Source organism: Mesoplodon mirus (assembly GCF_964341445.2).
Source record: "Mesoplodon mirus genome assembly, chromosome: X".
NCBI lineage: Eukaryota > Metazoa > Chordata > Mammalia > Artiodactyla > Ziphiidae > Mesoplodon > Mesoplodon mirus.
In genome coordinates, this window is record NC_138981.1 from 141,189,272 (window position 1) to 141,261,360 (window position 72,089).

The 72,089-nt window shown below is 45.7% G+C and overlaps 1 protein-coding gene across 2 annotated transcripts in view; it reads right to left on the reverse strand.

Moving 5' to 3' along the window:
- Positions 1-71,510: 71,510 nt before the first annotated feature.
- The window catches only part of LOC309796687 (E3 ubiquitin-protein ligase makorin-1-like), a gene marked incomplete at both ends in the record, with an annotated part of 1,440 nt that continues 861 nt past the window's right edge, over positions 71,511-72,089 (reverse strand). The window contains 2 exons of one of the 2 annotated variants that reach the window (XM_082609937.1): positions 71,554-71,862; positions 71,930-72,089. The exon at positions 71,930-72,089 is cut by the window's right edge and continues 861 nt beyond it. In XM_082609937.1, coding sequence (XP_082466063.1) covers positions 71,579-71,862; positions 71,930-72,089 — 444 coding nt within the window. The other variant, XM_082609936.1, reaches the window with a different exon arrangement.

A 72,089-nucleotide genomic window follows, 5' to 3' on the forward strand; every position in this document is an offset into this window, starting at 1 on the left:
AGGGCCTGAGTTAGGCGAGTGTCAAGGCCTCAGTTAGGGATAGCTTCAGGTCCTGTGTTAGGGACAGCCTCAGGGCTTTATTTAGGGCCAGCATCAGGGCTGATTTAAGGATAGTGTCAGGACCTTGGTTAGAGATGGGTCAGTATATTAGCTCAGGATAGTGTCAGGCCTTTAGTTATTGCCGGCAGCAGGGCCTGCATTAGGGACAGCTTCCAGGCCTTACTTACAAACAGTGTCAGGGCCTTAGTGATGACTAATCAGGGCCTTAGTTAGGGACAGCATTAGGGCTTCAGGTAGGGTAAGAGGCAGGACATTAACTACGGACTAGGGATAATTCACAAACGGAGCAAGGGACAGTTTGAAGGCCTTAGTTATCGAGAGCACCTGGGCCTTCTTTAAGACCAGCATAACGGCCTTCGTTAGGGACAGTGTCAGGGCAAGGCCTAGCAGGAGCATTAGGGCTAGGGCTGGGGCTGGGGCTAGGGCAAGGGATAGGGCCTTAGTTAGGAATAGTGTCAAGGCCTTAGTTAGGATCACCGTCAGGGCCTTAGTTAGGGTTAGCATCAGAGCCATCGTTAGGTATAATGTCAGGGCCTGAGTTAGAAGTAGTGTCAGGGCCTTAGTGAGGGACAGTGTCAGGGCCTGAGTAAGGAGTGGAAACAGTGCCTCTCTTAGGAACAGTTTCAGGGTCTGTGTTAGGTACAGCATCAGGGTGTAAGTTAGGACAGTGTCAGGGCCTTAGTTAGGACTAGCATCAGAGCCTTGATTAGCTATCGTATCACGGCATGAGTTAGCCGTAGTCTCAGGCCCTACTTAGGGACAGTGTCAGGGCCTTGGTTAGGACTGGCATCAGGGCCTTCTGTTAGGTACACTGTCAGGGCCTGAGACAGGCATAGTGTTAGGGACTTTGTTAGGGACAGTATCAGGCCCTGATGTTGGACAAGCATGTAGGCCTTAGTTAGGGACAGTGTCACGGCCTTGGGGATAAATTCAGGGCCTGAGTTAAGCATAGCATCAGGGCTTTAGTTGCTATAAGAGGCTCAACCTTAGCTAAAGACAGGGTAAAATTATAATCTAGATATACTGTCAGGAAATGAGCCAGGTATACTGTCAACATCTTAGTTACTGAGAGTATCGGGGCCTTGTTTAGAACCAGTGTCTGGGCTTCAGGTGGGGACAGCGTCAGAGCCCGTCAAAGGGAGAATGACAGGGCCTGAGTGAGGCCTAGAATCAGGTCCTTAGCTGGGGACACTGGCAGAGCATGACTGAGAAGCAGCATCAGGGCCTCTGTAGGATCAGCATTACGGTCTTAGTTAAAGACATGATCAGGGCCTGAGTTAGGTTGAGCAGAAAGGCCTCAGTTTAGGATAGCTTCAGGGCCTGTGTTACGGACAGCCTCAGGGCTTTATTTAGGGCCAGCATCAGGGCTGACTTAGGGAGAGTGTCAGAACCTCGCTTAGAGATGGGTCAGTATATTAGCTCAGGATAGTGTCAGGCCTTTAGTTATTGCTGTCCGCAGGGCCTGCATTAGGGACAGCTTCTGGGCCTTACTTAAACACAGAGTCAGGGGCTTAGTGATGACTAATCAGGGCCTTAGTTAGGGACAGCATTAGGGCTTCAGGTAGGGTAAGAGGCAGGACATTAACTTCGGACTAGTGATAAAGTCAGGAACGGAGCGAGGGACAGTTAGAAGGCCTTAGTTATCAAGAGCACCTGGGCCTTCTTTACGACCAGGGTCACGGCCTTCAGTAGGGACAGTGTCAGGGAAAGGCCTAGGAGGGGCATAAGGGACTCTGTAGGATCAGCATCAGGGGATGGGCCTGGGGATGGGGATGGGGATGGGCCTGGGGCTGGGGCTAGGGCTAGGGCTAGGGCTGGCGCTGGGGCTGGGCCTGGGGAGGGCTAGGGCTAGGGCTAGGCCTAGGGCCTTAGTTAGGAATAGTGTCAAGGCCTTAGTTAGGGTAACTGTCAGGGCCTTAGTTAGGGTTAGCATCAGAGCCTTCGTTATGTAAAATGTCAGGGCCTGAGTTAGAAATAGTGTCAGGGTCTTAGTGAGGGACAGTGTCAGGGCCTGAGTTAGGAGTGGAAACAGTGCCTCTCTTAGGAAGAGTGTCAGGGTCTGTGTTAAGTGTAGTGTAAGGGCATAAGTTAGGACAGTGTCAGGGCGTTAGTTAGGACTAGCATCAGAGCCTTGGTTAGCTATCGTGTCACGGCCTGAGTTAGCCGTAGTCTCAGGCCTTACTTAGGGACAGTGTCAGGTTCTTGGTTAGGACTACCATCAGAGCCTTTGTTAGGGACAGTGTCAGGGTCTTGGTTAGGACTGGTGTCAGGGCCTTCTGTTAGGTACACTGTCAGGTCCTGATTCAGGCATAGTGTTAGGGACTTTGGTAGGGACAGTATCAGGCCCTGATTTTGGACCGGCATCTAGGCCTTAGTTAGGGACAGTATCACGGCCTTGGGGCTAAAATCAGGGCCTGCGTTAAGCACAGCATTAAGGTTTAGTTGCTATAAGAGGCTCGACCTTTGCTAAACACAGCTTTAAATTATGATCTAGATATACTGTCAGGAAATGACACATGTATAGTGTCAACTACTTAGTTACTGAGTGTATTGGGGCCTTGTTTAGAACCTGTGTCAGGGCTTCAGGTGGGGACAGCGTCAGAGCCTGATGTAGGGAGAGTGACATGGCCTGAGTGAGGCCTAGCATCAGGTCCTTAGCTGGGGACACTGTCAGGGTAGGACTGAGAAGCAGCATCACGGCCTCTGTAGGTTCAGCATTACAGTCTTAGTTAAAGACATGATCAGGGCCTGAGTTAGGTGGAGCATCAAGGCCTCAGTTAGGGATAGCTTCAGGGCCTGTGTTAGGGACAGCCTCAGGGCTTTATTTAGGGCCAGCATCAGGGCTGACTTAAGGATAGTGTCAGGACCTTGGTTAGAGATGGGTCAGTATATTAGCTCAGGATAGTGTCAGGCCTTTAGTTATTGCCAGCAGCAGGGCCTGCATTAGGGACAGCTTCTGGGCCTTACTTACAAACAGTGTCAGGGCCTTAGTGATGACTAGTCAGGGCCTTAGTTAGGGACAGAATTAGGGCTTCAGGTAGGGTAAGAGGCAGGACATTAACTACGAACTAGGGATAAAGTCAGGGACGAAGCGAGGGACCGTCAGAAGGCCTTAGTTATCGAGAGCAACTGGGCCTTATTTAGGATCAGCATCACAGCGTTCGGTAGAGACATTGACAGGGCAAGGCATACGAGGAGCATTAGGTCTGGGGCTGGGGATGGGGCTGGGGCTAGGGCTAGGGCTAGGGCCTTATTTAGGAATAGTGTCAAGGCCTTAGTTAGGGTCACTGTCAGGGCCTTAGTTAGGTTTAGCATCAGAGCCTTCTTTAGGTATAATGTCAGGGCCTGAGTTAGAAGTAGTGTCAGGGCCTTAGAGAGGGACAGTGTCAGGGCCTGAGTTAGGAGTGGAATCAGTGCCTCTCTTAGGAATAGTTTCAGGGTCTGTGTTAGGTGTAGTGTCAGGGCATAAGTTAGGACAGTGTCAGGGCCTTAGGTAGGACTAGCATCAGACCCTTTGTAAGGTATCGTGTCACTGCCTGAGTTAGTCGTAGTCTCAGGCCCTACTTATGGCCAGTGTCAGGGCTTTGTTTAGGACTATCATCAGGGTCTTTGTTAGGGACAGTGTCAGGGTCTTGTTTAGTACTGGCGTCAGGGCCTTCTGTTAGGTACACTGTCAGGGCCTGAGTCAGGCATAGTGTTAAGGACTTTGTTAGGGACAGTATCAGGCCGTGACATTGGAACAATATCTAGGCCTTAGTTATGGACAGTGTCACGGCCTTAGGGCTAAATTCAGGGCCTGTGTTAAGCACAGCATCAGGCCTTTAGTTGCCATAAGAGGCTCGACTTTAGCGAAAGACAGGGTTAAGTTATGATCTAGGTATTGTGTCAGGATATAACCCAGGTATCGTGTCAACACCTTATTTACTGAGAGTATTGGGGCCTTGTTTAGAACCAGTGTCAGGGCTTCAGGTAGGGACAGCGTCAGAGCCTGACGTAGGGACAGCGACAGGGCCTGAGTGAGGCCTAGCATCAGGCCCTTACCTGGGGACACTGTCAGGGCATGACTTAGGAACAGCATCAGGTCCTCTGTAGGATCAGCTTTATGTTCTTAGTTAAAGACCTAAATAGACATTTTTCCAAAGAAGATATACAGAGTGCCAACGAACACATGAAAGAATGCTCTACATCATTAATCATTAGTGAAATGCAAATCAAAACTACAATGAGATATCATCTCACACCAGTAAGAATGACTATCATCAAAAAATCTAGAAACAATAAATGCTGGACAGGATATGGCAAAAAGGGAACTGTCTTGCACTGCTAGTGGGAATGTGAATTGGTACAGCCACTCTGGCAAACAGTATGGAGGTTCCTTAAGAAACTATAAATAGAACTACCATATGACCCAGCAATCCAACTACTGGGCATATATCCTGAGAAAACCATAATTCAAAAAGAGTCATGTACCAAAATGTTAATTGCAGCTCTATTTACAATATCCAGGAGATGGAAACAACCTAAGTGTCCATCATTGGATGAATGCATAATGACGATGTGGCATATATATACAATGGGATATTATCCACAAAAAGAAACAAAATTGCGTTATTTGTAATGAGGTGGATGGACCTAGAGTCTGTCATAGAGAGTGAAGTAAGTCAAAAAGAGAAAGACAAATACCGTATGCTGACACATATATATGGAATTTAAGAAAAAAATGTCATGAAGAACATAGGGGTAAGACAGGAATAAAGACAGAGACCTACTAGAGAATGGACTTGAGGATATTGGGAGGGGGAAGGGTAAGCTGTGACAAAGTGAGAGAGTGGCTTGGACATGTATACACTACCAAATGTAAAATAGATAGCTAGTGGGAAGCAGCCGCATAGCAGAGGGAGATCAGGTTGGTGCTTCGTGACCACCTGGAGGGGTGGGATAGGGAGGGTGGGAGGGAGGGAGACGTGAGGGTGAAGACATATGGGGACATATGTATATGTATAACTGATTCACTTTGTTATGAAGCAGAAACTAACACCATTGTAAAGCAATTAGACTCCAGTAAAGATATTAAAAAAAAGATTCTTTGGCAAAATCCTGCATCTTGTTGCTACTTGTTCATTCCTCATTGCTTTCAATTCCTAGAAAGCATCTTTGCAAGGCAACAGGGACATTCACACCTGTATGACGCTGTTTCTACAGAAGGCCCTGACACTGGCCTAAATAACGGCCTGACACTGGTCCCAAATATCGATCTGATCCTGTCCATAAGTTAGGCCCTGAAGATATCCCTCATGAAGTCTCTGACACTGCCCTTAATAAGCCCCTGACACTGTCCCTAGCTAATGGCCTAGGCTATAACTTACAAAGTCCCTAACACTGTCCCCAAGACGCTGACATCCTCCCTAACTTAGGCTTTGATGCTGCCCCTTAGTGCCTAAGCAGTGACAAAAATAACACCCTGATTAAATTACTAAGGCCCTGAATATATCCCTAAGAAAGTCTCTGAAGTGTCCCTAACTCACAGCCTAAACTGTCTCTTACGAAGGCCCTCAAGTTATCTCTGAGGGCCTGACAACACTGTCCCTAACTAAGGCCCTGTTGCTGGCCCTAACTAACGTCCTGATTCTGAATCTAACTGAGGCCCTGATGCTCTTCCTAACTAACGCCTTGATGCCCATTCTACCTGAGGCCCTAAAACTGTCTGTAACTAATGACCTGACTCTTTTACTAACTAACACCCTAATCTTGTCCCTCATTAATGCCCTGACACTGGTCGACACTAGAGTCCTGATGCTGGCCCAATCTAAGGCCTTGACGATGTCCCTAATAGCCTTAGATGTCCCTCACCAAGGCCCTGACCCTCTTCCTAACTAAGGCTGTGATGATGTCTCTACCTGAGGCACTGACACTGTCTATAATAATGGCCGGCTCTTTCCCTAACACCCTGATGCTGTCCCTAATAGCCTCATGTAGCTCTCAGTAACGCCCTGATCCTGTCCATAACTAAGGCCCTGAATATGTCCCTAGCTAACTCTGACGCTGTCCCTAACGAAGGTCCTGATGCTGTCTCTACCTCAGAATCTGAAACTCTAAGTCCTGACTCTCCCTAACATCCTGACGCTGCCCCTAAGTGAGGCCCGGACACACTTCTTAACTAAGGACTTGCCGCTGTCCCTACCTAAAACCCTGACACTGTCTGTAACTAACGACCTGACTCTTTCCCTAACTAACACCACAGTTTTGGCCCTAACTAACGCCCTGACACTGGTTCTAATTATGGCCATGATGCTGGCTCTAAGGCCCTGAAGATATCCCTAAGTAACAGCCTGAACTGTGTCTAACTAAGGCTCTCACATTATCTCTAACTGAAGCACTGACATGGTCCCTAACTTAAGCCCTGATGCTGTACCTTATAGTCTAAGCTGTCACTAACTAATGCCCTGATCCTGTCCATAACTAAGGCCCTGAATATGTCCCTAAGTGCATCTCTGACGATGTCCTTAACAGCCTGAACTCTCTTCAAGTTATCTCTGAGGCTCTGACACTGGCCCTTCCTAAGGCCTCACCTCCGGGTTGTCCCAGGCTGCTGCGTAGTTTTCTCTTGTCCGCATCTCTAGCCAGCTGCCTGCCATTGGCCACTCTAAGATTCTGCGATGCAGTGGTCCCACGTGGGATGTGCCTGTGTAGGCTCACCTGCAGGAGGAGAGTCATGGCCACTCTGCCCTCCAGGGTACTGCGGCTCAGGGTAGGAATCTCTCAGCCAGTGTCTGGAGAAAGGGTTCTGTGTCCTTGTTTGTTGTAAATCCCCTGGAGTTACCTCTAACATTTTTTAAATGGATATCCCCCTCAGAATATTTATAATCTAAATTAATTACCACATAAAAATTCAGGAATGACATTATTAGAATGAGCAGGAAAACACTGGATGTCCCCCCACCCCCAATGATCTATTACTTGGAGGATTTAAAATTCTAATGAGAAAACACTCACTCTCCTCACCCTCTTGGGCGTCAGCACAAGGTGGGAATCAGCTGCATCCTTTATTTATCCCTCTGATTTTCCAGAAACTTTCATTCAAGGAGAAATCTCTGGGCTCTGCGGGAGCTGTGACTGGTGACCATCAGGTAAATCTGAGACTGAAAAGCAAGAGGAACAGAGATAGAGGAGGAGATGAGAATCAGTGATGGGGAGAAGCAGGGGCAGCCCCATTCAATCGCAGGCTGAGAGTCTGGGTTAATCTCCAATGAAGCTAAGGACCACCAGGATCTGGCCCCACTGGCCTTGTCACCTGGTGTGGGGACTGGGGACAGCCAAACCACCATGGCCACTCTCAGAGAAATAAAGAAGGTGGGAGGGCACCCCGAGAGCCAGATTGAAAATGGTCATGCTGTGAAATAATAAGATGCCCTTTTCAGAAAAGTGAAGATTGTTCTCTTGGTTCTCAAAGACTTTCAAATACTCTGTGTCCTTCTGGAGGCATGCTGAAGGCTTCAGCCTTTGAGGGCAGTAATGGGAGCGCATCTGGGCTCAAAACCATCCAGCACTCACTCCTTGAGGGTGCTGAGGATGACCAGTGTCCACCCCTCGGGTGCCATGGGGCCTGAAATTCCCTGATCACCAAGGATGGGAGGGGCCACACAGACACTCCACTGGACCACAGCGGGCTTGGCTGGTGGGCTACAGTCCTTTATCAGACACGTGGTTTGCAAACATCTTGTGCCATTTTGGATGGTGGATTATCTTATTCTTTGCTCCTTTTATACACAACTCTTTTTCATTTTGAGGAAGTCTAATTCATCTTTTTTGTCTTTTGTTGCTTGTGCTTTCGGTAGATCTAAGATATCATGACCAAATCCAAGGTCATGAAGAGTTTACTCTCATGTTTTCTTCGACGAGTTTTATAATTTTGGTTCTTGCATCTAGGCCTTTGGTCCATTTTGCGTTGATTTTGTATATGGGGTGGGGGCCGGTAAGGGTCCAACTTTACTCTTCTGCATGTGGGTATCCAGTTGTTCCAGAAGCTGTGCTAACTGTCTGGGAGAAAATACCTGCAAATGATGCGACCAACAAGGTCTTAATTCTAAAATATACAAACAGCTCATACAACTCAAGAAAGAAAAAAAAAATCAAAAGATAAGCAGAAGGTCTAAATAGATATTTCTCCAAAGACATACAGATAGCCAATAGGCACATGAAAAGATGCTCCACATCGCTAATTATTAGAGAATGCAAATCAAATCTACAGTGAGTTATCACCTCATAGTGGTCAGAATGGCCATCATTAAAATGTTTAGAAATAAATGCCAGAAGGGGTGTGTAGAAAAGGGAACCCTCCTACACTACTGGGGGGAACGTAAATTGATGCAGCCACTATGGAAAACAGTATGGAGGTTCCTCAAAAACTAAAAATAGAATTACCATAGGACCCAGCAATCCCACTCCTGGACACGTATCCAGACAAAACTATAATTCGAAAAGATACATGCACCCCAGCATTCACAGCAGCACTATTCACAATAGCCAAGACATGGAAGCAACCCAAATGTCCCTCAACAGATGAATGGATATAGAAGATGTGGTACATATATACAACGGAATATTACTCAGCCATAAAACAGAATGAAATAATGCCATTTGCAGCTACATGGATGGACCTAGAGATTATCACACAAAGTGAAGTAAGTCAGACAGAGAACAACAAATACCATATGATATCACTTATATGTGGATTATAAAATGAGACCCAAATGAACCTATGTACAGAACAAAAACAGACTCACAAATATAGAAAACAGACTTGTGGTTGTCAAGGGGAAGACAGGGGAGAGGGATGGATTGGGAGTATGGTATTAGTAGATGCAAATTATTATATATAGAATGGATAAACAAGGTCTTACTGTACAGCACAGGGAACTCTATTCAATACCCTGTCATGAACCATAATGGAAAAGAATATGAAAAAAATATATATATATGTATGTACGTATATATGAATCACTTTGCTGTACAGTAGAAATTAACACAACATTGTAGGTCAACTATACTTCAGTATCAATTAGTTTGAAGGCACTTTTATAAATTAGGTCTTATTTCTCTTGTCCTTTCATCCTGGGACAAATGTATAACAGAAACTAACCTGGATTACTCCGGGATGAACTCACATCACACAGAACTTTAACTGTTGAACAAACCATGAATAACAGTTACACCATGGGATGTCCTGATCCAATATGAAGTTTGTAAACCTTGTATCAAGCCTGCAGAATCCACTAAATTTGGAAATTCAAACTGAAATGAAGCCACCTATCCCATGTCTTCTCCACAACTAGTTATACAACATCAATTGGAAACCATATACAATCAAATGAATGTAGACAGAAACAACTATAGCCTTCCTTTTTTTTCCTTTTAGATGAAGATGGTATTTAAGGTGATGTCTTGGACCGTTTCAGGGTGTTACTCAATTTCCTGGGTATCTGCCACGCACACAGGAGGTACACACATTAGTTAACTTGTTTGTGCAACTATATGAAGGTAGTTAGTACCACAAAATTGTATACATAAAGTGAATTAAATGCTAAAGTCGTGTTTTGTACTTTTAATGACAATGAAAAAAAAGTGTAGCACTGACATTTGTTACAAAAATGAACATTAAAAACATCCTTAGTGGAAAATAGCCATACAGAAAAGGCCACCTAGATCCCATACTCATCTTGTCTGCTTCAAATCCATCAAGGTTGTCCAAATGAGGGAGAAACTCAGTAACGGTTCCAGAAAAAGAAAACTGGATCAGGATGCAAAAAGACAATTTCATACCGTTCGGACAGTAGGTGAAGGTTGAAGTGTGGCTGAGTATTAAATTGTAATATGGACATCAGGATTTCTTCATTTATGGGTTATGTGCTGGTTCCTTGGGCCAAACACACTGAGCATTTTGTGTGAAGTGGCAAATGTGAGGACTTTTTGCCATTATTGCAACTTTTCTGTACATTTTAAATTACTGGAAAGTAAATTACTTTTCTAGACAACCATGTCAGTATCATGCCAGAAAATCAGGTAAGACAGACATCACATTTTCTTATAGAGGCCAAGACTTACCCAGACCCCGTTCAACCAAAGTTGTGATATTTATTTCCCTTGTAGGAGTCCGCATGGTATTAAGATGCACCGAGGGAAGAGTATATTAGTAGCTACCATGTCGTGGGTCCTGTGGATCAACTAGGGGGGGCAGTAGAAATGGTGAGATTTTAGTATTGCAATTTTTCGCATTACTTCAAAAAATATGTTAACAAAAAAATTCAATAAAGTTGCAAAATATGGAACCAATATACACAAATCAGTTTTGTTTCTATACACTAATAATGAACCACCAGCAAGAAAAATTAAGAAGACAATCCCATTTATATTTCCATCAAAAAGAACGAACTATTTAGCAATAACTTTAACCAAGGACATGAAAAACCTATACTCAGAAAACTATAACGCAGTGATAAAGGAACTGAAGACACAATAGAAAACAATATTCCATGCTGATGCATCAGAAAAATTACTATTATTAAAATGTTTGGGAGAGGGGGAAGATGGCGGAAGAGTAAGACACGCAGATCACCTTCCTCTCCACAGATACATCAGAAATACATCTACACATGGAACAACCCCTACAGAACACCTAGTGAAAGCTGGCAGAAGACCTCAGACCTCTCAAAAGGCAAGAAACTCCCCACGTACCTGGGTAGGGCAAAAGAAAACAGAATAAACAGAGACAAAAGGATAGGGTCAGGACCTGCACCAGTGGGAGGGAGCCGTGAAGGAGGAAAGGTTTCCACACACTAGGAGCCCCTTCACGGGCGGAGACTGTGGGTGGCGGAGGGGGAAGCTTCGGAGCCGCAGAGGAGAGTGCAGCCACAGGGGTGCGGAGGGCAAAGCAGAGAGATTCCCACGCAGAGTATTGGGGCCGACCGGCACTCACCAGCCCGAGAGGCTTGATTACTCCCGCGCCAGGGTGGGTGGGGCTGGGAGCTGAGACTCGGGCTTCAGTTGGAGCCCAGGGAGAGGACTGGGTTTGGCGGCGTGAACACAGCCTGAAGGGTGTTAGTGCACCATGGCTGGCTGGGAGGGAGTCCAGGGAAAAGTCTGGACCTGCCGAAGAGTCAAGAAACTTTTTCTTCCCTTTTTGTTTCCTGGTGTGTGAGGAGAGGGGATTCAGAGCGCCGCTTAAAGGAGCTCCAGAGACGGGCGCAAGCCGCGGCTAAACGCGCAGACCCCAGAGACGGGCATGGGACACTGAGGCTCCTGCTGCTCCCGCCAAGAAGCCTGTGTGTGGGCGCAGGTCACTCTCCACACCACCCCTCCTTGGAGACTGTACAGCCCGCCACTGCCAGGGTCCTGGGATCCAGGGACAACTTCCCCGGGAGAACGCACGGGTGCGCCTCGTGCTGGCGCAATGTCACGTCGGCCTTAGCCGCCGCACGCTCGCCCCACCTCCATGCCCCTCCCACCCCGGCCTGAGTGAGCCAGAGCCCCCGAATCAGAGGCTCCTTTAACCCCGTCCTGTCTGAGCAAAGAACAGACGTCCTCCTGTGACCTACACACAGAGGCGGGCCCAAAACCAAAGCTGAGTGCCGGGAGCTGTGCAAACAAAGAAGAGAAAGGGAAATCTCTCCCAGCAGCCTCAGAAGCAGCGGATTAAAGCTCTACAATCAACTTGATGTACCCTGCATCTGTGGAACACATGAATAGATAACGAATCATCCCAAATTGAGGAGGTGGACTTTGAGAGCAAGATTTATTATTTTTTCCCCTTTTCCTCTTTTTCTGAGTGTGTATGTGTATGCTTCTGTGTGAGATTTTGTCTGTATAGCTTTGCTTTCACCATTTGTCCTAGGGTTCTATCCGTCCATTTTTTTTTTTACTTAAAAAATGTTTTTTCTTAATAATTGTTTCTTTATTTTAATAACTTTATTTTATTTTACCTTACTTTATTTTCTTGTATCCTCTTTCTTTCTATCTTTCTTTCTGTCTACTTTTTCTCCCTTTTATTCTGAGCTGTGTGGATGAAAGGTTCTTGGTGCTGCAGCCAGGAGTCAGTGCTGTGCCTCTGACATGGGAGAGCCAACTTCAGGACACTGGTCCACAGGAGACCTCCCAGCTCCACGTAATATCAAATGGCAAAAATCTCCCAGAGATCTCCATCTCAACACCAACACCCAGCTTCTCTCAACGATGAGCAAGCTACAGTGCTGGACACCCTATGCCAAACAACTAGCAAGACAGGAAAGGAAATAGTTAATCAAGTCCAGGAAGCACAGAGAGTACCATACAGGATAAATCCAAGGAGAAACATGCCAAGACACGTATTAATCAAACTGTCAAAAATTAAATACAAAGAAAACATATTAAACGCAGCAAGGGAAAAATAACACACAAGGGAATCCCCATAAGGTTAACAGCTGATCTTTCAGCAGAAACTCTGCAAGCCAGAAGGGACTGGCAGGACATATTTAAAGTGATGAAGGAGAACAACCTACAACCAAGATTACTCTACCCAGCAAGGATCTCATTCAGATTTGATGGAGAAATTAAAACCTTTACAGACAAGTAAAAGCTGAGAGCGTTCAGCACCACCAAACCAGCTTTACAACAAATGCTAAAGGATCTTCTCTAGGCACAAACACAAGAGAAGGAAAAGACCTATAATAACAAACCCAAAACAATTAACGAAATGGGAATAAGAACATGCATATCGATAATTACCTTAAATGTAAATAGATTAAATGCTCCCACCAAAAGACACAGACTGGCTGAATGGATACAAAAACAAGACCCATATATATGCTGTCTACAAGAGACCCACTTCAGACCTAGAGACACATACAGACTGAAAGTGAGGGGATGGAAAAAGATATTCCATGCAAATGCAAACCAAAAGAAAGCTGGAGTAGCAATTCTCATATCAGACAAAATAGACTTTAAAATAAAGACTACTAGAAGAGACAAAGAAGGACACTACATAATAATCAAGGGATCAATCCAAGAAGAAGATAACAACAATTGTAAATATTTATGCACCTAACATAGGAGCACCTCAAGACATAAGGCAAATACTAACAGCCATAAAAGGGGAAATCGACAGTAACACATTCATAGTAGGAGACTTTAACACCCCACTTTCACCAATGGACAGATCATCCAACTTGAAAATAAATAAGGAAACACAAGCTTTAAATGATACATTAAACAAGATGGACTTAATTGATGTTTATAGGACACTCCATTCAAAAACAACAGAATACACGTTTTTCTCAAGTGCTCATGGAACATTCTCCAGGATAGATCATACCTTGGGTCACAAATCAAGCCTTGGTAAATTTTAGAAAATTGAAATCATATCAAGTATCTTTTCCTACCAGAACGCTATGAGATTGGATATCAATTACAGGAAAAGATCTGTAAAAAATACAAACACATGGAGGCTAAACAATACAATATTAATAATGAACTGGTCACTGAAGAAATCAAAGACGAAATAAAAAAAAACCTAGAAACAAATGACAATGGAGACACAATGATCCAAAACCTGTGGGATGCAGAAAAAGCAGTTCTAAGAGGGAAGTTTATAGCAATACAATCCTACCATAAGAAACAGGTAACATCTCAAATAAACAACCTAACCTTGCACCTAAAGCAATTAGTGAAAGAAGAACGAAAAAACCCCAAAGTTAGCAGAAGGAAAGAAATGATAAAGATTAGATCAGAAATAAATGAAAAAGAAATGAAGGAAACGATAGCAAAGATCAATAGAACTAAAAGCTGGTTCTTTGAGAAGATAAACAAAATTGATAAACCATTAGCCAGACTCATCAAGAAAAGAAGGGAGAAGACTCAAAGCAATAGAATTAGAAATGAAAAAGGAGAAGTAACAACTGATACTGCAGAAATACAAAAGATCATGAGAGATTACTACAAGCAACTCTATGCCAACAAAATGGACAACCTGGAAGAAATGGACAAATTCTTAGAAATGCACAACCTGCCAAGACTGAATCAGGAAGACATAGAAAATGTGAACAGACCAATCACAAGCACTGAAATTGAAACTGTGATAAAAAATCTTCCAACAAACAAAAGCCCAGGACCAGATGGCTTCACAGGCGAATTCTATCAAACATTTAGAGAAGAGCTAACACCTATCCTTCTCAAACTCTTCCAAAATATAGCAGAGGGAAGAACACTCCCAAACTCATTCTACGAGGCCACCGTCACCCTGATACCAAAACCAGACAAGGATGTCACAAAGAAAGAAAACTACAGGCCAATATCACTGATGAACATAGATGCAAAAATCCTCAACAAAATACTAGCAAACAGAATCCAACAGCACATTAAAAGGATAATACACCATGATCAAGTGGGGGTTTATTCCAGGAATGCAAGGATTCTGCAATATAGAAAATCAATCAACGTAACACACCATATTAACAAAATGAAGGAGAAAAACCATATGGTTATCTCAATAGTTGCAGAGAAAGCTTTCAACAAAATTCAACACTCATTTATGAAAAAAACCCTCCAGAAAGTAGCCATAGAGGGAACTTTCCTCAACATAATAAAGGACATATATTACAAACTCACAGCCAACATCATCCTCAATGGTGGAAAACTGAAAGCATTTCCACTAAGATCAGGAACAAGACAAGGTTGCCCACTCTCACCACTCTTACTCAACATAGTTTTGGAAGTGTTGGCCACAGCAATCCGAGAAGATAAGGAAATAAAAGGAATCCAAATCGGAATAGAAGAAGTAAAGCTGTCACTGTTTGCAGAGGACATGATACTATACATAGAGAATCCTAAAGATGCTACCAGAAAACTACTAGAGCTAATCAATGAATTTGGTAAAGTAGCAGGATACAAAATTAATGCACAGAAATCTCTGGCATTCCTATACACTAATGATGAAAAATCTGAAAGAGAAATCAAGAAAACACTCCCATTTACCGTTGCAACAAAAGAATAAAATATCTAGGAATAAAGCTACCTATGGAGACAAAAGACCTGGATGCAGAAAATTAGAAGGCACTGATGAAAAAAATTAAGGATGATACAAATAGATGGAGAGATATACCATGTTCTTGGATTGGAAGAATCAACATTGTGAAAATGACTCTACTACCCAAAGCAATCTACAGATTCAATGCAATCCCTATCAAACTACCACTGGCATTTTTTACAGAACTACAACAAAAAATTTCACAATTTATATGGATACACAAAAGACCCCGAACAGCCAAAGCAATCTTGAGAACGAAAAACGGAGCTGGAAGAATCAGGCTCCCTGACTTCAGACTATACTACAAAGCTACAGTAATCAAGACAGTATGGTACTGGCACAAAAACAGAAAGATAGATCAATGGAACAGGACAGAAAGCCTAGAGATGAACCCATGCACATATGGTCACCTTATCTTTGATAAAAGAGGCAGGAATGTACAGTTGAGAAAGGACAGCCTCTTCAATAAGTGGTGCTGGGAAAACTGGACAGGTACATGTAAAAGTATGAGATTAGATCACTCCCTAACACGATATACAAAAATAAGTGCAAAATGCATTAAAGACCTAAATGTAAGGCCAGAAACTATCAAACTCTTAGAGGAAAACATAGGCAGAACACTCTATGACATAAATCACAGCAACATCCTTTTTGACCCACCTACTAGAGAAATGGAAATAAAAACGAAAATAAACAAATGGGACCTAATGAAACTTCAAAGCTTTTGCACAGCAAAGGAAACCATAAACAAGATGAAAAGACAACCCTCAGAATGGGAGAAAATATTTGCAAATGAAGCAACTGACAAAGGATTACTCTCCAAAATTCACAAGCAGCTCATGCAGCTCAATAACAAAAAACATACAACCAAATCCAAAAATGGGCAGAAGACCTAAATAGACATTTCTCTAAAGAAGATATACAGGCTGCCAACAAACACGTGAAAGAATGCTCAACATCATTAATCATTAGAGAAATGCAAATCAAAACTACAATGAGATATCAACTCACACCAGCCAAAATGGCCATCATCAAAAAATCTAGAAACAATAAATGCTGGAGAGGGTGTGGAGAAAAGGGAACACTCTTGCACTGCTGGGGGGAATGTGAATTGGTACAGCCACTATAGTGAACAGTATGGAAGTTCCTTAATAAACTACAACTAGAACTACCATATGACCCAGCAATCCAACTAGTGGGCATATACACTGAGAAAACCACAATTCAAAAAGAGTCATGTACCAAAATGTTCATTGCAGCTCTATTTACAATAGCCAGGAGATGGAAGCAACCTAAGTGTCCATCATCGGATGAATGGATAAAGAAGATGTGGCACATATATACAATGGAATATTACTCAGCCACAAAAAGAAACGAAATTGAGCTATTTGTAGTGAGGTGGATGGACCTAGAGTCTGTCATACAGAGTGAAGTAAGTCGGAAAGAGAAAGACAAATACCGTATACTGACATATATATATGGAATTTAAGAAAAAAATGTCATGAAGAACCTAGGGTTAAAACAGTAATAAAGACACAGACCTACTAGAGAATGGACTTGAGGATATGGGGAGGCAGAAGAGTAAGCTGTGACAAAGTGAGAGAGTGGCTTGGATATATATACACTACCAAACGTAAAATAGATAGCTAGTGGGAAGCAGCCGCATAGCACAGGGAGATCACCTCGGTGCTTTGTGACGACCTAGAGAAGTGGGATAGGGAGGGTGGGAGGGAGGGAGATGCAAGAGGGTAGGGATATGGGAACATATGTATATGTATTACCGATTCACTTTGTTATAAAGCAGAAACTAACACACCATTGCAAAGCAATTATACTCCAATAAAGATGTAAAAAAAATGTCTATTCTACCTAAAGCCATCAACAAACAGTGCCAGGAAAACTAGACACCAGTCTCCAAAAACGACAGTGGTCACCATCTACACTGCATATAAAGCTAACAAAAAGCACACAGTATTCCACATTAAACACTTTCTCTCCTGAGTCCCCTGAAGATGCACCCCACCCAGCCAGCAGTCAGCTGCACAGGAAGATTCTCCACACTTGCTCATTTTTTCCTCTTGCAGAGTCTCCTCACCAGTGGTTCCTGAGAAAACCCAGCTCCAGTCAGTGTGGACAATGCCTCATGGTCCAGAAACCTAAGCCCTGACAGGACACAAAGCTCCTGTCTGCTTGTCACAGAGCAAAGTCTGTGGTCAGGGTGCACCTGTGCCCCCAGGGTCAGACAGGTGGGTTCGGCGTCCCCTGTGGGACGTGAGAAAAGAGCCAGGAATGCCGCACTCACAAACCCAGAGGCCTCATCCGGAAGGCAGTTCTGCTGTATATACTAAGTTTGGAAATCCAAACTGAAATGGAGCCAAGTGTCTCACTGTATCGTCTCAAAACATGGTTAAGGAACAATTAATCAGAAACCATATGTAATGAAATGAATGTAGACACAAACATCCCAACTTAAACCAAAATTCACTCAAAATTGCCCACAGACAAATTTAAATTACCAAACTATAAAAATCCTAGGAAAAAAAAGATAATCTACATGACTTTGGGTCTGGTGACTTTATTCAGAAAACTGGAAGACAAACCAGAAACTGCAAGAAACTATTTCCAAAACACATATCTGCTAAAGGATTTGTACTCAAATTATGCCAACAACGCCATTAAAAAATTGGTAAAGATTGAAACACACACCTGGCCCAAGAAGATAAACAGTCATTAAATAAGCATACCAGAATATACTCAAGATGCTGGTGGAATGCATGTACAATCAACTTTGGAAGACAGTTTGGCAGTTTTTTCCAAATCTAAAAAGTCTCACCTTAGGATCCAAGAAGTGTACCTCTTGTATTTAGACAACTGCTTTGAAAAACTGTGTTCAAACCAAAACTAGCATCAAGTAATGCACAGCAGCTCTATTCATAATGGCTAAAAACTTAAAGATATCAGGATGTCCTTCTGTAGATGAATTCATAAGCAAATTAGGGCACATATATGTCAAGGGGAGCAGAATACACCACCCCAAAATATGCCCATTTGACAAAAGGATTATTTTGGACTGATTAATTTAAGAAACAGCAGTCCCAGGAGAATCTTTCAAAACCAAGTAGAGGGCTTCCCTGGTGGCACAGTGGTTGAGAGTCCCCCTGCCAATGCAGGGGACACAGGTTCGTGCCCCAGTCCGGGAAGATCCCACATGCCACGGAGCGGCTGGGCCCGTGAGCCATGGCCGCTGAGCCTGCGCGTCCGGAGACTGTGCTCCGCAATGGGAGAGGCCACAGCAGTGAGAGGCCTGCGTACCGACAAAAAAAAGTAGAAAATGCCCTTTTAGGAGGTAAATTTACATTTATTAAGGATATCTCCATTTGTAAGGGTATGTCCCTCTCTGGACCAGGAATTGAATGATGACTAAATATCAAGAAAAGCTTGTTGGGACTTCCCTGCTGGTCCAGTGGTTAAGACTCCACGCTCCCAATGCAGGGGACCAGGGTTCAATACCTGGTCAGGGAAATAGATCCCTCATGCTGCAATTAAGAGCCCGCATGCTGCAACTAAAGATTCCACAGGCCGCAACTAAGACCCGGCACAGCCAAAGAAATAAATGTTTAAAAAAAAACTTGTCAATGAAATAGGCCTGGATGTAAATCTGTGTAACCACCATACCCTTGTTTACTGGGCTTTGACTAATAACATCCCTTAAATGGCTTCCTCCATTCCCTAACATCTTTCTTTTGTTCTCAGCAGAAGATAGCATATAAGGTAATGGCTTGGGCCATTTCAGGGAGTGACTCAGATTTCCTGGGTATCTTTCAAGTATACAGGAGGTATGCATGGTATATATTAAACTTCTGAGTGTTTTCTCCAGTTCGTCTCTTTTTCATTACAAGGGAGATCTCAATAAAGAACATAGAAGTGTAGAGGGAAAATTATTTTTCCTCTCATATACATGCAATGCAATAGTATTCAGAGATATAAAGGAATGGATCATCAACCCGTGCACAAAAATGTATATATAGATGCATCTAACACTTACATTGCTAAGTGAAAGAATCCAGTCTGAAGCGCAACGCACTGTATGACCTCATTTATATGACATTCTAGAAAAGGCAAAACTGACAATGGTAAATAGTTTACGGAATATGTGGTTGAAATAGTCCATATGATACTTTAGTGTTGAATACCTGTCACTATGCATTTGTCTACACCCACAGATTTTTACAACCCAACAAGTAATTTACAATCTATTCAAACTTAGCTACTTAGGATATGGGAGTGTCTAAGACTGGAATACAGAATGTAACAAAGAATCTAACTGATTCAGAAATGTATGAAAAAACTCACTGTTGGTCGTGGGACAAATGGGCTGACCTAAGGTAACTTTGGAAATGTACAGAATCTGTAGGCCAAAGACAAAATGTGCCATACATACACAGTGGACTCTAAGTTCTTTCCCATGAGGGGTAGTAGCTAACAGTACTGAAACTACTATATCAGTAATCGAATGGAACAAGCACTGAATTTAATAAATGACAAATGGTGGAAGCCAGGTTTCTTACCACTGGAGTGGGATGTTACAGTCAAACAAAGGGAGAAGGTTACAATATCCATGTCATAACAGATCCAGTTGGAGACATCGGTATAAACTATCTTTAGCCTACACATAGTTCCACGTGGAAATCTTTATAATTATGTGTATATGCATAGGCTGGGATACATGCATGTATTTCTATGTACTGTCAGCTGAGCATATTTAGCTGTCACATGTAAGTTTTTAATACCATTCTCTAATAAAAGGAACAAGGGCTCTTTGAAGAAAGGGCTGATGCGAGAACTGAGACAGTAAATATATGAAGCAGGATAATCTTAAAATATCAGAAATTAAAGAAGTACCAAAAATTTTTAAAACCCACAAAAGAAAAATTATGTAAAATGAAAACATGAGCAAGTGGAAAAAGCTCTCAACAGCCAAAGCAAGAATGAACTAAGCAGTCTAATAATGTAGTGCTGGATTATAACCAAAAGTTTACAATAATTATTCACGTGTCCAAACTGGTAAAAATAAATGACATAGTTTTTGATGAATGGTGTTAAATAGAAATCTCCTATGCAGAAAGCTTCTAAACAATGTATATAGACACTCATCTGTTCATCAAGGATGTGAAGCTAACCCCTCTCTCCTCAAGTGTGGCTTCTGTATTATGACTTCCTCCTAAATAAGACACACAGGATGGACATGGGAAAAAAGTTAACCTCACTGTGGGAAAACTTGACAAACTCTACTTCAGCTAGGTGACCAAAGTTAAGAATAAAAGTGAGAAGTTTCCTTAAGAGCCTGTCCTCTTGATATATAGTGAAGAGGAAGCACTTCACCTCTGTGATCTGCTTTTTCAAAGCCAAGTCTAACCACGACAAAACCACCAAGCAAATCCCAGTGCCCGGCAGTCTGTACAATACCTGACCAGTCCTCGTCCACACTGTCAACGTCATGGAAACAAGGAGAGTCTGAGCAACTGTCAAAGCCCAGAAGAGTGTAAACAGACACGTTGACCCCATGTCCTTTGAGACCCTGGAACAAGGAAAGGTATAACAAAGGGAACGTGAATAGGGACTTCAGTTAATAGTAAAGTATCAGTATTTGTTCATTATTTGTCATGATTCTGTAGAACATTAGACGGGAAAAATTAAATGTCAAATGAGAGAAACGTACTGTAACAAATTGGAAATGTAGAGGAAAAGGGGGATTTCTTTGTAAAAACACATTACCAAAATGGACCCTAAATTAAGGAAAACACAAAAAGGCCAATTAATCCCTGAGGAACCTCTTCCCCTACTGGTTATCTTATCAGTGTTCGAGGCTTTCCCTCTCCCGAGACAGGGAAGGAGCAGAGACAGAGCTGTCTGGCAGCTCCCCTAGTATATGACCCCACCCAGTGTCTTCACCTCCCCCAGCCATGCCTACCCATTGAGGACACCTGAGGAAGGATCAGGGATTATTGACTCAGATGTATCAACCAGGACTTTTTCTTTTCCCAGCAAGTGGACACAATTACAGAAGTAAAATAAATTAGTATTTATTGTAAGGGTAGAAATACATTAATACTTGCAAGTGGCAAGTTGAAGAATGGGTTTGGGCCTGGCAGGTCCAGCGGCTCACACTGTCTCAGTGTGACCTTGCTTTTCTCCAAACCTTTGTCCCGCTCAGTGCCTTTGGGGGACCCCATTCACAGGCACAGGCTCTCTCCCGGCCCTTGGGCCAACAGTAGTTCTAGGCTGACAACCAATCACCATCCATTTTCCAAGGAAGTTTCTCCTTTTCTTGGATTCCAAGCAAGTCATGGTTTTAAATGCCTTTGATCTGGCTTGCGTTGCACTCTCATCCTTGACCCATCACCAGAAGATGGAATATGGGACTGGCAAGATGTGGGCTGTAAACACATCTTCGAGCTGAGTGAGACATGGCGTCATCTTTCTGCAACCGTTTGGATTGGAAGCAGGTGAGATGTAATTCCCAAAGGAAAACTGAGGCACTTGGGCCTGAGAACAGATGCTGGTTGGGGGAAAGCAACAGATTCTAAGTCAATGACAGCTCACTGCACAGCACAGAGTCTGACAGAAAAGGAAGAAGGGGGTTCACTTAGGGTCAGGGGCTGCAGCTACTCATCCAGTGCTCTTACTGTCCCTCCCAAGACTGCAAGAAGTTCTTTCACTTGCTGAAAAGTCAGGATCATTGGTGGTGGTAAACTCAAGTCTCTTTCCTTGGGCATCAGGTCCTCACATCTCAGAGGCTGGCCCAGAACAACCCATATGCCCTCAGAAGACACACAGACCTCATTCATGCCCCTGAGAGGTGGGAGCCCGTGAGTTATGCCATCTCCCTGGCCATATTAATTGCCCATCCCTGAAAAACAATACTGCTCCTTTTGCAGTTTCTTCTCTCTCCTTTACTAAGGAAGAAACCAAATGCTAGGGTGGTAAGGAAACTCTTGTGCAATGAAGTAACGGGAGGCTCAAGAATTATTCCATGCCCTGGAACCCATAATTGGCAGGCTTCCAGAGGCCACATGGATGCATATGGCTCTCCAAGACAATGACGGTGTCAGTGTAAACCTCCCACTGGGAGGTCCAATTGCTCCCATTTCTTTGATTCTTAATGAATAGGCATGTCAAAAGTTTCTAACGACTGAAAGGACAAAGGATTGCAGGGCCATGGTCTGCTGTATGGGTGTTGTGTCAGGGACACACTCCAATGTTTAGAGGATTATTAGTTCTCTTGGCAGCCTATGAGGCTGTGAGTGGGAGGCCTTTTTCTCAGCCACATGCATGTGGGTAGTTGAAACTTCTCAAAGGAATGTCTACACTGCCCAGGTAGCTCTTGAATTGCCCGGCATCATGGTCAGCTCCATAACTGTACATGAGGGCCTGACAATGCCCAGGCTGGACTGAGCTAGAGGACCACAGATGCCTTCCTGGATAGTCAGAGGTCAAAGGCTGTCCTGCCTGAGACTTGATCATCTATTCATGCCCACTCAGATGGAACAAAGGGTGCCTCCAGTGCCAGGAGGGCCCCACCAGCCCTTAAGATGGCAGCATCTGGCGGCTGGCAGGTCACTGCACCCAGTCCTGTATAAATCCACACATGTCCACTGAGTGCCCTCCTGTCTTGGCTGTGCTGGAACCTGGGGCTGCCCAGGCAGAGTAGGGCCAGCATCACTCTTCCCAGGTAGGAGGGCAGAAAGAAACCATGCATGACTTCTGACACCCTCCCCAACCCTTGATAGAGGTTGAGTTGGATAAGAAACAGTCCGAGACAAGAACAGACATTTAATTCTTCGCCCAGAGCTCAGGACTGGGGGAAGGGAGGCCAGAAAAACAGTTATTGACCTCAGCTCCCTGACTCCTGTTTGACCCTGGGCAAGTCCTATCCATTCTGGAGGCTTCAGAGAGAAGGAGAGGGGAGGGCAAGGAGGGCCAATTGTGCTTAAACCTAACTCTAACCTTCACCCTAAGAACCCTAACCTCTAAACGTAACCCCCTAACGACCCTAGCCCCAGACCCCTAGACCCTCGCCCCTGACTCCTAAACTCTAACCCCCGACCCTTTAACCACAGCCCTCTACCAGGACTCTCCAACAATGACCCATAACCCTAAACCGTGACCCCTGAACCCTCACACTGACTCAACCCCAGGCCTAAAGCCTGGCCTAGTGGGTACCGAGGGATGACTGTATGAACTCTCAAATAAACCAAGGAATTAAATCTTCCTGACCACGAATTTAGCAATGGTTTCTTAGATTTGATAGTAAAGCATAAGAAATGAAAGAAAAAAATAGATAAACTGGATTTCCTCAAAATTACAAACCTTTGTGCATCAAAAGAGGCTATCCAGAAAGTAAAAAGACAGCCCACAGAATGGAAGACAATATTGGCACATTATATATCTGATAAGACTCTTTACCTAGAATATACCCAGGACTTTTCCAACTCATCAACAAAAAGACAAACAATAAAATTTTGAAACAGACAAATATCTGCATGGACTGCTCTCCAGGCAAGACATACAGACGGTCAACAAGGACATGGAAAGATGTCAAACATCAGTAGTCATGATGAAAATGCAAATTAAAGCCACAGTGTGATGCCCCTTCACACACACTAGAATAAAAATAAACTTTAAAATCAATTTTAAAATATATAAATAAAAATAACAAATGTTGGCAACAATGCAGAGAAATTGGAACCCTTAAAAGTTACTTGTGGACATGTACAATGGTGCAGTCTATGTGTACAAACCTTTAGCATTTACTCAAAAATATAAAATTTAATTTCCATGTGGTTCAACAACTCCACTCCTAGATATATACCAAAAAAATGGAAAACAGGCGTTCAAACAAAAACTTGTACAGCAATTATTCATAGCAGCACTGTTCACAATAGCCCAGGGTAGAAAAGATTTAAATGTCCATCAGCAGGTAAACGGATAAGCAAAATAAGGTAGATCCATAAGCTACATTATTGTGTCATATAAAGGAATAAAGTAAAATTATACAGCTGCTGTGGAAAACTGTATGGTGGCTCCTAAAAAACATTGAAAATGTGTGATCCCTTGGTTCCACTCCAGGGTGTACACCCAGAATATTAGAAAGCAAGGACTGGAACAGACATTTTTACCCCATATTCACAGCAACGTTCTTCACAATAGCCAAAAGGTGGAAGCAACACAACACATCCTTCAACAGATGAATGGATAAGTACAGTGTAGTATATACACAATGGAATATGACTCAACCTTTAAAACTAAGGTAATTCTCACACATGCTACAATGTGGATGAACCTTGAAGTCATTATGCTAAGTGAAACCAGCCAGACACAAAAAGGACAAATGTTCTATGATTCCACTAGTATGGGGTATCCAGATAAGTCAAACTCAAAGACAAAGTAGAATAAGGTTGCCAGGGGTTGGGATGAGTTCGTGTTTAATGGTTACAGTTTCACATGGGGAAAATAAATCTCTGGAGATGGATGGTGAGGATATTTTTACAGCAATGTGAATGTAGTTAATGCCATAGAACTGTGTACTTACAAATGGTTTAAATGGGGCTTTCCTCATGGCACAGTGGTTAAGAATCCGCCTGCCAATGCAGGGGACATGGGTTCAAGCGCTGGTCCTGGAAGATCCCGCATGCCGCAGAGCAACTAAGCCCGTGAGCCAGATCTACTGAGGCCTCGTGTCACAACTACTGAAACCCGTGCGCCTAGAAATCATGCTCCTCAACAAGAGAAGCCACCACAATGAGAAGCCTGCACATGGCAACAAGGAGTAGCCCCCGTTCGCCACAACTAGAGAAAGCCTGCATGCAGCAACAAAGACCTGACACAGCCAAAAAATTAAAAATTAAATAATTTTTTTAAAAAGCTTTTAAAGGGCTTCCCTGGTGGTGCAGTGGTTGAGAGTCCGCCTGCCAATGCAGGGGACAAGGGTTCGTGCCCTGGTCCGGGAAGATCCCACATGCCATGGGGCGGCTGGACCCGTGAGCCATGGGTGCGCACGTCTGGAGTCTGTGCTCTGCACCGGGAGAGGCCACAACAGTGAGAGGCCCGCGTACCACAAAAAAAAAAAAACTTTAAAAAAATGGCTTAAATGGTAAATGTTATGTGTTTTTAATCACAATGGAAAAAGTGAATGAAATAATGATCAATGTTACAATGTGGTTAAATACTGAAAACATCCTAAGCGAAAGAAGCCATATAGAAAAACCACCCAGACCATGCTCATCTTGTACACTTTAAATCCAGCAAGGTTTTTAAAGTGAGGAAAAGCCACAGTGATGGTTCCAAGAAAAGAAAAGTGGATTCAAATGGAAAAATACATTTCCACAAAGCTGGGGCAGCTGGTGAAAGTTGAAGCAAGTCTGTGGATAGGATTGTAATGTGGAAACCATAATTATTCCTCATTATGGTGTTATGTGCTGGTTCCCTGGGAGAGTGGCCCTCCCACTCTCACAGGGTAAAAACACACTGGAGTATTTTAAGAATGTGGAAACTTTATACTGCTATTTAAAGTTTTTTATACACTTGAAATTTATTAGAAAATAAAGTACTTATGAAAACAACCATATCATACCACGCCAGAAATGCAGACATCAAACTCTGTTATAGAGGCCAACCCCTACCCAGATCCAGTTCATCCACAGTGGTGATGCTAATCACCCTTGTAGGAGTCCACATACTACAAGAGGCACCATGGGAAGATTATATTGGGAGCCACTATGTCTTGGGTGCTGTGGATGACCTGGATGTAGCTGAAACAGTGGGATTTCTGAATTCTAGTTTTCCACATTCAACCACCAAAAAACTGTTACAACTAAACAATGAATTCAGTAAAGCTGCAGGATACAAAAAAAAGAAAAATCAATGCACAAAAATCATTTGTGATTTTATACACTGATAATGAACCATCAGAAAAAGAATCTTTTAAAAAAATCCCACTTACAATTGCATCCAAAAAGATAACTAGTAGTAAATTTCACCAAGGACGTGAAGGACCTGCACACTGAAAACTGGGAGACGCTGATAAAGGAAACTGAACAGACAAAAATAAATGGGAAGATAACCCGTGCTCATGAGTGAAAAGAATACTGTGAAAATATGAATTCTAAGGTGGGACTTCCCTGGCCATCCAGGGGTTGGGACTCTGCTCTCCCACTGCAGGGGGCATGGGTTCCATCCCTGGTTGGGGAATTAAGATCCCACATCCTGCATGCCACATGGTGTGGCCCCAAATTTTTTTAATTAAAAAAATATGCATCCTAGCCAAATTAATGTACACATTCAATGCAATCCCTACCAAAAGTCCAATGACATTTTCCATAGAAACAGAACAAACAATCTTAAGTTGTGTGTGGAACCACAGAGGACCCAGAAGAGCCAAAGCAACCTTGAGGCAGGAGAACGGGCTGGAGGCCTCTCGTTCCCCGACTTCACATTTCATTTCGAAACTACAGTCCCAAAAATGTGTGGAATTGGCACAAAAACAGGCACACACACCAGAGGAACAGAGCAGAGAGCCCAGGAATCAACCTACAAGTATGTGGTCAGTTAATTCACAAGAAAGGAGCCAAGAACATACACCAGGGAAAGGACAGTCCCCTCAGTAAATGGTGCTGGGAAAACTAGACACCACACGCCAAAGAACAACACTGCACTCTGTCTACACCACACATAAAAGGGGCCAAAAACCCAGTTTTCCACACCAAGCCCCTCCTCTCCTGGGTCCTCTGAAGACAGACACCCTCAGCAGTCAAAAACGCACAGGAACCTTCTCCCCACTTTTCCTCACCTTTTCCCTCAGTGGCATCACCTCCCGGCAGGTCCTGAGGAGACCAGGCTCCTGTCAGCATGAACTGGATCCCCCAGTGTCCCAAAGCTGAAGCCCCAGTGGGTCCTGAGGAGACCCGGCTTCCGTTAGTGTGGACTTGACCCCGGGTTGTCCCGGAGCCCGGCCATCAGCGTGGACTCAGCCCAGCGTGTTCCAGAAGCCAAAGCCCCAGCGGGTCCTGAGGAGACCCAGCTTCTGTGAGTGTGGACTCGACCCCGGGTTGTCCCAAAGCCCGGCCATCAGCATGGACTCAGCCCCGTGTGTTCCAGAAGCCAAAGCCCCAGCGGGTCCTGAGGAAACAGGGCGCCTCTCAGCATGAACATGACAGCATGATCTGAACAGACATCCCACCGAAAAAGATACACAGATAGTAAAAGTCATACAGAAACAAGCTCAACATCATATACCATTAGAGAATTACAAATTAAAATCATGAGATATCACAGCACACCTATTAGGACTGCTAAGCTCCAAAAATATGACAGTACCAATTGCTAGAGGGTGAGGAACAAAAGGAACTCTCCCTCTTCGCTGGGGGGATGCATGTGCAGCCACTTTGTAAGATAATTTGGCAGTTTTTCCCAAAGCTAAACAAGTCTCACGTTGGGATCTAACAATAATGCTTCCAGTATTTAGGCAACTGCTTTGAAAATCTATGTCCAGCCCATGCGCCAGCTTTCTCTACCTGTGACTTGTGCGAGTGGAGTGCTGTGGGACGTAATTCATTTTCCATGTGGATAGGAATTATCAAAGCAAAAACTGCACTGGACAGAGTTATAGAGCTTTATTGAGGTGTACTTGTTATGCAAAGAACAGCACGTTTCATGTGTGCAAGTTGAATAGTTTGGGCATAGACAAACACCTGTGAAACCATCACCACAGTCAAGACATCAACAACTTTTTGTAGGTATCTACTTGGATGAGGAGCAGCATATTGGAGTGGTTTAGAGAATTCATTAATAGGAGTGTGTCTGTCTTGGTTTGGCTACTAGCTTCAACTATCTACGTGACCTTGGGCTGTGCCGTGAGGCATGCGGGATCTTAGTTCCCCGACCAGAGATCGAACCCAAGTCCCCTGCATTGGGAGCGAGGAGTCTTAACCACTGGATCGCCAGGGAAGTCCACAGGGCGAAGGCAGCCAGGGAGGTTGGCACTGCAAAGACGTCATAATAAAAATTAAATCAAGATGGCGGAAGAGTAAGACGCGGAGATCACCTTCCTCCCCATGGATACACCAGAAATACAGCTACACGTGGAACAACTCCTACAGAACACCTACTGAACGCTGGCATAAGACCCCAGACCTCCCAAAAGGCAAGAAACTCCCCACATACCTGGGTAGGGCAAAACGGAGAGATCCCCACACAGAGGATCGGTGCCGAGCGGCACTCACCAGCCCGAGAGGCTTGTCTGCTTGCCCGCCAGGGCGCGCAGCGCTGGAAGCTGAGGCTCGGGCTTCGGTCAGAGCGCAGGGAGAGGACTGGGGCTGGCGGCGAGAACTCAGCCTGAAGGGGGCTAATGTGCCACAGCTAGCCGGCAGGGAGTCCGGGAAAACTCTGGAGCTGCCGAAGAGGCAAGAGACTTTTTCTTCCCTCTTGGTTTCCTGGTGCGCGAGGAGAGGGGATTAAGAGCGCTGCTTAAAGGGGCTCTACAGACGGGCGCGAGTCGCGACTGAAAGCGCGGAGCCCAGTGACGGGCGTGGGACGCTGGGGCTGCTGCTGCTGCCGCCAAGAAGCCTGTGTGCGAGCGCAGGTCACTGCCCACACCGCCCTTCCGGGAGCCTGTGCAGCCCGCCACTGCCGGGGTCCCGGGATCCAGGGGCGGCTTCCCTGGGAGAACGCACGGCGCGCCTTGGGCTGGTGCAACGTCACGCCGACCTCTGCCGCTGCAGGCTCGCCCCGCACTCCATGCCCCTCCCTCCAGCCCGGCCTGAGTGAGCCAGAGTCCCCAAAGCGGCTGCTCCTTTAACCCTGTCCTGTCTGAGCGAAGAACAGACGCCCTCCAGCGACCTACACGCAGAGGCGGGGCCAAATCCAAAGCTGAGATCCAGGAGCTGTGAGAACAAAGAAGAGAAAGGGAAACCTCTCCCAGCAGCCTCAGAAGCAGCGGATTAAAGCTCCACAATCAACTTGATGTACCCTGCATCTGTGGAATACATGAATAGACAACACATCATCCCAAACTGAGGAGCCCGGAGTCAGTGCTGTGCCTCTGAGGTGGGAGAGCCAACTTCAGGACACTGGTCCACAAGAGACCTCCCAGCTCCACATAATATCAAACGGCAAAAATCTTCCAGAGATCTCCATCTCAACACCAGCACCCAGCTTCACTCAACGACCAGCAAGCTACAGTGCTGGACACCCTATGCCAAACAACTAGCAAGACAGGAACACAACGCCACCCATTAGCAGAGAGGTGGCCTAAAATCATAAAAAGTCCGCAGACACCCCAAAACACACCACCAGACGTGGACCTGCCCACCAGAAAGACAAGATCCAGCCTCATCCACCAGAACACAGGCACTAGTCCCCTCCACCAGGAAGCCTACACAACCCACTAAACCAACCTTAGCCACTGGGGACAGACACCAAAAACAACGGGAACTACAAACCTGCAGCCTGCAAAAAGGAGACCCCAAACACAGTAACATAAGCAAAATGAGAAGACAGAAAAACACACAGCAGGAGAAGGAGCAAGATAAAAACCCACCAGATCTAACAAATGAAGAGGTAATAGGCAGTCTACCTGAAAAAGAATTCAGAATAATGATGGTAAAGATGATCCAAGATTCTATTTCCCAGATCCATAATCTTGGAAATAGAATAGACAAAATGCAAGAAACAGTTAACAAGGACCTAGAAGAACTAAAGATGAATCAAGCATCGATTAAAAACACAATACATGAAATAAAAAATACTCTAGACGGGATCAATAGCAGAATAACTGAGGCAGAAGAACGGATAAGTGAGGTGGAAGATAAAATAGTGGAAATAACTGCTGCAGAGCAAAATAAAGAAAAAAGAATGAAAAGAACAGAGGACAGTCTCAGAGACCTCTGGGACAACATTAAACGCACCAACATTCGAATTATAGGGGTTCCAGAAGAAGAAGAGAAAAAGAAAGGGACTGAGAAAATATTTGAAGAGATTATAGTTGAAAACTTCCCTAATATGGGAAAGGAAATAGTTAATCAAGTCCAGGAGGCACAGAGAGTCCCATACAGAATAAATCCAAGGAGAAATACGCCAAGACACATATTAATCAAACTGTCAAAAATTAAACACAAAGAAATCCTATTAAAAGCAGCAAGGCAAAAACAACAAATAACACACAAGGGAATCCCCATCAGGATAACAGCTGATCTCTCAGCAGAAACTCTACAAGCCAGAAGGGAGTGGCAGGACATAATTAAAGTGATGAAGGAGAAAAACCTTCAACCAAGATTACTCTACCCAGCAAGGATCTCCTTCAGATTTGATGGAGAAATTAAAACGTTTACAGACAAGCAAAAGCTGAGAGAGTTCAGCACCACCAAACCAGCTTTACAACAAATGCTAAAGGAACTTCTCTAGGCAAGAAACACAACAGAAGGAAAAGACCTACAATAACGAACCCAAAACAATTAAGAAAATGGGAATAGGAACATACATATCGATAATTACCTTAAATGTAAATGGACTAAATGCTCCCACCAAAAGACACAGATTGGCTGAATGGATACAAAAACAAGACCCATATATATGCTGTCTACAAGAGACCCACTTCAGACCTAGAGACACATACAGACTGAAAGTAAGGGGATGGAAAAAGATATTCCATGCAAATGGAAATCAAAAGAAAGCTGGAGTAGCAATTCTCATATCAGACAAAATAGACTTTAAAATAAAGACTACTAGAAGAGACAAAGAAGGACACTACATAATGATCAAGGGATCGATCCAAGAAGAAGATATAACAATTGTAAATATTTATGCACCCAACATAGGAGCACCTCAATACATAAGGCAAATACTAACAGCCATAAAAGGAGAAATCGACAGTAACACAATCATAGTAGGGGACTTTAACACCCCACTTTCACCAATGGACAGATCATCCAAAATGAAAATAAATAAGGAAACACAAGCTTTAAATGATACATTAAACAAGATGGACTTAATTGATATTTATAGGACATTCCATCCAAAAACAACAGAATACACATTTTTCTCAAGTGCTCATGGAACATTCTCCAGGATAGATCATATCTTGGGTCACAAATCAAGCCTTGGTAAATTTAAGAAAATTGAAATTGTATCAAGTATCTTTTCTGACCACAATGCTATGAGACTAGATATCAATTACAGGAAAAGAGCTGTAAAAAATACAAACACATGGAGGCTAAACAATACACTACTGAATAACGAAGTGATCACTGAAGAAATCAAAGAGGAAATTAAAAAATACCTAGAAACAAATGACAATGGAGACACGACGACCCAAAACCTATGGGATGCAGCAAAAGCAGTTCTAAGAGGGAAGTTTATAGCAATACAATCCCACCTTAAGAAACAGGAAACATCTCGAATAAACAGCCTAACCTTGCACCTAAAGCAATTAGAGAAAGAAGAACAAAAACATCCCAAAGTCAGCAGAAGGAAAGAAATCATAAAAATCAGATCAGAAATAAATGAAAAAGAAATGAAGGAAACGATAGCAAAGATCAATAAAACTAAAAGCTGGTTCTTTGAGAAGATAAACAAAATTGATAAACCATTAGCCAGACTCATCAAGAAAAAAAGGGAGAAGACTCAAATCAATAGAATTAGAAATGAAAAAGGAGAAGTAACAACTGACACTGCAGAAATACAAAAGATCATGAGAGATTACTATAAGCAACTCTATGCCAATAAAATGGACAACCTGGAAGAAATGGACAAATTCTTAGAAATGCACAACCTGCCGAGACTGAACCAGGAAGAAATAGAAAATATGAACAGATCAATCACAAGCACTGAAATTGAAACTGTGATAAAAAATCTTCCAACAAACAAAAGCCCAGGACCAGATGGCTTCACAGGTGAATTCTATCAAGCATTTAGAGAAGAGCTAACACCTATCCTTCTGAAACTCTTCCAAAATATAGCAGAGGGAGGAACACTCCCAAACTCATTCTACGAGGCCACCATCACCTTGATACCAAAACCAGACAAGGATGTCACAAAGAAAGAAAACTACAGGCCAATATCACTGATGAACATAGATGCAAAAATCCTCAACAAAATACTAGCAAACAGAATCCAACAGCACATTAAAAGGATCATACACCATGATCAAGTGGGGTTTATTCCAGGAATCCAAGGATTCTTCAATATACGCAAATCAATCAACGTGATACACCATATTAACAAATTGAAGGAGAAAAACCATATGATCATCTCAATAGATGCAGAGAAAGCTTTCGACAAAATTCAACACCCATTTATGATAAAAACCCTGCAGAAAGTAGGCATAGAGGGAACTTTCCTCAACATAATAAAGGCCATATATGACAAACCCACAGCCAGCATCGTCCTCAATGGTGAAAAACTGAAACCATTTCCACTAAGATCTGGAACAAGACAAGGCTGCCCACTCTCACCACTCTTATTCAACCTAGTTTTGGAAGTTTTAGCCACAGCAATCAGAGAAGAAAAGGAAATAAAAGGAATCCAAATTGGAAAAGAAGAAGTAAAGCTGTCACTGTTTGCAGAGGACATGATACTATACATAGAGAATCCTAAAGATGCTATCAGAAAACTACTAGAGCTAATCAATGAATTTGGTAAAGTTGCAGGATACAAAATTAATGCACAGAAATCTCTGGCATTCCTATATACTAATGATGAAAAATCTGAAAGTGAAATCAAGGAAACACTCCCATTTACCATTGCAACAAAAAGAATAAAATATCTAGGAATAAACCTACCTAAGGAGACAAAAGACCTGTATGCAGAAAATTATAAGACACTGATGAAAGAAATTAAAGATGATACAAATAGATGGAGAGATGTACCATGTTCTTGGATTGGAAGAATCAACATTGTGAAAATGACTCTACTACCCAAAGCAATCTACAGATTCAATGCAATCCCTATCAAACTACCACTGGCATTTTTCACAGAACTAGAGCAAAAAATTTCACAATTTGTATGGAAACACAAAAGACCCCGAATAGCCAAAGCAATCTTGAGAACGAAAAATGGAGCTGGAGGAATCAGGCTCCCTGACTTCAGACTATACTACAAAGCTACAGTAATCAAGACAGTATGGTACTGGCACAAAAACAGAAACATAGATCAATGGAACAGGATAGAAAGCCCAGAGTTAAACCCACGGACATATGGTCACCTTATCTTTGATAAAGGAGGCAAGAATGTACAGTGGAGAAAGGACAGTCTCTTCAATAAGTGGTGCTGGGAAAACTGGATAGGGACATGTAAAAGTATGAGATTAGATCACTCCCTAACACCATACACAAAAATAAGCTCAAAATGGATTAAAGACCTAAATGTAAGGCCAGACACTATCAAACTCTTAGAGGAACACATAGGCAGAACACTCTATGACATACATCACACCAAGATCCTTTTTGACCCACCTCCTAGAGAAATGGAAATAAAGACAAAAATAAACACATGGGACCTAATGAAACTTCAAAGCTTTTGCACAGCAAAGGAAACCATAAACAAGACCAAAAGACAACCCTCAGAATGGGAGAAAATATTTGCAAATGAAGCAACTGACAAAGGATTAATCTCCAAAATTTATAAGCAGCTCATGCAGCTCAATAGCAAAAAAACAAACAACCCAATCCAAAAATGGGCAGAAGACCTAAATAGACATTTCTCCACAGAAGATATACAGACTGCCAACAAACACATGAAAGGATGCTCAACATCTTTACTCATTAGAGAAATGCAAATCAAAACTACAATGAGATATCATCTCACACCAGTCAGAATGGCCATCATCAAAAAATCTAGAAACAATAAATGCTGGAGAGGGTGTGGAGAAAAGGGAACACTCTTGCACTGCTGGTGGGAATGTGAATTGGTACAGCCATTATGGAGAACGGTATGGAGGTTCCTTAAAAAACTACAAATAGAACTACCATATGACCCAGCAATTCCACTACTAGGCATATACCCTGAGAAAACCATAATTCAAAAAGAGACATGTACCAAAATGTTCATAGCAGCCCTATTTACAATAGCCCGGAGCTGGAAACAGCCTAAATGTCCATCATCGGATGAATGGATAAAGAAGATGTGGCACATATATACAATGGAATATTACTCAGCCATAAAAAGAAATGAAATTGAGCTATTTGTAATGAGGTGGATAGACCTAGAGTCTGTCATACAGAGTGAAGTAAGTCAGAAAGAGAAAGACAAATACTGTATGCTAACACATATATATGGAATCTAAGAAAAAAAATGTCATGAAGAACATAGGGGTAAGACAGGAATAAAGACACAGACCTACTAGAGAATGGACTTGAGGATATGGGGAGGGGGAAGGGTAAGCTGTGACAAAGTGAAAGAGTGGCATGGACATATATACACTACCAAACGTAAGGTAGATAGCTAGTGGGAAGCAGCCGCATAGCACAGGGAGATCAGCTCGGTGCTTTGTGACCGCCTGGAGGGGTGGGATAGGGAGGGTGGGAGGGAGACGCAAAAGGGAGGTGATATGGAGACATATGTATATGTATAACTGATTAAATTTGTTATAAAGCAAAAAATTAAAAAAAAAAAAGAAATTGAAAAAAAAAAAAAAAAAAAAAAAAGAAAATCTATGTCCAAATGCAAACAAGGATGCAATTATGCACAGCTGCAATTTCATAATGGCTAAAAACTTGAAGAAATCAGGATATCCTTCAAAAGATGAATGCATAAGCAAATTGGGGTACATCCATGTCAAGGCGAGTAGAATATGCCACCCCAAAATATGTCTCCCTGGCATAAGGATTATTTATCTGCTTTTAAAAAAGAAAAAAAGGCTTCCCTGGTATCTCAGTGGTTAAGAGTCCACCTGCCAATGCAGGGAACATGGGTTCGAGCCCTGGTCTGGGAAGATCCGACATGCCACAGAGCAACTAAGCCTGTGCGCCACAACTACTGAGCCTGCACTCTAGAGCCCGCGAGCGACAGCTACTGAGCCCACGTGCCACAACTACTGAAGCCTGCATGCCTAGAGCCTGTGCTCCGTGACAAGAAAAGCCACCACAATGAGAAGCCCACGCACCACAATGAAGAGTAGCCCCTGCTCGCCACAACCGGAGAAAAGCCTGCACACAGCAACGAAGACCCAATACAGCCAAAAATAAAATAATAAATTTATTTTTTAAAAATGTCAGAAAACTGAGATTGCCGTTTTATGAAGGACATTTACAATAGAGAAATCTCCATTTATAAGGGTATGTCCCTCTTTGCACAAAACATACACGGATAATTAAATCTTAAGTAACTCTTTTCAATGGAGAAGTCCTGACTTTAATGTGCAAACAATACTCTTGTTTACTGTGCTTTGCATGATAACCTGCCATGACTGGCCTTCACCCCTTCCCCAGCATCTTTCTTCTGTTTTTAGCTGAAGACGGTATTTAAGGGGATGGTTTTGGTCATTTCAGGGAGTGACTCAGTTTCCGTGATATCCCCCCCGTATGCAGGAGGTATACATGTTATTAAACTTCTGCTTTTCTCCTGGTAATCTGTCTTTTATTACAGGGGCAGAGGGGCCTCAACCAAGAACCTAGAAAAGTAGAGGGAAAATTGTTTTCCCTCCCATACACATGCCATGGAATCCTACTCAGCAGAAAGGAATGCACCATCAACCTATGGAAAGACATGGATAAATCTTCAGTATATACTGCTAAGTGAGAGAATCCAGTCTGAGGAGGCTGCACACAGTATGACCCCATTGATGACATTCCGGGAAAGGCAAAGCTACATAGATGATAGCAGATCATGGGGTGGGGGATTTGAAGTAGTCCACGTGATACTCTAGGATGGATACCTGTCACTATGCATTTGTCTAAGCCAACAGATGTGTATAGCCCAAGGGGCCAATCATAATCTATTCAAATTCAGTTATTTAGGATGTAGGAGTGTTGCAGGATGGAATACATAATGTGACAGAATCTAACTGCATTAGAAATATATGGAAACAACTCACTGTAGGGGATGGAGTAAAAGGTGCTGACCTAAGTTACCTTTGGAAATGAATGGAAACTGTAGACTAAAGGCAAAATGGTCCATATATAAACAGTGGGCTTTATTTTACGAAGTTCCTTCCAGGGTGAAGTAGCTAACAATTCTGAAACCTCTGCACATGTAACCTGGAAAGGAGCAATGCACAGATAAATGGAAGATGGTGGGAGCCAGGCTCCTTGCTGTGGGCATGGGAAGTTACAGGTAAGCAAGGGGAGAGCCTCTGCCCTCGTAATCCTGGATCTGGGCTTCCTGGGAGGATGCTGACTGGTTGGGGGAAACACACACATCTTCACGCTGGGAAGACCCTGCAGACATAGAAACTTCACACCCCATCTTTCCACCCATACCTGCTGGAAACACTCAGCCCTCCATAATCAGGCAATTGCAGCATTTAAGACATTCTCACCCCCAGGCAGATAAAGGAGCATGAGGGTCTTGCTTACTCCTAAGCTGTCCCAGAATCTAGGCTCTGGGGGTTGGAGCCACTTTGGGTGTACCTGGGCCTCTGAATCCAGGCACTGAGGGTGGAGCCAGGTTCGGGGTTCCTGGGCCTCTGAATCCAGGCCCTGGGGGTGGAGCCAGGTTGGGGGCTCCTGGGCCTCTGACCAGCAGGTGAGAGGAAGGAGGAAGACCGGTCCTGAGGACAGAGGTTCCCTCAAGTCTGTTAGCCCAGGAGCCCCAATGGGGTTCATTCCCAGTGAGGACATGGGCAGGGCCTGCAGTGGTTGTGTTCCCCCTGGGCCCTTTGACGAAGCCATGGCAGCACTGGGCCCAGACGTCTCCTGGCGGTGTCTCAAACTTGGACACAGCGGTTTTACAAAGGAACAAGAGAATGGAGCTGAGCCCATGACGGCCACTCCTTTCTGGCTCTGAGTTGCTTCCAACAGGACTGCAGTCACCTGCACATAGTCTGCTGTGACCCATCTGCCCCCACTGGCCTTTCCTCTTCCTCCCTGTGATGATTCCAGTGACATTTCCAGCCTGGACCCCTCCCCCAGGCCAGACGCCTCTGTCCAGCCACTGCACCCCCATCTCACCTTGGGGGCTAACAGGCCCCTCAGAGGACTGGGATCCTGCAGCTCCCTGCACCCAGGAGCAGCCCCACCTTCCCAGGTTGCTGAGCCCAGGCACCAGGTGTAACCGAGCAGGACCCTACGGGGCCTTCCCAGGACAGACCCCTCCCCCACATCCTCTGCTGTAGGTCCTCTCTGAAGTACCTAGATAACAGTGTCTGATGTACACTTCCTCCACCACAAAGTGAAAGAAATTAACTACTTGATGATCATGAACAGGTAGCCCCGGAGCTTCTGGTGCCTAAGAATTTATAATGTTGACCCCCTGTTACCTCACCATCAGCCAGAGAACTGTGCAACAGCTGATCACATACCCTGTGAACCCCCTCCTTCACTTGGCCTTTAAAATTTCTTTGCTGAAATCCTTCAGGGAGTTCGGGGTTTTAGAGCACAAGCCACCTGGCCTCCTTGTACTGGCACTTGTACAATTAAAGCTGCACTTTCCTTCACTACACCCGGTGTCAGTAGACTGGCTTGACTGCACTTGGGCAAGTGGACCCACGTTTTGTTCGGTAACACTGGGGTCTCCCAGGCTCCCACCCTCCTTGCACCCAAGTGACTGTCATCTGCTCCTCCAGAGTCTTGTTGCAGCAAAAATAGAAATGAAGTTTTCCTTCCCCTGAGAACAAGGAAAACAAAGGGAACAGCAAACAGGCTAGAGAATAAACTTTACCTGGCCTGGAAGAGTTCATCACTCCTTGTTTTACTTTGTCACTCATTTGTAGTAACTAGATTTGTACTTTACAAAGCTAACCTCACTCCCTGACACTATGTAATTTACATTCGGCACCCATCACCCCTGACTTTGTGTGAGTTACATCCCCTGCCTCTCACTCCCTAACCTTATTATGTCCAGCACTTACATTCTATATGCCCCTCATAACAAATCACCCTCTATCATTTTTGCATTTCAGAAACAATGTCACCGGCCGATAAACCAGAGGCAAATGTACACAATTACCAGACTGCTGGACCCCAATTACCGGGTGGCCTGACGCCAGCTATGACTGTTTTGAAATAATGCAAAGGAAAGGAGGAATGCAAGACCTTCACTACTTTTATCCTCATCCTATACCCTGGACTGCGAGAGCCCCACATATAAAATCTTCCCTGATTCTCAAGGAGGGGGGCACAGTTCTTGAGGCGCTAGCCAGCTGTGCCTTCCCTTCTGCCTGGCAGAAAAATAAAGCCATCTCTCTCTTCCTGCAAAATCCCTTTCTCCGTATTTCTGTTTGGCCTCAGCGCACAGGGAAGCCGATATTTCGACAACAGTCTGTGGCCAGCTCCCACACTAATTCCCCTCTACACCCACTGCCCCGGCCCAAGCCCGATCTTGTGCCTGGTTCCTCCATCAGGCTCTGACAAAGCTTCCTGCCCGCATGGTGCGTCTCACATCCCACCTCTACATGGTCTTTCTGAAGCGTAAAAGAGACTGACTCTCTCCCACCTGTAATCCCCCAAAGTTTCCCCACTTTCGCTAGGGTATCTGCTGGAAGAGACATCTGCCAAGGCCCTGAGAGTCCCCAGCATCCCCACTAGGCTGCTGGCTCCTGGTTTCCCTGACAATGAGCACCTCAGCAGGCCAGGCGGCACGGCAGGAAACCCCAGAACTGCTCACCTCAGGAGGGGACTGGCACTGCCACGGTCTGATCAAAGAGAGCAGAGAAGTGTTCCCCAGCTGGGACACAAACTCTGCATGAGTGGCCTCTCCTTGAGCCATTACATCACCTCGTGTGACTTGAGGGAAGGAAGGACCGAGGCACACTTGGTTCCTAAGGAGGATGGTATAGGCTCAGCCACGTCCCCCCAAATTCACATGCTGAATCCCTAACCCCCAGGACCCCACGATGTGGCTGTATTTGCAGATGGGATTTTTAAAGAGGTGATAAATGTAAAAATGAGGTCAGTAGGGTGGATCCTAATCCAATAGGATTGATGTCCTACAAGAAGAGATTAAGACACAGATAGGCACGGGGGAGACCATGTGAGGACGTGGGGAGGAGATGGCTGTCTCAGCACCAAGGAGAGAGGCCTGAGGAGAAGCCAGCGTGCAGACACCTTGATCTCTGACAGCATCCAGGACTGGGAGATAGGCCTGTTATTCAAGCTGCCCAGTCTGTGGTGTTTGTTACAGCGGTCCTGAGCAGACTGACACGCAGGGTAACTCAGGGCTCACGCTGGACAGAGGCCACTCTCTACCTCCCTGTACGTGACTTACAGGAGCCCCAGGAACTGAGGAGGGGGGTCCCTGATGGGAGGCACAAGATAGAAGATATTAGGCATTAACATGACTGCATTCATGTTAAACGTGCCTGAAGTCCATTCACACGAGATGGTTTTGTCCTGTATGTACGCCCACATTGGCACCTTCAGTCTGAACTGAAGATCTTTGGCTTCACCACCTCCACTCAGGGCATTAGCTTCACCTGCTGTGGACCGTCTCCTATAGGATTTCCAGAACCACAAAGCATTGAAGCTTCACAGGACCCCGTGTCTGTGCGCTACCATCCAGGTGACCCTCACAGCAGAGCCATGCAGCTGCCTGTCAGAAACCATTTCCCTTTTTCCTGTTCACAGCTACCCTGAACCTCCTAGCCTTCCCACCCCTTAGAGCTGGGGCACAGTGTCTCGTGTTACCAAGGGGAAGGGGTGGGGGTGGTGAGGGCCTTGACCAGCCTGCATCCTAGGACGGAGGGCATGATGCCCACCTGGTCACCCCAACCTAATTGTTGGAGCCCTCACCTGGAAGCAGGGAGGAGAAACAAGGTGGGCAGAGCCTGGGACCTGACACCCACCTGCCCTGGACTCTCACAACAAGGGAACAGAGACGTCTTGAGCTTCAGCCCAGTTTTGGGAGACACTTTGTTCCAGCAACAAACTTTGCCTTAAAAGCCAAGGTGCTTTACAAACCCCTCCCCAGCTGTCACAGAAAGTCAGGCTTAATCTCATCACACTTTTCTCAAACCCCAGCTCACGCTGAGACCACCTCTCAGGTGATGGTGCTTCAGAGCGACCCCTTTAAAAGATCCCTGGAGTTCAGCTCTCCCAGCACTGCCTTCAGTTTAAGGGAGAACTTTCCTTGACAACCTTGACAAACCTGCTCAGTTTCCTTGACAACCAAGCTTCACAATCTCCCAAACTCTTCTCCTTCAAACATTCCTAGTCTAGGCTTGATGAGCCTAAGGTGACAGTGCTGTCATCATGTGACAGAGAGTGACTTCTCCAAGCCTGTATTTACTGGTTACATGATGCTATTGATGATGAAATCCCAGAAGAGCAAGCTTTGCAATATAACCATTTCTGGACTCGGCACTGGGTCCCTTTCCATGGACTGAGTGGAGTGGCTGCTTCCGCGGACTCCGTGGTGGGAGAGCTCACCTAATGCAGCCAGGACTTCATCCTTTCCAGGTGATTCCAGGGTCCTCACTCTGTCCAGACCCCCACCCACATGGCTGCTGTCTGTGCCAGTCTATACGGGACCTTGGTAATCTCCTAAAATGAGGGTTATTTTATACACAGATAATGGGTTGAATGCTGGCCTCAAAAGATGTGCCCCCCCAGAACACATGAACAGGACCATATCTGGGAAAAGGGTCTCCGTATATATAGTTAAGGATCTCGAGGTGAGGTCATCTTGGGTTAGAGTGGCCCTCAATCCAATTGAGAGAGTCCTTATGAGACAAAAGAGGAGACACAGACATAGAGAAGCCACGTGAAGACAGAGGCAGAGACAGGAGGGATGCAGCCACAAGCCTGGGGACACCTGGAAACCCCAGAAGCTGGAAAAGGCAGGAAGAATGCTATAGCCTGGAGCCTTTGGAGAGACTTCCATCCTGCAGCACCTTGATCTCAGATGTCTGGTCTCCAGGTCTGGGGGAGGATGAATTCCTGTTGTTTTAAACTACCCAGCTTGTGGTCATTTTTTATAGAAGCCACAGAACAGTCACACAGACCCTGCTCTGTAGGATCCTGGAAGTGCAGATCTCATTAAAGGCTGACAGAGGCTAGATTGCAGAACCCTTAGAGTCAGAATTGGGCCCCAGAAATCCTAAAGCAGTGGCTGGACACAAGAATGTTGAGGGGTCAGTCAGAAGCCCATCCCTAAGGGTGTCGGCTGCACACAGCCTCCCCAGGTTATTTTTTTGTTTTTTGGTTTTTTTTTTCACAGTACGCGGGCCTCTCACTGTTGCAGCCTCTCCCGTTGCGGAGCACAGGCTCCGGACGTGCAGGCTCGGTGGTCATGTCTCACGGGCCCAGCCACTCCGCAGCACGTGGGATCTTCCCGAACCGGGGCACAAACCCACGTCCCCTGCATCGGCAGGCGGACTCTCAACCACTGTGCCACCAGGGAAGCCCCCTTCCCAGGTTTTTACACCTGTACATGTTGGGGATGTGTATTTCCATCCTGATTCAGGACCTCTGATGTCAACGTTCACATTGCTAATTAAGAACCCACTAGTTACACAGAGGAAAACCCTATCAGGACACTTGCTCCAGTGGTAAGCAATTCTGAAATTGTCCAGAGGTGGGGATTCATCTCCCATGCAGCCAGCAGCACCCCCACAAGGAGCGTCCTCACTGAAAAGCTGGGGGACCGTGCTGAGGCGTCTGTGAGTAAACATGAGCTGAGCCCCAGGCCAGCTGCTGCTGAACTGTTCCCACCCTTCCCAGGTAAAACGCCTGAATGTGTACAAGGACTTGAAAGCCTAGAGGAAGGGCCGTGAAGCCACACCAGCGACAGCACGCAAGCCGACTTGGTGCCTGCAGGCCAGCCAGGATGGTCCTGGACCCAGGCACTCTTCTGGAAGCTTTCCATTTCCCTGCCTGAAGTACCCCTCCTGTCCCGGCCCCCACTGCTGTTTTCCTTCCTCACCTCTGCCCGGGGAGAAATTCCAGCGGAAGGTATGGGTGACATATCCTCTTCTTTAGCAGGTGGCAGCCTGGCAACTCCTGCAGAAAGTCCAGGAGAGCCCCACTCACACTGGGCCATCCACAAAGCCGTGGCCCCTCCCTCCCTCCCTCCCTCCCACCAGCCCAGCCCCGAGACTGCTGATGGGGCAGAGAATATGGCATCAAGCACAGCTGCAGGGGCTTTTGCTGCCTGGGTGGTGTTTATATTGAACTCAACCCAGGCACACCTGGGGAGGGCTGGCCGGCCGGGTCAGGCTACTTAGGTCAGCCAATCCTCGCCCCTCAGGGGCTCATAGCTGCAGAAAATGGGCCTTGCTGCACCAGCCAGTTCCAAGGAACAGGTGTAGGGTCCTGAGGGTCAGGATAGACAAGGGGTTGCAGCCCTGGCTTGTTTTCTAATCATCTTATCTGTTCCTTGAGTGGGAGACAACTTCAAGGAGACCCTCTCCTAATGAGAGGAAGCCCAGAGTCAGGGAGAGGAGGGGTGGTGAGTGAATACAGAGGCCTGGTGCCCCAGCTGCCATGGAAGTCTCTGGAAGACCAGGCAGAGGGAGGACGCACAGAGTGATGCCCAGGGTCACAGACCTGTCCCAGAGCTGCTGTTTGTTAGTTCAGGTCCTGCACTGAGGTGCTCTGAGCGACAGGTGAGCTGGGGGTGCTCTGCAATGAGAGCTATGTGCACAGTTCCTGTGTGCCCAGCCTTGCTGGGTGCCTGCCCAGGGGAGCTCCATATTCGGGGAGGGGCCTGACCACAAGAGCCCCGTGAGTTGGGAGGGGGGCGTGTATGAGTGTCCTCTCTGTGCAACCGGCACAGAGTTGCTTAGCAACTTCCCTGTGGGCAGTGCTGGGATGAAATGAGAACGAGGAGATGCCACAGGACCCCTGAACCCCTGTCCATGTCGAATGATGAGGTCAGTAGGCAGGTGCTGGCCACTGCGCAGCGTGAGGGAGGCCCCATGTGTACCTCTTGTGTCGTCCACCTGACACCATGGAGGCCTCCCCAGGACAGAGCAGACAGCCTGCCTGGGGCAGGTGGGAGCTCCTGGTGATCCTGCAGGGGACATGAGAGGGACAGACCAGGCAGGAGGAGGTGGGAGCCCAGGAAGAGCCATGGAGCTCGGGGCTGAGGGGGCCTTTCTGGGTCTGAGCTGGGAGTGGACAGGTGGTGAGTGTGATCCAGGAAATCTGCCCTGGTGATGTGAGGCTGAATGTGCTTCAGTGTGACAAGCCTTCTGGTTGATCCCAGAACAGGATAGTAAGATGGATCCTGTTAGAAGAAGGTAAGTGAATCCCCCCAAGAGGATGCTCTGTGAGCTGGTCCCAGGAGGGGGCTGAAGGGAACAGGTGTGGAAGCTGTGGGGAGTGGGCAGTCTCCCTGGGCGGGCGGCGGGTACAGACCCCACTCCGTGGTCCCACAGCTGTGCTTCTGGCTGGATTACATGGCTTCTCGGAGCCTCAGCTTCCTGGTCTGCTTGTGGGGTGATGGATTGAGTAATTTGCTCAGAACAGGGTAGGAAGGGGTCTAGTGGAAATTCCATGGAAAACCGTCAGTATGGGAATCACAGGTCCTGTTTCCTGCAGGTCTGTCTTCAGGATCGGGAGAGCAAATCCGAGCAGACTTGGAGCAGAGACTGGGGATGGGCTCTGTTTGGTGGGTCCCCCTGTTTCCTGAATCTCGGAAGGAGCAGCTCCAGCGGGCAGTGGCAGGTTCATCCCACACCTGGAGGCATCCAGACCTCAAGGCCCAGCAGCCCCCAAGCCCTGTGTCTGGGCCCCCAGGAGGCAGACGGGACAGGCCACCATCCTCCTCGGCCCTCTTCCTGCCCAGAACATTCGAGGTCCAGGCCGTCATTAGGGAAAAGCAGGGATGGGGGTGTCCCATGTGAGAAGAGGACACGGAGCAGCTTGTGTACGTTGACGTCCACACCGGGAACGTGGGTCAGTGGGACGCAGGCACTGGGAGGGTCAGGTGGTGGGCCTGAGGAAGCAGGGCGGGGCCAGGGGCCCGGAGTGGGGTGCAAGCTTTGCCTGTGCCGGGCCTCAGACTCCACTGGGATTCCCTCCCCTGGTTACTGGTGAGGAGGAGCGGAGCAGCGTTGGTGGAGGGACCCACATGTCCCCAGGCCCTGGCACCATCAGCCCTTCAGGCTCTGGGTCGGGGTGCCTGAGGAGTGCAGGTCCAGCTGTGCCCACAGGGAGACCTAGAGGGGTCGGGCGGGAAGCACTGGTGTGGTCTTACCTGTGTGAAAGCTTCCGAGCCAGTGTCCAGTGGGAGCTCTCACTTCGCATGTGGGTTTCAAGTCCACAGCTCAGATCACCTTCTAGCTGCTTGGTTTGTTTTCTAGACACAAAGTCCTAATATCTCCTATGTCCCCTGCCCGTGAAAAGGTACGTCTGATCTGGCACCAAGTGCTGCCTCTGGTCCCCCCTGACTGGACGCCCAGCAGCCAGTGTCACCGTGTCATGACTGTCAGGGGGTGTCAGGTGTGGGGGCATGAGAGCACATGGTCCAGGTCCATGAGGGGCCATGCCATCCACAGAGCCAGTGCTGTGGCTGTAGGTGTTCCCTGCCCCCACCCCACGGAAAGAGACCACCATCCCCTTACAGACTGTTACCAAGTGAAGTCACGTGGACCTTGCTCGGGCCCCAGTCTGGCGAGGTGCTCTGCCTCAGCAGGGAAGGTTTCCTTTTTCCACGTGGTTTCAAGTAGGTAAATAACAAAACCAAAGCTGAGACCAACACAGCACAGGCTCTATTCAGTGGCCAAAGAATGGAGAAGTGGGAATTAAGTTCACAGATCAACTTCTCGCCCTCCTGGAGAGAGTGATTTAATTTTAAAGAGTAAAGACAAAGGGAGGAGGAGTGAGGCTGATGATGGGATGAAGAGGCCTTCCAGGGGGAAGGGGCGGGGCTTTTTTCAAGGGGGTGGGGTACCACCTCCTTTTACCCATTTTTGGTCATTCGTGTGCAGCCATGGCCACCGGTGGGTGTGTCACTTAATATGCTGATAGAGTAAATTCAACATGTGATGAGACTCAGGGTCTGTTGGAGGTCACATTTGTTGCCATCTTTGTCCCAGCTGGTTCTATCTGTTTGTTTGTTTGTAGCTTCCTTTCTTATCTCTAGACCCCTTAACTTAAATACTTCGGTGAACTCCTGCTGAAGGTGGGGTTGGAGGACAGCCCCGTGAAAGGTGGGTCCACGGGTTTTGAGCAGGGCCGGTAGCAGCTCTGACAACAAGAGGAGGAGGCTGAGACGGGCGGTCAGTCTAACACCCGCACTGGGGCCTGTGGTCGGCATGCAGAGGTGGTCAGCCTAGGGTAAGTGTCAGGGAAGGTTCTCAGTGTTTACACAGAAGATGTGAACGTGGGCCCAGAAGCAGAGCTGCCTGTGGAAGCTGCTACAGAACCCCCTGATTCTTTTCTGAGAAAACTGGTTGGGGGCATTCAGGCAACAGGGCAAACTGCTTGCTCTGGATATTCTTGTGGGGAAGTGGGTGCATAGCAACAGGGGCACAACCTGCATAACCCCAGAAGCCCTCCCAGGACAGCTCCAGAACCGCTTCTGGAATGGCAAGCAGAAGTGGGTCTTCCACCTACTAGATGTGGAGGAGAGGGCTTGGGTCTGCAGGGCCGCCCTCACCTTCAGGGACTGGCTGGGAGGCTCACAGGACCCAGCACATGCTCGTGGCTTGTGTGCTCACAGCTGAGATGGGTCACAGCACGCAGTAGGGATGCGCGGGAGGGAGGGCCTCTGCTCTGGTCACCTCATGACCCTTCATGCCCCCTCCTTCCCTCGAGGGTCTCTAGGGTGTCTCTACCCCCAGCGACAAAGGGCAGAACCATGACAGTTACCCACACCCCCGTGCCCCCAGGGAAGCTCATTAGAGGCTTGGCACCCGGCTGGGGGCTGGTCACGTGGTGTTGTCTGCCCACACCCTCCAAAATGCCGGTGCCCAGAAGGGGAGCTGGGGTTCAGCATGAGCCACATGGTTTGTGCAAACAGCACAGGCATGGGGGCTGCCCCTAAAAGGAGGAGGGATGGTTTAGATCAGGCCAGGGAGCTGCTCACCAGCTGCATTAGCTTCCCGAGGCAGCTGTGATGAACGACCACAAATGGAGGCTCAGAGCAACAGAAACCTTTCCTCTCTCAGTCCTGGAGACCAGACGTCTGAGATCAAGGTGTCCCAGGGCTGCACTCCCTCCGGAGGCTCCAGGGGAGGGTTCTTCCTGCCTCTTCCAGATTCTGGGGGCTCTAGGCATCCCTGGGTTTGTGACCACATCCCTCCCGTCTCTGTGTCCCTCTTCACATGGTGTCTCCTGTGTGTCTGTGTCTCTCCTCTTGTCTCTTAGAAGGACACTGTCACTGATTCAGGGCCACCCGGATCCAGGATGACCTCATCTCCAGATCCGTAACTAATTATACCTGCAGAGAAGATACATCCAAATACGGTTCCATTCTCAGATTCAGGGGGGCACGACATGGACATAACTTCTGGGGGCCCCCATTCAACCCACTATAGCAGCCAGTTCCCAGATGCCAGCCGACCTTCCTCAGGACAGCATCAGGCTGGTGATGTTCTGTGTTTCCTCACAGAGTTGTCTCTTGTTTCCTGTGGTAACAGTGAGGTTGGGTGGGGGGTGCTTCTGGCTGACCTCCCAGTCATTCCAGGGACCATGCTAATGTGTCCTTCCCAGGAGGGTTCGAGCACGGCCAGGGCTCCATGGGAATACTCCACACTGACTGCTCGGTGGTCAGACACCTGCATGGGCTGAACTGGTCCCTACACCTCTGCACCTTCTACCACATCCACAGCCTGGTGGACCCTGTGCGGGCCTATGACCGTGAGGTATGGATTGGCAGGGTCAGTGGGAGCCCTCCTTCCTGCCTCGAGGCCTCTAGCCCACCACAGGCCCTCCAGTCCTGCCATGGACACCCCCATCCCATGAAACCCCAAGAGGGCTTCTGGGAGGGGTGAGAACTTGGCCATGAAGAAGACAGGGCAGGCCCTAACTGCAGTAGGTGAAGGCAAGTACTGGGGTGCTTGGCTATTTGTCCCCCAAAGACCCCAAATGTGGGCTCTGACCTGATAGGTCCACCTTCACCTGAGCTCACCTGGGGGGTCGCTGCAGGGAGAGCATGTCCATGGGTGATTTTCCAAGTCTCCCCACACCCAGCTTCACCCTCTGGGCTCCCCTGGCCCCATTAATAGTCTGTACATATTGTCTCTCACCCATCAGGCCTGCGTGGGAGATTTTAATATTGTGTGGGAGTCCAGTGACCCGTGACCATGTGTCCTGTGTGTCTTGGGAGAGGCGTGAGTCTTGCTCTCACATTCCTGCCCCAGTGCACCTGGGGTCGGGGGCAGCAGACCCAGGCTCTGTTCTGGCAGAAGCTCCCTTTCTGTGAACAAGTCTTCCCCCAATCCTGTTATCCTCACTGGAGGCTCAGGAGGCCACAGCATCAGGGGACCTCCAGCACCAGGACCCCACCCTAGGGAATCTCTCAAGAGCAGGGACCAGGCCTGGGGGCTGAGGGGAGGAGGGAACCAGCCTCTTCAGGATCCCCGGGGCTAGGAAGCCTCCTATGCAGCAGGGCCTTGGACTCAGCTTAAATACCACCCAGTGTCTCCTACCCCTCCCCTGGTAGAGGGGCCCTTCGGATTCCAGGGCCCCAAGATCCTGCCCACCGACTTCTGACCCCAACTGCAGAGTTGAGGACCCAGAGACCCCCTCCCCAGCTTCTTTTTGCTTGGAGGCTCCCAGAATTCCATGAAGATGTTATACTCAGGGTATATTATGATGAATGATGCAAGTTAAAATTAGCGAGGACAGGAGGGATGAGCACGGTCCAGCTTCCTCGGCTGTGACAGCCCAGGGAAGCCCACCTGAGTCCTGAAGTGCAGGGTTTATTGGGGTCTGTCACGTCAATGTGGGGACCGCCATGTGCCTGGCCTTGGCCTCCAGCCCCTGGGGGGACACAGGAAGCCCCACCGTGTATCATGCCATCAGCACAGACCAGCCTGGAGCAAGGCCCACAGAGCACGGACACTCCCGAAAGACTCAAGGTGACCTCTGGAGCCAGGAGCAGAGGCCCAGCCTCTCTGTGGGCAGGTGAACCCACACCGCACAGGCCCTGGTGCAGTGCCCGTTCTGTGTGGTCAGCATGGGTGCACGCGGGTCAGCCAGTGTCTGTGTGTCTCAGCCTGTGACCACAGACCACACTGTCCTGCTCTGCTCACAGGAGTGAGACCAATGGAAGGAAAATGGGGGTGGGAACAAAGCAGGGTCATGGTTAGGCTGGGTGAGAAAGGGTCCAAGGAGCGAGAACCCAGCTGCCCTTGCCTGGTGAGCCGAGAGCTGTCATCCGCCCTGTGGTCAGCCCCTCTCCCCACATCCTGAGGTAAGGCTGCCTTTCCTGCACCCTGGGGCAGGGTCACACCTGTGTATACCGCAGGATGCACGGCAGTGCACGCAGCAGGCCTGATGCCTGCCCTTGGTATGTAGTTCGGGGCTTGGTGAGGGTGGAACATCCCGACAGGACATGGGCCGACCCTGGGGATTATGTAGGGGTGAAGCATTTGGGAGCCTCTGGAGGGGATCCTCACCTGTCTTCACACGTGGACTGAGCAAACAGACCAAGGGTGGGCAGGCAGGGGAGCCCAGTCCTGGGTCATCCCTGAGGCTGGAGGAGGGGTGTGGAGCTGGGGGTGATGGCAGTGGGGACGAGGGGCTGATCACAGGACAGTGCGGAGACAGAGCATCCGAGGCAGCGGGGAAGGTGGAAGACAGTGCCCGACAGGAGGACGGAGAGACCAGCAGGTGGTGCTGCAGGCGCGGGTAGCAGGGCTGCTGCCTACAGGGTGGCACCAGAGACCCGCACCACTGGAAACCGCAGGGTGTCTGGACAGAACCCCAGAGGATGGGGGGCCGTATGGGCGGGAAGAGTTTGGAAAAGTCACCTGATCTCCACATGTCCTGGGGGAGGTTTCCAAGCTCTTTCCTTAGAGTCTCCCCACCTGGGGAAGTCAGCACACTCAACAGCTGGTCATGCAAGGTTTGGGATTTCTCGGGAGGATGAAAGGGAAGGGGGGGAGGAATGACAGACAAGCTCTACGTGTTTGGACAGCACATGACACTCTAATTTCCAATTAGGAAGAGGAATTTCCCAAAGGCTTAGACCGCCCCTGTAAACAGAATGGGGCTTGGAGCAATCCTTTCACTTTGTGGTTGGTTTCAGAAACAAGTTGAAGACAGTTGCTCAGGGGCACTGCAATCCACAAGGCCTGAAAGGTTGTAAATGACAACTATCGTAGAAAAATGTCTTGGGGTAAGTAACTGAAAAGAACTTGAAAACAAGGCAGAATTGCAGGAACTGGATTGCAAGAGGTAGGTTGGACTTGCCATTAAAACACATGAAAGCTGCTCAATACTGCCTATGATTCAGTTGGCCAAAAAGGTGTACAGTTTGAAACCCATACGACCTTTGTGGCCAACCAAATATGCGGGAAATACAAATCAACACTACAAAGATGTAGCACTTTTCCCCAGTCAGAATGGCCAACCTTACAAAGTGTAAAAACAAGAAATGGAGGAGAGGATGTGGAGAAAACGGAACCCTGCTACGCTGATGGTGGGAATGTCAATTGTTAACAGCCACGCTGGAGAAGGGTATGATGTTTCCTAAAAATTCTAAAAAATAGAGCTACAGGGAGTGCCTGGTGGCGCAGATGTTAAGAATCCAACTGCCAAGGCAGAGGACATGGGGTCGAGCCCTAGTCTGGAAAGATAACACGTGCCGTGGAGCAACTAAGCCCATGCGCCACAACTACTGAGCCTGTGCTCTAGAGCCCATGAGCCACAACTATGGAGCCCATGTGTCACAACTACTGAAGCCTGACGCCTAAAGCCAGTGCTCCACAAGAAGAGAAGCCACTGCAATGAGAAGCCCGTGCACTTCAATGAAGAGTAGCCCTAACTTGCTGAAACTAGAGAAACCCCACACGCAATAATGAAGACCCAACATAGGCAAAATTACTTACTTAATTAATTAAAAAACAGTAGAGTTACAGAGCAAACGGAACTACCACACCTGGGTGTATATCTCGGGATAACCATGAATCTATAGGACACAGGAACTTCAACTATTAGTGCAGCACTTTTACAGGATCCTTGACTTGGAAACAATATAAATGTCCTTGGAAGGAAAAAATGGATAAAGAAGATATGGTACTTATGTACAATGGAATAGTACTCAGCCATGAGATCAATGAAATAAGGCCAGTTGCAGCAACTCGGGTGGACTTAGATACGATCATTCTAAGTCACAAAAGTCAGACACAAAAAGACACTTAGAATAAGATATCATTTATAGGTGGAATCTAAAAATGGTTACACATGAACTAAATTACAAAGCACAAACAGGATCACACATTTAGAAAACACAATATGGCTGCTAAAGGAGAAAGGTGGGGTGGGGTTACACATAAACCAGAGGGTTGGAATTAACACAGATACCGTTCCAAAGAACAAACAGGTAATCGACAAGACCTCCTCTATAGCACAAGAACTGGACTCAGCACACTCTAGTCACCAGAAAAGAATATATACGACTGGTAAGCATCTTAAAAGAATATATGGATGTCTCTCTGTAAGGGAAACAAGTGCATGTGCAGCGGCCAGAAAGACAGCAGGGAAAAGCACCTTTACCCCATTATGAAATTAAATTTAAAAAAAACACAAAAAAAGACACACAAAGAAAATATTACAAAATTCACTGAGGGGCTCTGATGAAAGCTGGATTGACCCCATCTACAACCACAGCTGGATGAGACATAAGGCTGGACACTTGGGGCTGAGAGGATTGGTGAGGTTGGGTGAGGAAAGGCAGACCCATTAAATCAATAATGCATGTCACCCATCCCATAGGTCCCAACTCTCCAGGTTTAACGGACTCTTATTACAGCTAAAATATGCATGGGAAACCTAGAGGATGGGACACCGTGTGATCGGGAAATATTTCTAAACCGCACCTCATTTTTCCTCTCCTGGTGCTCGGGTTCACCATTCCAGCTGCTTTACTATCAATCTCCCCACTTGCAGAGTCAGCGCTTCTAACCACCTGTTTCGCAGAGTTTGCAAATTGTGCAGAGGATAAAAGGGAAGAGCGGGAACCAATGAGAGACTACCTGTAAGCATTTGGACGGGCACATGTCACTCTAATTTCCCGTCAGGAAGAAGAATTAACCAAAGTTCAGCCTGCTGTCCCAGAAACAGAATAGGGCCTGAAACAATGCTGAGGTTTTGCAGCCAGCTCAAAAAAAGCGAGTTGAAAAATGGAGCTCAGGGGCACAGCAATTCACAAACCTGCAGAGTTATAAAGGACAACTATTGTCCTAAAATCTGTTGAGGGAAGGCAACGAGGAGGACTTGAAAGCGAGGCAGAATTGCAGGAAACAGATTTCAAGAGGTAGATTGGAATCACCATTAAAGCACAAGAAAAGTGGCAGAACTTCAACAATGATGCACTTGGCCAAAAAGGGCGTATGCGTTTTCTCCTATGCCCTTTTTGGCCAACCAAGCAAGCTGGCAATGCAAATCTGCACGACAAAGAACTCTCACTTCCCACCGGTCAAAAGGGACATCCGAAAAAAATGTAAAAACCAGAAAGGCAGGACAGGTTGTGGGGAACAGGTAACATTGTTACACAGATGAGAGGGATGTAAATTGCCAAGAGCCACTCTGGAGAAGTCCATGAGGTTTCCTGAAACATCTGTAAAACAGAGCTACAGAGCCTAGGACACTTCCACTCATGGGCGTATACCTTGGGCAAAGTGAAAATCAACAAGACACAGCCACCCCAAAGTTTAGGGCTGCTCTGTTTACAGGAGACTCGACTCTGGTACACCTTAAATATGCCAGCAAAGAGAAAAATGGATAAAGAAGTTGTTGTACTTACGTACGATGGAATATCCCTCAGCCATGAAATCAATGTCATAAGGCAAGTGGTAGCAAAACGAGTGGATTTAGGTACTATGATTCTAAGTGAAATAAGTCACACAGAAAAAAAAACATATCATCAGATAACACTTATGAAGGGAATGTAAACACGGCTACACATGAACTGAATTAGAAAACAGAAAAGAGTCTCACATTTAGAAAACACTCTTATGACTGATTAAGTGGAAAGGTGAGGTGGCGTGATGCATAAAAGGAGAGATTGATATTAGCAGAGGTACCATTACATAAAACAAATATGTAATAGACATGACCTACTCCTTGCTCAGTGAACTGGACTCAACACCCCCTATTCCTCACAAAGGAATATATCTGACTAGAAAGAATCTTACAACCTATGTATTGATGTGTCTCCAAAATGGAATCAAGTGTGCCTAGAGAGGCATAAACACGGCAGTGAAAATAAGGTCAAACGCATTATAAAAATACATTTCAAAAACAAAACACAAAAACAGCAAAATTCTTACACGATTTGATCAGGGGCTCTGTTGCAACCTGGATTGAACCCATCTACCCCCACAGCTGGATGAGACATAAGGGTGGACACTTGGGGATGAGCGGATAGGTGATGTTGGGTGAGCAAATGCAGACCCTTTAAAGCAATAATGTGAGCCACCCATTCCTTGCGTCTCAACTTTCCAGGTTGAACGGACTCTTACTACAGCTAAAATATGCATGGGAAACCTGGAGGATGGGACACCTTTTGATCGGGAAAGTGATCTAAGATGCACCTCATTTTTCCTCTCCTAGTGCTCGGGTTCACCATTCCTGTCACTTTACTCTCAATCTCTCCACTTGGTGAGTCAGCGCCTTTAACCTCCTGTTTCACACAGTTTGCAATTTGCACAGAGGATGAAAGGGAAGAGGGAGAACCAATGAGAGGCTAGCTGTAGGCATTTGGACGGGCACATGTCACTCTAATTTCCCATCAGGAAGAAGAATTAACCAAATGCTCAGCCTGCCACCCCGGAACCAGAATAGGGCCTGAAGCAATCTTGCGGTTTTGGGGCCAGCTCACAAAACAGGGAGTTGAAAAATGGAGATCAGGGACACAGCAATTCACGAATATGCAAAGTTAAAAAGGACAACTATCATCCAAAAATCTGTTGAGGGAAGGCAACGAGGAGGAATTGAAAGCGAAGAAGAATTACAAGAAACAGATTTCAAAAGGTAGATTGGAATCGCATTTAAAGCACATGAAAAGTGGCAGAACATCAACAATGATGCACTTGGCCAAAAGGGGCGTATGCGTTTTTTCCTGAATATATTCAGGAAAAAATGCATACGCCCCTTTTGGCAAACCAAGCAAGTGGGCAAAGCAAATCCACACTACAAAGAAGTCTCCCTTCCCACCAGTCAAACAGGACATCCGAAAAAAGTGTAAAAACCAGAAAGGCAGGACAGGCCGTGGGGAACAGGGAGCCTTGTTACGCTGAAGGCCGGGAAGTAAATTTCCAAGAGTCACTCTTAGAAGTGCATGTTGTCTCCTAAAACATGTAAAAAACAGAGCTAAAGTTCCAAGGATACTTCCACTCATGTGCGTATGCATTGGGGAAACTGAAAATCAACAACACACAGCCACCCCAAAGTTTAGGGCTGCTCTGTTTACAAGAACCACGACTTCGGTACATCTTAAATATCCCAGAAAGACAAAAATTGATAAAGAAGTTGTGGTACTTACGTAACGACAGAATATCCCTCAGCCATGAAATGAATATCATAAGGCCAGTAGCAGCATAATGAGTGGATTTAGGTACAATGATTCTAAGTGAAATAAGTCAGACAGAAAAAGAAACATCATAAGATATCACTTATAAAGGGAATGTAAACATGGCTACACATGAACTGAATTAGAAAACAGAAAAGAGTCTCACATTTAGAAACACACTTATGCCTGCTTAATGGGAAAGGTGAGGTGGGGTGATGTATAAAACCAGACTTTGATATTAGTGCAGGTACCATTCCATAAAACAAATATCTTATAGATAAGACCGACTCCTTGCTCAGTGAACTGGACTCTACACTCCCTATTACCCACAGAGGAATATATCTGACTAGTAAGAATCTTAAATCCTATGTATTGATATGTCTCCGTAAGGGAATCATGTATGTCTAGAGCAGCATAAACACGGCAGTGAATATCAGCTAAACCCCATTATAAAAATGAATTTCAAAAACAAAACACAAAAACAGTGAAATCCTTACACAATTCAATCATGGGATCTGATGCAATATGGATTGACCCCATCTACACCCACAGCTGGATGAGACATAAGGCTGGACACTTGGGGCTGAGAGGACTTTTTGAGGTTGCATGAGCAAAGGCAGGCCCTTTAAATCAGTAATGCGTGCCACCCATTCCATGGATGCCAAATGTCCTGGTTTAACGGACTCTTATTACAGCTAAAATATGCATGGGAAACCCAGAGGATGGGACAGCATGTGATCGGGAAATGTTTATCAAAGGCACCTCATTTTTCCTGTCCTGTTGCTCGGGTTCACCATTCCAGCCACTTTACTATCAAACTCCCCACTTGGAGAGTCAGCACCTTTAACCACCTGTTTTGCAGAGTTTGCAAATTGTGGAGAGGATAAAAGGGAAAGGGGGAACCAATGAGAGAGTAGCTGTAGGCATATGGATGGGCACATGTCACTCTAATTTAACATCAGGGAGAGGAATTAGCCAAATGATCAGCCTGCCACCCAGGAACCAGAATAGGGCATGAAGCAATCCTCAGTTTTGCGGCCAGCTCAAAAAAAGCGAGTTGAAAAATTGAGCTCACGGGCCCAGCAACTCACAGACCTGCAGAGTTATAAAGGACAACTATCGTCCAAAAATCTGTTGAGGGAAGGCTGTGAGGAGGACTTTAAAGTGAGGCAGAATTGCAGGAAACAGATTTCAAGAGGTAGATTGGAATCGCCTTTAAAGCACAGGAAAAGCGTCACAACTTCGACAGTGATGCACTTGGCCAAAAAGGGTGTATGCGTTTTCTCCTGAATATATTCAGGAAAAAACACATATGCAATTTTTGGCCAACCAAGCAAGTGGGCAATGCAAATCCGCAAGACAAGGAAGTCTCACTTCCCACTGGTCAAAAGGGATATCCGAAAAAAACTGTAAAAATGAGAAAGGCAGCACAGGTCATGGGGAAGAGGGAGACTTGTTACGCTGTTGGGCAGGATGTAAATTGCCAAGAGCCACACTGGAGAAGTGCATGGTGTTTCCTAAAAAATCTAAAAATCAGAGCTACAGAGCCTAGGGCACTTCCACTCATGGGCGTATACCTTGGAAAAACTGAAAATCAACAAGACACTGGCACCCCAAAGTTTAGCGCTGCTCTGCTTAAAAGAACCTTGACTTTGGTACACCATAAATATCACAGGAACGACAAAAATGGATAAAGAAGTTGTGGTACTTACGTACGATTGAATATCCCTCAGCTATGAAATCAATGCCATAAGGCCAGTAGCAGCATAATGAGTGGATTTAGGTACGATGATTCTAAGTGAAATAAGTTACACAGAAAAATAAACTTATCATAAGATATCACTTATGAAGGGAATGTAAACATGGCTACACATGAAACGAATTAGAAAAGGGAAGAGAGCCTAACATTTAGAATACACTATTATGCCTGCTTAAGAGGAAAGGTGAGGTGGGGTGATGCATCAAACCAGAGTTTGATATTAACAGAGGTACCATTCCATAAACCAAATATGTAATAGACAAGACCTACTCCTTGCCACTGAACTGGACTCAACACCCCCTATTCCCCAGAAAGGAACATATCTGACTAATAATAATATTAAAACCTATGTATTTATATGTCTCCATAAGGGTGTCAAGTGTGTCTAGAGCGGCATAAACACGACAGTGAAAATCAGCTCAACCCCATTATAAAAAGAAATTTCTAAAGCAAAACAAAAAAACAGCGAAATTCTTATTCAATTCAATCAGGCATTCTGATGCAACCTGTATTGACCCCATCTACACCCACAGCTGGATGAGACATAAGGCTGGACACTTGGGGCTTAGAGGATTAGTGAGGTTGAGTGAGCAAATGCAGACGCTTTAAAGCAATAATGTGTGCCACCCATTCCATGGGTCCCAACTCTCCAGGTTTAAGGGAATCTTACTACAGCTAAAACATGCATGGGAAACCCAGACAATGCGACACCATGTGATCGGTAAAAGTTTCTAAAATGCTCCTCATGTTTCCTCTCCTGGTGCTCGGGTTTGCATTTCCAGCCGCTTTACTGCCATTCTCCCCAGTTGGACACTCAGCGCCTTTACCCTCCTGTTTTGCACAGTTTGCTGTTTGTGTGGAGGGTGAAAGGGAAGAGGGAGAACCAATGAGAGACTAGCTGTTGGCATTTGGACGGGCACATGTCACTCTAATTTCCCATCAGGAAGAATTAACCAAATGCTCAGACTGCCCCCCGAAACCAGAATAGGGCCTGAAGCAATCCTGCGGTTTTGTGGCCAGCTCACAAAAAAGCGAGTTGAAAAATGGAGCTCAGGGGCACAGCAATTCACAAACATGCAGAGTTATAAAGGACAACCATCGCCCAAAAATCTGTTGAGGGAAGGCAATGAGGAGGATTTGAAAGCGAGGCAGAATTGCAGGAAACAGATTTCAAGAGGTAGATTGGAATCGCCTTTAAAGCACACGAAAAGTGTCAGAACTTCGACAATGATGCACTTGTCCAAAAAGGGCATATGTGTTTTCTCCTGAATATATTCAGCAAAAAATTCATACACCCTTTTTGGCCAGCCAAGCAAGCGGGAAATGCAAATCCGCACTACAAAGTAGTCTCATTTCCCACCCTTCAAAAGGGACATCCGAAAAAAAATGTAAAAACCAGAAAGTCAGGACACACCATGGAGACCATGGAGCCTTGTTACGCTGATGGGCGGGATGTAAATTGCCAACAGCCACTCTGGAGAAGTGCATGTTTTTTTCCTAAAACATGTAAAAAAACAGAGATACAGAGCCTAGGGCACTTCCAGTCATGGGCGTATACCTTAGGAACAATGAAAATCAAAAAGACACAGCCACCCCAATGTTTAGTCCTGCTCTGTTTAAAAGAACCATGACTCGGTACACTTTAAATATCCCAGGAAATAGAAAAATGGATAAAGAAGTTGTGGTACATATGTACGATGGAATATCCCTCAGCCATGAAATCAATGTCATAAGGTCAGTAGCAGCATAATGAGTGGATTTAGGTACAATGATTCTAAGTGAAATAAATCACACAGAAAAAGAAACTTTTAGCTGTAGTAATATTCCCTTAAAAATGGAGAGTTGGGACACATGGAATGGGGGGCATGCATTATTGCTTTAAAGGGTCTGCATTTGCTCACCCAAACTCACCAGTCCTCTCTGCCCCAAGTGTCCAGCCTTGCATCTCATCCAGCTGTGGGTGTAGATGGGTTCAATCCATGTTGCCTCAGCACCCCTGAATGAATTGTGTAAGAATTTCGCTGTTTTTGTGCTTTGTTTTTGAAATTGATATTTATATTGGGGTTGAGCTGATTTTCACGGCCGTGTTCATGCCGCTGTAGACACATTTGATTCCCTTACGGAGTCATATCAATACATAGGTTTTAAGATTCTTACTAGTCACATATATTCTTTTTGGGGAATAGCGGCTGTTGAGTCCAGTTCACTGAGCAAGGAGTCGGTCTTGTCTATTACATATTTGGTTTATGGAACGGTACCTGTGCTAATATCAAACTCGGTTTTTTGCATCACCCCACTTCACCTTTCCCCTTAAGCAGGCATAAGTGTGTTTTCTAAATGTGAGACTGTGTTCTGTTTTCTAATTCAGTTCATGTGTAGCCATGTTTACATTCCCTTCATAAGTGATATCTTATGATAAGTTTCTTTTTCTGTGTGACTTATTTCACTTAGAATCATCGTACCTAAATCCACTCATTTTTCTGCTTCTGGCCTTATGACATTGATTTTATGGCTGAGGAATATTACATCGTACCTAAGTACCACAACTTCTTTATCCATTTTTGTCTTTCCTGGGATATTTAAGGATTATCGAAGTCAAGGTTCTTGTAAACAGAGCAGCTCTAAACTTTGGGGAGACAGTGTCTTGTTGATTTTCAGTTTTCCCTTGGTATAGGCCCATGAGTGGAAGTGCCCAAGGCTCTGTAGCTCTGTTTATTAGATGTTTTAGGAAACACCCTACACTTCTCCAAAGTGGCTCTTGGCAGTTTACATCCCTCCCAGCAGCGTAACAAGTCTCCCTGATACCCAGGTCCTGTCCTGCCTTTCTGAATTTTACACATTTTTCGGATGTCCCATTTTACCGGTGGGAATTGAGACTTCTTTGTAGTGCGGATTTGCATTGCTGCTTGCTTGGTTGGCCAAAAAGGGCGTATGCGTTTTTTCCTGAATATATTCAGGGAAAAACGCATACGCCCTTTTTGGCCAAGTGCATCATTGTAGAAGTTGTGCCGCTTTTCCTGTGCTTTAAAGGTGATTCCAATGTACCTCTTGAAATCTGTTTCCTGCAATTCTGCCTCACTTTCCATTCCTCCTCTTTGGCTTCCCTCAACAGATTTTTGGACGATAGTTTCCCTTTATAACTCTGCAGGTTTGTGAATTACTGTGCCCCTGAGCTCCATTTTTCAACTCGCTTTTTTTGTGAGCTGGCCTCAAAACCGCAGGGTTTCTTCAGGCCATATTCTGCTTCTGGGTCGGCAGGCTGACACTTTGGTTATTTCTTCTTCCTGATGGGAAATTAGAGTAACATGTGCCCATCCCAATGCCTAGAGCTAGACTCTCATTCGTTCTCCCTACTCCCTTTCATCCTCCGCACAAATTGCAAGCTGTGGAGAACAGGAGGTTAAAAGCACTGACTCTCCAAGTGGGGAGATTGTTATTAAAGCAGCTGTAATGGGGAACCCGAGCATGAGGAGAGGAAAAATGAGGAGCATTTTAGAAACCTTTCCCTATCACACGGTATCCCATCCTCTGGGTGTCCCATGCATGTTTTAGCTCTAGTAAGATTCCCTTCAACCTGGAGAGCTGGGACCCATGGAATGGGTGGCACACATTATTGCTTTAAAGGGTCTGCGTTTGATCACCCAACGTCACCAATGCTCTCAGCCCCAAGTGTCCAGCCTTATGTCTCATCGAGCTGTGTGTGTAGATGTGGTCAATCCAGGTTGCATCCGAACCCCTGAAGTAATTGTGTAAGAATTTCACTGTTTTTGTGTTTTGTTTTTGAAATTCATGTTTATAATGGGGTTGAGCTGATTTTCACTGCCGTGTTTATGCCACTCTAGACACACTTTATTTCCATACGGAGACATATCACTACATAGGTTTTAAGATTCTTACTAGTCAGATATATTCCTCTGCGGGGAATAGGGGGTGTTGATTCCAGTTCACTGAGCATGGAGTCGGTCTTGTCTATTACATATTTGGTTTATGGAACGGTACCTGTGCTAATATCAAACTCGTTTTTTTTTTTTTTGCATCACCCCACTTCACCATTCCTCTTAAGCAGGCATAAGTGTGTTTTCTAAATGTGAGACTGTGGTCTGTTTTCTCATTCAGTTCATGTGTAGCCACGTTTACATTCCCTTCATAAGTGATATCTTATGATATGTTTCTTTTTTTGTGTGACTTATTTCACTTAGAATCATCGTACCTAAATCCACTCATTATGCTGCTACTGGCCTTATGACCTTGATTTAATGGCTGAGTGATATTCCACTGTATAAATGTACCACAAGTTCTTTATCTATTGCTCTCTTTCCTCGGATATTTTAGGGGTACTGAAGTCGACGTTCTTGTAAACAGAGCAGCCGTAAATTTTGGGGTGCCTGTGTCTTGTTGATTTTTACTCTTCCCAAGAAATATGCCTGTGAGTGGAAGTGCCCAATGCTCTGTAGGTCTGTTTTTTAGATGTTTTAGGAAACAGCATCCACTTCTCCAGGGTGGCTCTTGGCAATTTATACCCCGCCCATTATCGTAACAATCATTCCTGTTCTCCATGGCCTTTCCTGCATTTCTGAATTTTACACTTTTTTCGGATGACGATTTTGACAAGTGGGAAATGAGACTTCTTTGTTGTGCAGATTTGCATTACCCGCTTGCTTGGTTGGCCAAAAAGTGCGTATGCGTTTTTTCCTGAATATATTCAGGAAATAACGCATACGCACTTTTTGGGCTACTGCATCATTTTCGAAATTCTGCTGCTTTTCATGTGCTTTAAAGGCGAGTCCAGTCTACCTCTTGATTTCTGTTTCCTGCACTTCTGCCTTGCATTCAGATACTCGTGGTTGCCTTACCTCAGTATATTTTTGGACGTTATTTATCATTTATAACTCTGCAGTTTGGTGATTTGCACTGACCCTGAGCACCATTTTTCAACTCGCTTTTTTGTGAGCTGTCTGCAAAACTGCAGGATTGCTTTAGGGCCTATTCTGCTTCTGGGGAGGCAGGCTGAGCCTTTGCTTAATTCTTCTTCCTGATGGGAAATTAGAGTGACATGTGCCTGTCTAAACTCCTACACCTTGTCTCTCATTGGTTCCCCCTCTTCCCGTTCATTCTCAGCACAAATTGCAAACTGTGTGGAACAGGAGGTTAATGACGCTGACTCTCCAAGTGTAGAGATTGTTAGTTATGTGGCTGGAATGGCGAAACCGAGCACAAGGAGATCAAAATTGAGGTGCATTTTAGACACTTTTCCCGATCACATGGTGTACAGTCCTCTGGGTTTCCCATGCATGTTTTCACTGTAGGAAGATTCACTTGAACCTGCAGATTTGGGACCCATGGAATGGGTACCTGGCAGTATTACTTTAAAAGGTCTGCATTTCCTCAGCCAACCTCATTAATATCTCTTAGTGCGAACAGTTTCCAGCCTTATGTCTCATCCTTCTGTGGATCTAGTTGTGTTCAATCCATGTTGCATCATAGCCCCTGAGCAAAAGTTGTAAGAATTTTTCTCTGTCTCACTGTCTTTTATTTATTTATTTCTTATTTATTATTATATTGGTTACAGCTGATTTTCAAAGCTCTGTTTTTTACTGCTGTACATCCACTTGATTCATGCAGTGAGAGACATCAATAAATTCTTTTTCAGATTCTTACCAGTCGTATATATTATTTTCCGGTGACTTGAGTGTGTTGCGTGCAGTTCTTTGAGGTACCGTGTATGCCTTGTCTATTATCAATTTGGTATTTGGAACAGTATCTTTGCTAATTTCAACCTCCTGGATAATGTCTCACCCCTCCCCTCCTTTCCCATTTAGCAGCCTTATGGGTGTTTTCTACATATTTGACTATGTTTCTGTTTTGTGATTTATTTCATGTGTAGCGATTTTTGATTCCACCTTTAAGTGTCATCTTATGATATGTGTCTTTTTCTTTTTGTCTTATGTCACTTAAAACGATCGTACGTAACACCTTTGGAGTTGTTACAACTGGCCTTATTTCATTGATTTCCGGGATGAGTAATATTCCACTCTACATAAGTACCACAACTCTTTTATCTATTTTATCCTTGCAGGGACTTTTAGATTATATCCAAGTCGAGGCTCTTTTTAACAGAGAGGTGGTAAACGGTGGGGTGCCTGTGTCCTGTCGATTTTTGATTTTCCCAAGATATACGCCCATGAGTGCAAGTGTCCTATGCTCTGTACCTCATTTTTTAGATGTTGTAGTAAACACAATACACATTTCCAGAGTGGCCATTGGCAATTTACATTTCCACTATCAGCCTCACAGGGCTCCATCTTCTCCTCGCCCTGTCCGGCATTTCTGGTGTTTACACTCTATGAGGATGGCTCTTCGACTGATGTGAAGTGATACATTTTGTAGTATTGATTTCCAGTGCCCACCTGTTTGGTTGGCTAAAAAGGGAGTATGCCCTTTTCTTGAATATATTCAGAAAACAGCATACACGCTCTTTGGACAGCTGCATTGTTGGTGATGTTCAACCCATTTTCTTGTGCTTTAATGGGGAGTCCTTTCTACCTCTTCAAATCCATTTCCTGCCATTCTCCCTTCTTTACAAATCCTTTTCAGTGACTTACCTCAAGACATTTTTCAATGATAGACATTTTCAACTCTGAAGTTCCATGAATCTTAGTGCCCCTGAGTTCCATTTTTCAACTAATGATTTTGGAAACTGCCCACAGAACAGTGTGATTTCCTCAAGCCCTATTCTGTTTCCACGGGCAATCCAGCCTTTGGTGAATTCGTCTTGCTGAATGGAAATTAGAGTGACATGTGCCTGTCCGAGCACCTAGGACTTGTCTCTCCTTGTTTCTCATCCTTCCGCTTCATCCTCTGGACAAATTCCAAACTGTGTGTAACAGGATGTTGACGGTGCTGACATCCCTAAGTGAGGAGATCATTAGGAAAGGTGCTGGAGGGGTGAACCCAAGCACCAGGAGATGAGGACATGAGGTGCCTTTTCCAAACTCTTCCCGATCAGGTGGGGTACCATCCTCTAGGTGTGACAGGCATGTTTTAGCAGTAGGAAGCATCCCGTGCATGTAAGGAGAACACCAGTGATTCTTCCAAATCAGTGCCTCACCGAACCCCAACCTGGGGAATTTTTAAGCTACGGCTACACGTATATTCATTAAGGGCCTTGGGAAGTAGGCAGAGTTCGAACTTTAGATGATTGAAGTCTTCAGGGTCAGAAGCACTCACCATCGGCTTCCCTTAGGTTACATTTTATCTGTCATTGATAGATGATGTCGATAAAAAATATCTATTATTTTTATATTATTTCTCCTTATAGGTTATTGCAAAATATTCAGCGTGGTTCCCTGTGCTATACAGTAGTTCCTTGTTGATGATCTATTTTATACATAGCAGCGTGTATGTGTTAATCCCAAACTGTTAATTTATCCCTCCTCCCACCTTTCCCCTTTGGTAATAATAAATTATAAGATTTTATACTTCTCAGAAATGGGGGAGCTGCAAGAGGGTTATAATTTTCAATGGAAAAGCACTCAAACCAAGATTGAAGCTTCAGCCAAGTGTATTAGATGTACATCCTTGGAAAGAAATCACTTCATTTCTCTAACGTTGACCTGACAAGTAAGACAAACGTCTTCACTGAACTTGCTTATAATAAAGTGATGGAAATATCAAACGGAAGTCTTAGAAACATCTTATTTTACCCGAGCCTTATATACTGCTCTATGTTAATTACAGTTTGGCTCACACATCTGTTCATTGAAGTTACAGTGTTCTCAATTTCTGTTACTGATCCTCCAGAGTGGGCCCCAACGAGGGTCCCCCTGCCCAGTGTCATTGGAGCCAACAGATCAAGACTGAGTTTGTTTCAGAAGCAAAGGAAACTTTACATTTTGCAAAGAGAATGGAGAGGTGAGAGCGTGCACTCCTCCGCGGGCTGTGGGCTGGGCTGCTGTGTAGGGATCCCGGCAGCATCAGCAGGAGGGAGGGGACGGAGCTCTCTAGGGCAGGGTTGGCTGCAGCTCAGGCTCTATGTCACGGAGCCTGCATGGGGCCCCGCAAGCTGAGGTGTCCACCCAGCCACTCTGCAATAGGAATTAGGGTCTGAAGTGCCGGGTGTGGGAACTCTGCATGTGGAACCCTAGGAGCACGTGAAATTAGAAAAAGCACAAAAGAAAAGAAGGTTAGGCTTTATTTTATTGCCCAGATTCTATTTTTATCTCCCAGGAATTTTTCATGGGCGTTGCAGTGACAAACTCCTCCTCCGCCTTTTGTCCCGTTCCTCATTCTTGGGGTGCTGAGGGTGCAGACACTTCCTTTGTAACTGCTTCGTGCTGAGTTGGGAGGGCTCATAACTGGGGTGGAGGGGCAGAACTTCTCCGCAGCAGCCTCCAGGTGAGGTTGATTGTCCGCAGGCCTCCTGCCTCACTACTCGTCCACCTGAGCACCAGCATTGGAAGTGTTATAGATTGCAATGACCTTAAAGGGTCCACGAAAGAGATAGGCAGAGACGCTGGGGGGGCCGGTTTTACCCCGCTCCACATTTGTTTGTCCACCTTAGGCTGACGGTTTCTGCCAGCCAAGACGCTCTGACCAGTAGTCTGCACGTTCTTCAGTTAGGCCCCTGAATTAACGTACAATCAGCACCAGGTGTTAGAGCCCTGCCTGCTCAACTCCCAGACAGTCCAGGGTTTGTGGTGATCCAGGACCATGACGGCCACTGAGTCAACGGCCTTTTGAAGTAGCCAGGAGTCCAGTCAGTCTTATTGACCACCGTCACCACGGTGTCTGTAGGCTTTTCTATGGTGAAAGCGTGATATACGGTTCCCCTGCCAAGCTTATTAGCTGCCCTCTGGGTGCAGTAAGTCCTGCAAGCAGTAGTCTGCTCTTTGGGGGCACACTCTTGTTGTTTTCTGAGAGAAGCTCCAGGTCAGGTGATGGTTCACACGAGTCGTCATGGGAGCCAGTTGCCCCCGGTTGTCTCTCTGGAGGTTGGAGTTGGAGGGCCCCCTCTCTCGAGTTCTGTGTGCCCACGGAGCGATCCCTGCAACTTCAGGGCATCGTGGGTGCTTAGGATCACCATGTGGGGTCCTTTTCCCTTAGGAGGGAGCTGGCCTTGTGGGCTGCTGATTTCCAGGTTTTTAGATACCCCCAGTATCCTGGCCAGATGGGGCGGCGGGCAAAGCCCTTGGTGACCATAGTTTATCCTACCTGCAGGGCATTCTTGCGTTTTTCCATATCACGTGGTCCCAATTTTTGCACTAATACTCCAAGAGCGATTCACCTTTGACCGGGAATGTAAAGGTCAAAGGGTTCAGCTAAATTAGGGAGTTCCAGGGCAAGGGTCTGAATTGACTGCTCTTGCCATTCTTGAAAGGCTGCTTCTGGATTCTATTCAAAATGATCATCATCTTTTCATGTCAGTGTTTCATATAGAGGCCCAGCTATTAGACTGTAGTTAGGGATCCAGATGCAGCAAACCCCGGCCTCCCCAGGAACCCGTAAGCTGTCTTCTAGTTTTAGAAGAGGTAAGGCTGCAAATGGCTTATTCCCTTTCCTGGGATGGGCTTCTCCGACCTTCCATGAGAATGAAGCCCAGGAAGGTCACCTTAGCCTGGGATATTTGAGCCTTTTTCTTGGACACCTTCTATCCTTCCTTGGCTAGGTAGTTCAGAGGCGTCCTTAGTAGGGCTGGCGATCAGAATGTCGTCTGCATATTGAAGGAGGGTTCCCTTTTCCAGAGGTAGAACTTTTAGGTCTTTAGCTAAAGTTTCCCCAAAGATGGTGTGGGAATTTTTGAACCCTTGGGGCAGGACGGCCTGGCACTATTGTTTTTGTTTTATGTTAAGTTCTGCCACTCACACGCCAAAATTTCTTGTGACTCTGGGACTAATGGAATACAGAAGAAGGCATCATTGAAGTCTACTACAGAATACCATGTTCTGGTGGATGGTAGAATGACCAGCAGGGTGTAGGAATTAGGAACTACTGGATGTATATCCTTGGTGGCTTCACTGACTTTCCTGACATCCTTTACCAGGTCCCCAGCAGCCCATGGGGCTCTCGTGGTCAGGACCCTCCCAGGTTATGGAGCTCACCTGCACAACAACCCAGCAGCCCATGGGGCTCTCGTGGTCAGGCCCCAACCAGGATATGGGGCTCACCTGGGCAGGTCCTCAGCAGCCAACAGGGCTTTCGTGGTCAGGCCACTCCCAGGTTATGGAGCTCACCTGTGCAACTACCCAGCAGCCCATGGGGCTCTCATGGTCAGGCCCCAGCCAGGGTATGGATCTCCCCTGGGCAGGTACCCTGGTAGGGCTGGGCACACAGGAACCGTGCAAGTAGCCCTCATTGCAGAGCACCCCAGCTCACCTGTCACTCACAGCTGACACAGAACACCTCAGAGCAGAACTTGAACTAACAAACAACAGCTCCGACAGGCCTGTGACCCTGGGCATCACTCTGTGTGGCCTCCCTCTGCATGGTCTTCCAGAGACTTCCACTGCAGCTGGGGCACCAGGCCTCTGTCTCCACCCACAACCCCTCCTCTCCCTGACTCCTGGGTCCCTCTCATTAGGAGAGGGTCTTCTTGAAGTTGTCTCCCACTCATGGGCCAGATAAAATGATTAGAAAACAAGCCAGAGCTGCAGCCCCTTGTCTATGCTGACTCTCAGGAGCCCACACCTGTTCCTTGAACCTGGCCAATTCAGCGAGGTCCATTTTCTGCAATGTGAGCCCCTGAGGGGTGAGGATTGGCTGACCTGGGTAGCCTGACGCTGCTGACCAGCCCTCACCAGGTGTGTCTAGGTTGAGGTCCATATAAACACCGCTCCAGGCAGCAAGAGCCCCTGCAGCTGTGCCTGACGCCATTTTCTCTGCCCCGTCAGCAGTGTCGGGGCTGTGCTGGTGGGAGGGAGTGAGGGGCTGTGGCTTTGTGGGTGGCCCAGTGTGAGTGGGGCTCTGCTGGACTTTCTGCAGGAGTTGCCAGGCTGTCACCTGCTAAAGAAGAGGATGTGTCACCCATACCTGCCGCTGGTATTTCTCCCCAGGCAGAGGTGAGGAAGGAAAAAAGCAGTGGGGGCCGGGACACGAGGGGTATCTCAGGCAAGGAAATGGAAAGATTCCAGAAGAGCGCCCGGGGCCAGGAACATCCTGGCTGGCCTGCAGGCACCAAGTCAGCCTGGGTGCTGTTGCTGGTGTGGCTCCACGGCCCTTCCTCTAGGCTTTCAAGTCCTTGTACACATTCAGGCGTTTTACCTGGGAAGGGTGGGAACAGTTCAGCAGCAGCTGGCCTGGGGCTCAGCTCACGTTTACTCACAGACGCCTTGGCATGGTCCCCTAGCTTTGCAATGAGGACGCTACTTGTGGGGGGGCTGCTGGCTGCATGGGAGATGACCACCTCTGACCAACTTCAGAATTGCTTATCACTAGAGCAAGTGCCATGATAGGGTTTTCCTCTGTATAACTAGTGTGTTCTGTTTTTTTTCTTTCTTTCTTTTTTGGTTCAGGGTAGATCTTATTCCTCTTTTATGTATTTAAAGATATAATCTTGGAAATAATTCACTCATAAAAATATGTCTGTGTGAAGGGAAAAACTTTTTTCTGTTTTATTTTAAAATTTTATTTATTTAAAAAAATTTAAATTTAATTTCATTTATTTTTTTATACAGCACGTTATTATTAGTTATCTATTTTATACATATACATGTATACAGGTCAATCTCAATCTGCCAACTCATCCCACAACCACCACCCTATAGCTTTCCATACGTTTGTTCTCTACCTCTGTGTCTCTGTATCTGCCCTGCAAACCGGTTCATCTGTACAATTTCTCTAGGTTCCACATATATGCATTAATATACAATATTTGTTTTTCTCTTTCTGACTTACTTCACTCTGTATGACAGTCTCTAGATCCATCGACGTCTCTACAATGACCCAGTTTCATTCCTTTTTATGGCTGAGTAATATTCCATTTTATATATGTACCACATCTTTATCCATTCGTCTGTCTGTGGGCATTTAGGTTGCTTCCATTACCTGGCTATTGTAAATAGTGCTGCAATGAACATTGTGGTGAATGTGTCTTTTTGATTTATGGTTTTCTCTGGGTATATGCCCAGAAGTGGGATGGCTGGATCATATGGTAATTCTATTTTTAGTTTTTTAAGGAACCTCCATAATGTTCTCCATAGTGACTGTATCAATTTACATTCCCACCAGTAGTGGAAGAGGGTTCCAATTGTCCACACCCTCCCCAGCATTTGCTGTTTGTAGATTTTCTGATGATGCCCATTCTAACAGGTGTGAGGTGATACCTCATTGTAGATTTGATTTGCATTTCTCTAATAATTAGTGATGTTGAGCAGCTTTTCATGTGCGTCTTGGCCATCTCTGTGTCTTCTTTGAAGAAATGTCTATTTAGATCTTCTACCCATTTTTATATTGGGTTGATTGTTTTTTTAATATTAAGCTGCATGAGCTGTTTATATATATTGGAGATTAAACCTTTGTCCATTGAGTCATTTGCAAATATTTTCTCCCATTCTGAGGGTTGTCTTTGTATCTTGTTTGTAGTTTCCTTTGCTTTGCAAAAGGTTTTACATTTCATTAGGTCCCATTTGTTTAGTTTTCTTTTTTATTGCATTACTCTAGGAGGTGGAAAAAAAAGATCTTGCTGTGATTTATGTCAGAGTATTCTTCCTAAATTTTCCTCTAAGAGTTTTATACTGTCCGGTCTTACATTAAGGTCTCTAATCCCTTATGAATTTTTTTTGTGTATGGTGTTAGGGAGTGTTCTAATTTCATTCTTTTACATGTAGCTGTCCATTTTTCCCAGCACCACTGATTGAAGAGACTGACTTTTCTCCATTGTACATTCTTGCCTCCTTTGTCATAGATTAGTTGACCATAGGTGTGTAGGGTAATCTCTGGGCTTTTTTTCCCTTTACACATTTATTGGAGTATAATTGCTTTACAATGGTGTGTTAGTTTCTGCTGTATAACAAAGTGAATCAGCTATACATACACATATATCACCATATCCCCTCCCTCTTGCATCTCCCTCCCACCCTCCGTATCCCACACCTTTAGGTGGTCACAAAGCACTGAGCTTTTCTCCATGTGCTATGTGGCTGCTTCACAGTAGCTATTGATGTTACATTTGGTAATGTATATATGTCTATGCCACTCTCTCACTTCGTCCCAGCTTACCCTTCCCCCTCCCCGTGTCCTCAAGTACTTTCTCTACGTCTGTGTTCTTTTTTTTTTTGGCAGTACACGGGCCTCTCACTGCTGTGGCCTCTCCCATTGCAGAGCACAGGCTCCAGATGTGCAGGCTCAGTGGCTCAGTGGCCATGGCTCACGGGCCCAGCTGCTCCGCGGCATGTGGGATGCTCCGGGACAGGGGCACAAACCCTTGTCCCCAGCATTCGCAGGCGGACTCTCAACCACTGCGCCACCAGCGAAGCCCTCTACGTCTGTGTTCTTAATCCTGTCTTACCCCTAGGTTCTTCATAAACTTTTTTTCTGTATATTCCGTATATCTCTGTTAGCATACGGTATTTGTTTTTCCCTTTCTGACTTACTTCACTGTGTAGGACAGATTCTAAGTCCATCCACATCACTACAAATAACTCAGTTTTGCTTCTTTTTATGGCTGAGTAATATTCCATTGTATATATGCATTGTATATATTCTTTATCCATTCATCTGTCGATGGACACTTAGGTTGCTTCCATGGCCTGGCTATTGTAAATAGAGCTTCAATGAACATTGTTGTACATAACTCTTTTTGAATTATGGTTTTCTTAGGGTAAATGCCCAGTAGTTGGATTGCTGGGTAGTATGGTACTTCTATTTTTAGTTTTTTAAGGAACCTCCATTCTGTTCTCCCTAGTTGCTATATCAATTTACATTCCCACCAATAGTACAAGAGCGTTCCCTTTTCTCCAGTAAATGCCTCTCCAGCATTTATTGTTTGTAGATTTTTTGATGATTGCCATTCTGACTGCTGTGAGGTGATACCTCACTGTAGTTTTGATTTGCATTTCTCTAGTGATTAGTGATGTTCAGCATCCTCTCATGTGTTTGTTGCCAATCTGTATATCTTCTTTGGAGAAATGTCTATTTAGGTCTTTTGCCCATTTTTGGATTGGGTTGTTTGTTTTTGTGATATTGAGGTACATGAGCTTCTTGTAAATTTTGGAGATTAATCCTTTGTCATTTTCTTCATTTGAAAATATTTTCTCCTATTCTGAGGGTTGTCTTTTCATCTTGTTTATGTTTTCCCTTACTGTGCAAAAGCTTTTTTTTTAATGGGTTTTTTAAAATTGTTTTATTTGGGAAAAGTGCATCTTACAAAAGGGCAGCTGCAAAATACAGAGACCTCTGCAGCAATTACTTGTTTTTTCTTAACGTGAAAGAATGAGTGGTATCCAAGGAATCAGAGCAGTAGATGGACAAATCAGGGGCATCTCCAAGTTATTTTCAGGAAATAGAGCAACAAAACGCAGATTTATAATTTCTGATCAAGGAATTCTTCTAACAATTTAATTTTAGCTTATCTCGTGGATTACCACCTCTCCGTCCCCTTTTAGTGGAAAAGCATGACTTACTACTGCAAACCAATTACTCCACTACAGGAAATGCCTTAGAACATAGTTTTCAATCACACCTGTCTAGCTGCAAAGCTCAGGGCTGGAATGAGGCAAATATCCACAAAAACGAACAGAGAAACCCGACAACAAAACCCCTCAAATGAGGACAAAGGTTTGTCAAAAAGTGCCTGGACTAGAAAGTCTAGGAGATCATAAAACATTAAATACAACTGTGTAACTGAGACCCAGTTTGTGTTAATACATGAGATAACCTGAGAGTTTGAACTTCTATGGCTAAGCCCATTTCCCTATTTATATAGACAGCGCTAGCCCTGCTCTATTAACAGCTACCAATATACTGCTTTGTCCTTTAGGATCTATTTGCCACACGAGGCTGAAACCACTAAACTTGAGTTTTTCCACTAAGGCTACAGACACTGCATCTATGCAGGGATGAGAAGCTTGTTATACACTCACACGTACCAAGTCTATCAGCCCTTGGGAGTCAACTTCCAACTCTGCATTTATTTTATTCCACTATATCTTTATATGTGTTCTTTCACAATTTTCCTATGAGGCTAAACACAGTAAAAATCTCAACACAGTCGCACCTGGTTCTGGTTACCCAGCAGTAGTACTTGTGTGCAATTAAACAAGAGACCAAAACCACAGAACAAGTGCACAGGGTGGGGATTACAGGGCAGGGAACAGATATAAAAACACAGATGTGCAGGATTCACCGGAATCCTCAAGCCTCCGCCTAAGTCTATAGCAGAAGGCTACATGCCACAGTTCAGATCCTTCACCTATCACCCCAATTCTTGGACCCCAAAGCAGGGCCAATGCTGTTACTTTTGAACCTGGGGTCCTCAAAAATGAGTACTGGAAATCCAGAAATGCCACCCTTGAACTGTGTGAATCTGGCTGAAAACAGATGATGCAACAAACCTACACTCTGTCTGACAGTTAAATGCATGTTCCAAAAAAACTAACTTTAAGATTTATTTTTGTAACCTTTTTAAACAGAGAAAACAACATACTCCTTGGGGAAAGGTGAGGGATCGAGAAGACAGGCCCTGGGTAAAAATCATTACGACAGCACCTGGAGTTGAGAGGCCTGCCTAGAAGAGAACCACGGGCACTGCTGCCACAAGCGGGGACGGCTGCTGTCTGAGGCTCAGCAGACCAGTTCACACACCCCGCAAAGCTGCTATAGATCCAAGTCATAAAAATCTTCCAGCTCATCGTGAAACAAGTCCCACTCGTCTTCAGAGTCCGTCAGGTCATCGTCCCCACCTGCAGCCAAAAGCATAAGCAACATCTCGCCCAGCTCAAAGGTGACAACCTCTTCTTCGTCGTTGTCAAAGGGGTTGCCGTTCTCTCTTTCCTCAATGAGCTCCCAGAAGTGGTTCCTTCGTTGGACCCGGTATCTGCTTGATGTTCCCACTTTCTGTCTCTGTGGCTCCTCTCTACAGCCATCAGGGTACACATGCTTGTAAAAACAGTTCCCTCCAAATGGACAGCTCCCACATCCTTCATCAAAATACCTGCACGTCTTGTTGCTCATTGCCTCCTTGTATTTCTGAATGAGTTTCTGCTTCTCTTCTTTCTTCTCCACCCAGTACTCACTTGGAATGACAAAGTTAGATGTGATCCAGCATTCTGGGCAAGACTTTATGATCTCGCTCTCAAATTGCTTAGCACTCCTCCACTTGCGGATACACTTGAGACAGTAGGTGTGGTTGCAGTTGGAGAGGATCCCAAAGCGGCACTCGCTGGGGTTGGCTTT